The sequence below is a fragment of the Perissodus microlepis genome, chromosome 5, assembly GCF_051167445.1.
Source record: "Perissodus microlepis isolate ML-2025 ecotype Zambia chromosome 5, ASM5116744v1, whole genome shotgun sequence".
In the NCBI taxonomy this organism is placed as follows: domain Eukaryota; kingdom Metazoa; phylum Chordata; class Actinopteri; order Cichliformes; family Cichlidae; genus Perissodus; species Perissodus microlepis.
The window spans coordinates 36959311-37031399 of record NC_140465.1 but is presented as its reverse complement, the minus strand read 5'-3'; the positions used below and the strand labels follow the sequence as shown (position 1 = coordinate 37031399).

Here is a 72089-nt window from a genome sequence, read left to right as displayed (position 1 = left end):
GAGTAACCCCGCCTCTCACCTGTGGTGGTTTAGATAAGGATAATGGAGGCTAACATTAGCCTGGCTGCTTCCTGATGCTGCCTCATATCTAATTATGTCCATAGTTTGTTGGACAAAGCGACCCTGAGGCAGCAGGAGCAGAAACATCCCATCTTTGGAGTTTAGTGGAAAATTTGAGTCTTTCACAAAGAAACGAGTCCATGTGTTACTCGAAGCAACGACAGAGTCAGACGCTCACAACAAGCTAAAATCTGCTCATATACTAGCAAAAAAACATAAAAAATGTGTGCTAGCTTACTTTATTCACATATTACTGATATATTTTTCCAAATATCATGCAGCTCTTTAATAAATGGAGCCTGTTTTTAAGGGTAGCATCGTGTATTTATTTATTTTTAGTCCTTTATTTATCCAGGTAAAAAAATCTCATTGAGATTAAAAATCTCATTTCCAAGAGAGACCTGGCATCATGGCAACAAAAGTCAAATTACACATACCACATAAGTATATAACATTTAAAATAAATACAGTATCCCATACCAACATGTGTAAAATATACAGATCAAATTAAGAGTACATTAAAAACAATCACATGGAGTAAAAGAGTTATTCTCTCGTTCCTTTAAGACAGCCTTAAACTCTCCCGAGGTAATTCTGATCATTTCAGTTCCTTCTGCAGATTATTCCAGGAAGCAGGGGCAGCGTATTTAAAGTTTTTGGGACAATCAGTAGTATGATATAGTGAGAACGAAGGCTGTATTGGTTGTGGTTTTTACACATACAAACACGTAAATAAGATGGAACCAGCCCAAGGAGAGATTTATAGATAAAGATTAACCAATGGGAGAGTCTGCGAATATGCAAAGATGGAGATAATATTTACTGAGAGCTGCTGTTTGTCTGTCTTTCCTGTTTGAATATCACCAAAAGGTACCTGGATAATGGGACTATTTACCCAGACGGTGGAGGAGCACATTCTGAAAAGGCATTCAAAGCTCGGTTTATCTCCTTCTCTCATATCCCTCTCTTCAGCCTCCTCTCTGTCACACATCTCCACAATAATTAGACAGCTAATGAAGGGCCTCCTGTCTCCCTCGAGTGCCTCATCTAACACACACACACACACACACACACACACACACACACACACACACACACAACCAGAAGCGACAAATCTGTGCTGGAAGTGAAGGCATCACGTCCATATTCAAATGAACGGTGGGTCGAGTTGCAGCGAGTGAGAAGGATTCTTGCTGAAGTCTTAAACTACGATGTTTATAGGTGACTAACGCGGAGGCTACGCAGGAAGTGCTGCACGTGTGTCTGCATCGTCGTTCAGTCTGTGCAGGAGTGTAAGCAGAAATATCACATGAAGTTTGACTTCATGACAAACATTCATTTTTCTGGGATGTTTGCGTTTGATTAGATACTCGGCTCACTCGATGTTCCTCTCACCAGAATCTGTTGATACATACGGTCCAGGCCTTCATCACCTACACCCACTTCTTCACTTGTTCTCAGTTTACATGCTGAGGCGTTAATGTGTTGTTAGGCTCGTCGCTGTGCTGGGAAACATACATGATTTAAAAACTTCTATCAGCAGGAACTTTCACATCGTGCATACAGCTGTGGGAATATTGAGAGCTTAATGCACGAAACGCCCTGATTGGCTGAGAGGAAGAGGAGTGACGGCAGAGGGTTGGATTACTTTTCTTGGGTGGAGCAAACCAGAACTAACCACCACTGACACAAGCAACCATCTGAAGTCCCGGTCTTTGTGTTGCCGGTACTTCTGCTGTGATTATCCTGAGCTTTTCTCCTCTTTGTTCTTGCTGTTCCTGAATGTTAACTGTTGGATTTATATTGTTACACTCACTTCTTTCCAAGCTCCTCAGACTGTTACACTCACGCTTTTTCCTAAATGTTTTCGGGGGTGGATCTGTTTGTGTGAATTTATAAAAGTTAATTGTTTTATTTTGAAAGTTAGATCCTCCTTTGAGTTTTCTTTCCTCGTGATGTTGTTAACCTGTTCTGATGACCTTCCTCTCGGTCGGTCAGGCTATCAGTCATTGTTGCGTACTCCATATTTATGTATTGTGTTTGCCTCTGTGAGATCTTTCTCCTGCCATTACTGCACGTGTGCGTTTTATTCTAGACAGTAAAGATGGTTGTAGTCTCCAGGTGTAAAAACACGTATATGCAAATTCCTTTTAAACCTGCATTCTTTTAAATGGCCACCAGGGGGCGACAGCTGTGGTTGCACAAAGACCCCTGGTCCTTTAGCCCAGCGGTTCCCAACCCCCGAGCCATAGACCAGTACCGGTCCGTGAGTCGTTTGGTACCGAGAGTGTGAAATTGATGGTTTTCAGGGTTTTTATCGTTAACTCGGTTTCCCTGGGTCTTTTCCTGTGTTGTAGCTGTGTGTCTCATTTTGAAAGAAATATTCATGTGTTACCATAGTGACCCAAGAGCATTAAGGGGCAGAAGGAGGATGTTACTCTCAGTGTTATTGGCGCATTTCAGGAGGACGCTGCTAATAAAGTTACACAATTACACAGCTGAATTCATGTTTATTATTATATTTACAAAATCCCACAGTTTTGGTCTCGCTCGTATCATTTATTTAGTTGTAATTATCCGTGACACCTTAAAGGCCCGTCCGTGAAAATACTGTCTGACATTAAACCGGCCTGTGGTCCAAAAAAGGGACCGCTGCATTAGAAGCGTGTAGGAGAACGGTCCTCGGCCCTGACCTCGGCTGACGGTCTTGGTCAAAATGAATCAAACATTTGGGTAGGGCTCATTGGCTGATGGCTTGTGATTATCACGGTGAGAGGATGGAATAATCCACAGGTTCATATTCTGCTTGAAAACTTTATCTCGCATTGTTGTCACTCGATATTAGTCAACGATTAAGCATAGGAACTATCCCTGTAATATCAGCAACTCTGTCCAGTTCACAGCTCACATCACAGCTGCTGATTCTGCTCGTCACTCGAATAACGAGCACCAAATGACACACGTGCATGTGAAGCACAGAAAAGAAGAAGCACTGGTGTGGGCGAGAAATCAGAGAAATCAGATCTGGATTTCCTGCAGCTGCGACGCTGCCTGAGATTGCTAACAGGGCCGAAGTGCTGACAGGGCGCTTTTAAACCAGCAGGGTTAAGCTCCCCTTTGGCTCGGTCCTGTGAAGTTTGGAGGTGAAGTTGTAAATTATTGAGTGCTAAAGTGTAAGTGCAGAGTCAGTGCATTCAGTCTGATCAGTGCTGAACGGGTAAGGAAGGGCTGGAAGTAAACGGGTTACATGATTGATAGAAAAGATCTGCTTGTTAAACACAGACGTGCTCGGCTCACCTGCTCAGGGCCTGAAGCATTATGCAGCTCAGGTTCTCCTCCACAAACACTCACCTTTGCACCACACACGGAGAGCTGCACAACATCCGCGCTTCGGTAAACTACATCAAAAGAAGCAGCACATAATTTGATAGATGCTTTCAAGCTGCCTGTGAAACTTTAGCCCCTCGATATCTGCTGTGCAGCAGGCTCACGTGTGGTGGTGTGGAAAAAAAGGAGAAATAACCCTGAAGTGCTCATTTCCTCAAGTTTTAGGGAGTTTCCATTAGTCGCCATCAGAAGCAAATCCATTACATCCACTGGGCTTGTTTCTGTCATTACAGTAAAATAGTAATGCTACATTAGAGCTCTCTAAGCGTTTTCCTCTCCATCATTAACAACATGGAAGCCAATTGATATGCTTGCATGGTTGTAATCCTCCCAACTCTTCTGAGAATTCACTGGAAAAACAAATTAAAGCTTGAGGTCTGGCTGCACGCGGGTGGAAAATCAGGTGATAATGCTGCAGTATGCTGCTTTTTCTCCTTTCTCCCCTGCACTTCTTCTTTTTCATGCCTCTGCAGGTTTTATCTTCCTCTTTCCCCTCACCTTTTTTTCCTCTTTTAAATTGCAGCTTTTCTTCTGGTGTGTCCTGTTGCCAGTATTTCATTACTGTCTTCTTTAAACACCTAACTCATCACTTATTCCTTGTCCATCCATTCCTCTCTGCCTCTCTCAATCTGCTTGTTAAGTGATGACGTATCGACCCTGCGTCCAGGTCCTGGCGTCTCCTGCGTTTAGGCGAGCGGCCATTCTCCATTTCTCCAGCTTTTCGTCAGCTCTGTTCACATGCAGCACGTCTTCACGCTCTGTTGTTCAGATCTCACAGTCTAACTACAGGCCATCAGCTCACAGCGTCCCCGACACCTCAAACAGAATGTGTCTCTGAGGACATGAAGCTGAGATTCAGGACTTTGGTCTGTTTTCTGCGTCCTCTTCCTGTCATATGATGGTTTTTGTTTCTGCTCATCAGTGACCCTCAACATGAACTTTTACTGTGAATAGTTTAACACTCTTCCTCCATCTTCCTGTGCTGATGTGCTTTCATATTACCCAACTCATAGTTCTGTAGCTAGCCAGCAGGTAGCACACAATCATCACTGAGCCTCCAAACACTGCTGCTGTTTAGTCTTAACCCTTTAAGACCTACCATAGAACCAAGTCCGCCAGAGCTTATATTATATTTTTACATGCTGTGGAGCCATTTTTGGGAGCATTTCAAGTTGCTATACATCAATACAACCATTACAGCCTAAATTATAATAATATGCATGCATTAAGTGCATAGTAATTACATAAATTGCAAAAAATCGTTTTTGTTTTTTTAACATATATTTCTAGTTAGAGAAATTTAAGAGGCTTATCCCTCAAAACTGTAAATATAAAAAAGTTGCACAAAATAGTTTCCCACCACAGGAAATTTATTTTGAGTGTCTTCATAGTTTTATTTTTGAAACACACCAATTTTTATATACTGCAGGAAAAACGAATATAAATATTATAGTGCAAATTTGCAAAAAAGCAGCATGTGCATCAAAATAAACTATTTCCAGCAGTGCAGTATGAGTCCTAAGCATCCCAGAAACGACACAGAAAGTCAGAAAGTCAAAGATAACTTTTAAAAACACCAGTATAAGCTCATGAGGCCCTGATGGTAAAAAACTACATTTCTGCGAAAATGACGTCACTTCCGGTTTCGGGCAGGTCATGGTGGACATGCGATAGTTCGCGCTGATGGACTTAGGAAGGTTACAAACAGCTGATCGGATTGGCAAAGCCCGTTTCTGGAATGTTATGGTTTTGTTGCTGCAAGTGCTTTTTATGCAGTTTTTGCAAAGCTATATGTGGAAGGAAACTGTGACCGAGGACAAGCTGCTGGCATAAGATGTAAGTACAACTCCTCTGGTTTCATATGCAAAAAAAATTATTGTGCTAGCTTAGGTGGTTGCAGTGCTACCGGGATTTAAAAGTAGTTGCGCAAAATGGAGCGTGCCGCTCCGACCGGTTTTAAAGGGTTAAGACCTGGTAAAGACCAAGCTGAAAGACTTTTGACTGCTTGACCCTGAAAACGCCATCATTCCCTGATAGAAGACATATTGGGGACAAATCTGGGGTACTTTTGGGACCTGGCTCGGTTACAGCATTGGTGAATGGTCACAAACATTTCTCACATGTGACCCGTGTAAGGTCAGATCCCGAGCTGCAGAATCATATAAACTCTAAAGCGGCTCATAAAACCTGCAGTTGAGCCACTCTTGGACCCAGCAGTCGCCGTATCTGGGTTCTCCTCCTTTCTATGTTCTTGTCTTTGTCGTCGTCTTCGCCACATCCTTGCTCCCTCCCTTCCACCCTTCATCATCACTTTGACCGGTGAACCCAGCACCTCCTCTCTGGTATCAACCACTTTTCCCACCTCGTCTTTGTCTTTTCCCTTATCTCTTCAGGTTTTCTTTTCCTCTCCACCGCTGTCCTTCCCTCATCCGCCTCCTTTAGTTGTGAAGGACAGAAAGATTGCAGCGATCCCTGCATGATACCATCTAATTCCAATACCCCGATCAGTGGTGGAGACACAGCGAGCGAGAGGGACTGAAAGACAAACAGTGGGAAGGAGACATGGGGACGAAGTCATCTAAGAGAGGGATAATCCCTGCTCCTTGTACAGTATATCCTCTTCTGTCAATAAGCCCCCCTCCCCAACTCTTCCACACATATCTTCTCTGCTCCCTTTCCTCCTACGCCCTTGATCTTGGTATTCCAGGCAAGCCGCAATCAGCAGGTGGAGCAATAGCGTTGCTGCTGCCACCTCTGGCCCCGTCTCTCCCAGACAGCCATCGATTTCCTATTGATGTGCCAGCGGAGAGGAGGTGGGTGAAGTGGGCTGTGGGGTGTTGCGCGTGGAGTGCGGTGGGGTGTTTGGGTTGGTGTCTTTAGCTAATTCGTCACGATTATACGTGCATGGTTTCTTTTTAAAGCATTTACAGGCCTAAACTTGGACTGAGGTCAGTTTCACACACCGAGTGATTCCAGGTGGGGCAGCCTGCAGTGTTGTTGGGTCCTAACCTGTAGCACACAACAGCAGCCTCATTCGGAGTTAACCTACTTCATGTGTGCAGAAGACGAAGCCATGTTGTGCAGGTCTTACACTTCAGTTAGACTGAGTATCACAGATCATTGTTGGTTATGATGCTGATCTCGTTTACAGCTGACTAGCATGAGTTCATGCTCCTGATGTCACACTTGCTCTGCACAGACGAGGTCATTAGATGAACACGTCATCGTCATGCAGTTTTACTCTTAGTGTTTGACTTTTGGGTCCTGAAGGAACGTGTAGACCTGATAAATGACTGTTTACTTCCTTATCTTTCTCAGCTTTACTTTGAAGATGAACGGCCTCCATTCCAGTTTGCTTTGCACTCGTCACAGATTTACTGCCTCTCAGCAGGTAGTTTGCAAAGAAGCTGGTGTAACCACTGACTCATTTTAAATAGTTTAGGACAGCCAAACTACGGACCAGTTGCTAGGTTCGGCAGGGCTACAATAGAAAGCGAGGCGAATATGGAATGAAATGGCTGGAGACAGGAATCTGAGCAGCAACGGTTATTATTTTACACAAAAATGAAATAAACAAGACACAAATTCCACATTGACAGTAGTAATGGTAATAATAACAATAATAAGAATAAGCCGACAAAACAAAAATAACCCCAAAAATAGTCCCTTTGAGCTCAGTGTTCAAATGTCTTTTTGTCTTTGGTCATTCGTCATGTCAAAAATTTTTAGTCTAGTTCTTTTTCTCTTTCGTTTGTGGTTTGTGTGTTACCACTTGGGAGTCTCTGTCGGGGAAGAAGAGTAAGTTCCTCTGCAAAGTTCAGTCCGGGCTCAGGCTCGCCATCTCCATCCGGAGAGAATCCATCGGAATCCAAAATCTTAGTTCCTTCCACACGAACAAGAAAAAAACCTAGCCAAAATGTTAAAAAAAATCCACACGAGCTATCCGTGGCCTGTCTCATTCACTTCCACGTGCGAAAAGACCTAGCTCATGTGAAATGATGGTCTGGTGTTTTGGAAAACGGGGCTAAACCACTTTCAACCAATGAAAAAAAGCATTTACCCCTTGTGATTCGGCAAGAGAAAAATAAAGTTTGCTGGAAGATCACACTTCCTTTTTTTTTCAAAATAAATGTTGCTTTTCAAAATAAAAGAATGAAAATACATTTATACAAATAAAAAGAAACCAAGAAAGAATAACAACAAAAGCGGTTTTCTCTACTGGGTTACACTGGCATCTTCAATATGGACCATGGGCGACCACGACGGCCTCCTAGCAGCCAAATAATCAGAAGGAAGTTTTTGGTGAAGCTCGCTCTCTGGGCTGCAACCTCGTACCAGCCCATCAAGGGAAGTAGTGACCTGTGCAAATGTCTGTGTCTGACACGCCATCAGTTTTACTTCTGCTTTGTCTTGACTGTTGAATTTATTTCATCTGATAATCCACGAGAGTTGCTGCTCCATCGGCTCGTGCCCTCGGCAGGCAAGCTCCTCTAAGAACTTCTACCTCGCCATGGTCACATTAGTCTCTCTGACCTCCTCCATAACATTTGTCAGAGACAGGTGTTTCTTTTTCACTCACAGTTTCTGGTTATCAGCTGTGGTTTGTTAACTACACAAACTTTTTATGTTATGAATGAAGTACTGACATTTCACTACAGTTAACTTTTTTAAATTAGACCCTTTCAGGTTAACTATCCTGTCCTGGACACTTCTCACCGGCTCACCTGTACGACTACAACATGGAGACAACAGGAAGCAACACACAGAACAACGAATGTAGCGATAACAAAGGATTTAGATGCAGAAAGATCAAAAGCTCACCGGCTCGTTTCCATATCTGAAAGGCTCTTAAACCATATCAAGAATTAAAGGGCAGTTTGCACAGATGCCACCCAACAGCCTGCACTATGGCGAGCAGCAGCAGCAGCATTAAGAAGCTGATCATGAAGCAGAGCACAGAGCAGAAAACAGCACAAAGCCTGCTTACAGAACACTTCTCACTCTGCTCCTGGCACCACGCTGCGTCTGTAATGAAGTCTGATTGCTGATATTGACTGCAGAGATACAAGCAGTGTCTGCTCTTTTTGAAGCTGCTGCCCACATTTCTGTTTTCACTCAACTTTATACCTTTAATTCTTTCTTTCTGCATTTAAATTCAGATGATTTTTTGCCTCTTCTGTGACATTAACAGACATCAAAGGCAAATTTAGGGGAAATAAACCCACCTGAGAGAAGCTGCCTCCATATTTTCCACCGCAGTGCAGTTTTTGGTCTTATGCAAACTTTTACTGAAACTTACTGCTCTTATGAGCAGATGTTTGTGGAGCAGAAATCATTAGTGAGTGATTATTGAAAAAGGAGCTCAGTCATGTGAATGTAACAGCTGTATGATGAACTCATGAATGGCTCCATAAGCTTTCATGCCTGCTGTCGCGTGACAGGCCGAGGGGACAGAAATAAATTCTATTATAAGGAAAATCAGAAGGTTTGACCATTACAGATTCATGCAAAAGGACAAACCTGATGCAAGTGTTTGATTTTTTATTTATTTAGCTTGTGCCCAGCTCTTTATTCCAGGTATGCAGGAAGGAACCTGACAGGAAGCTCGGCGTGTTCTTATCTGACTGACATCTTATGCAACGCTCCCCGCAGCGTCCTGTCAGGTGGAATCATTCTTTCATCATGTTTTCCACCTTTTGGATCAACCCTCACTGCGTTTAGCTGCAATTAGTCAATAAAGCTTCAGTGTTTTCTCAGCTCAGTGTTACCATACTGCTGCTGTCACTCCTTTTTATTCTCTGTGAGTGTGCAGAGCATGTCTGATTTGCTTCCCTCGTATGACCCTGCCCCTGTGTGATATCGTGCCTCTCCCACTGTTCTCCTCGGTGGTATCGCACACTACTGTGACTTTCCTGGGGTGGAAAGGACCCTAAAACAAACACGCCACTGTGTTCCTGCAGGCTCGTCACCTTCCGAGTAATCTCACACCAAAGGCGGAGCCAGTGTAGGGGAGCCATTCTGCTTGTTGTGTAGAAGTTGGCTGCAGTTCCCCTGGGGCTGCCACAGGGGGCGCTGTGAGGTAGTCCTCAGTCCTCATCAAAGTCCACATTTTATTTTATTTTTCACCAACCCAGGATTGTTGCTGTCTGAACGCCACCACTAATCTAATTTTACCCATAAAACACTAGCATTCAGCTGTGCTGCGCTGTCACGCTCCTCATACTCTCAGAGAGGGATGTGACTACAACAGAAACCTACAAAACATCTAAAAAATGTAACCACATCTATTATAACGACTGCTATGAAAACAGCGATGAACTCGTATGATGTCCCTGCCTTTCACAATAAAGCTCCTCGACAGCTCCGTCAGTGTAATCGCTCTACTTCTGCAGTATTGGTGATTTGTTGCTGATAACCAAATAAAATAACTTCCAGGACACGAAGAAAATATTTTTTATGAAAAAATAGCCATTTGATTTTGTTGTAAATAAATCTCATTATAACATGGAAAAGTAAACCTATAAAGCAGCTTTATTTGCTCCAGACTTAATACAGGAAAACTAAAGAAACTAGAAACATGAAAACTGGGACAGAGAACTAGCAAAAACACACAACACTGAGGAGGTATGATGGTTACAGAAGGGCTAACAACCCAACAACAAAAAGAGAAAAACAACGAGAGGACGGGGAACAGGTGGAAACACAGCTGGGACAAATCAGACCTAACGAGGCTAAACTAGATACACTGCACACAGGACAGGGACTATCAAAATAAAACAGGAAACAGGACACAGGCACGGAGACACGACTGACTGGGGAGACACAGGAGATGAACGAACACAGAGACTAACCACAGAAAACCAAAAACATGAACAACAATAATCAACGAATAGAATTCCACAAACTGAAACACAAATAATGCGTCGCAAACTCAGTACCATGACAACAACAATGACAGGGATACCACCGAACAAAAATCCCAAAGAACATCAGCTGGAAATCTGAAAAGCGCGTGTTGCCTGGGAGCGTGGGGATGTCCAAGTCCCAGAAAATGAGTTGTCTTCATAGAGAGCACCCCCTGTGAAACACCTCCACAGACTAGGAGATGGGATCAGAAATGTCTGTCCCAATATGTCAGCAGGGGGAAGCAGAAGGTCCCGTTTCAGCTGTGTGTGGACATAAATCTATACAAGAACTGTACTGTGGGAACCCGCCTCGCCTTCACAAGCAGAACGCCTCCACAGACCCATAAAGTAAATGTTTGTCATTTCAGTGTGAAGACTCGGTTTGAGGTTTGGTTCAGGCTCACAATAATTGTGGTTATGGTGGAGAGCACAAAGCAAGACACTGTAGTGGCATCAGAAGTGTCGGAAGCTCGGCTGTGGAAGAAACAACATTGTGTGTGTGTGTGTGTGTGTGTGTGTGTGTGTGTGTGTGTGTGTGTGTGTGTGTGTGTGTGTGTGTGTGTGTGTGTGTGTGTGTGTGTGTGCCTCAGAAGGTCACAGACGTACTAAGACGTCTGATAAGAAACTCACAGACTTGTGAAAGCAGGATTTCGTCCACCACAGTGACACTGAGTGTGACGCAGAGTTGTAAGCAGTGTTCGGATCGTGTCAGGTTTATAAGGTGCACTTCTACCACACGATGTCACCTGATCCAGCTGTCTGAGAGGAGATTTAAGCTTTTTGTTAAATCTGTGCTGTAGGCACATGGTAACTGCAAACCTCTCAGAAACCCTACGCCGTGACCTGACGTGCACGCCCCTGCTACACGTGGCTTTGATGCAAACCACAACTATTGTGACTTCACCGCAGTCGTGAAGACAGAAAAGAACGTCTGCAGCTCGACATCAAACTAAAGACGTTTTCCACTGAAATGTCCATAATGGAATTTAAAAATGATGTTAAAAACAGGGAATTCTGTAAAAGCATAGATCAGCTTGACTGAATTATTTAAATAATACTGGGTGACCCCACCCCTAAAACGACTGATGCATTTTCAGCCCGGTTACTAACAGGAGTCCGTGTCCTCGGTGCCCCCAAAGCAAAAGCTATTTAACGCTGACTTTCAGCTGTGCGGCTTTGAAATTAACCATGCACCACTGCCTCTAAAATAAATAAAAGGATAAAAGTGAACACAGAAGTCTCACACTTTCCAGATTGAGTTCATCGGAGCGTTTCGGGAACCCGGTGTCCGCTGCGAGCTGAAGGACGGACGTCAGACCCATTAAATGAGGACTGATGTGCACAGAGGGAACTTTCTGTGATACGTGTGAGGTCATCAAAGTAGCTCACATGTGTCACATGATTCCTCTGAATGTTTGCCTCTTTATGGTACCGGTGAGCACATTTGTCTCTGAGTGTTCATGTGTTTCATGAGAACTTTAAGATGATGTTAGCATACAGCAGGATACGGCAGCAAGAGATCATCATCTGGTCCTGAATGTTAGTGAGACCAGAGCGATGGTGAAAGAGCAAGCTGAACTGGCCGTATACTGGAAGAAGATGAGCTCCTTCAGCTGTGTTGGAGATCTTCATTCACACAGTTGTGGTGATCCATGTGAACGTCTCTGTGGTCTGCAGCAGCGTCGGAGCTGGGACACCAACAGACTGGCTGAACTGATGAGGAAGGCTCTGCGGCTGGAGGTCACTGTTCTCCATCCTGGATCATCCAGACCTCCCTCTACACCACCTGCTGAGCAGACCGCATACAGAGTGACGCCACCAGACTGGATATGGTGCCAGTGACAGGGAAAACGAGGTATCCATGAAGCCTTTCTGAGTGGTTGCTTGCTGTCACTAAGAGAAATTTGGTCAAAAAGAAGGGGTTGCACTGAAAAACACCCAGTGATTGCTTTGCTGGGATGCTGCAGAGGCCTGTCGTTTGCACTGAAGACGCCAACTTCTCCTCAGGTTGTAAGAAGTTGTAAGAGAGTCGAGTCTGTTAAGATGAAGTCAATAAAAAAATTTTATTTCCTGGTCAGTTATCTTTTTAAAGAGCTGCTCTTATCTGTAGCAGCTCTGCGTTACTTTGGTCCAGGTGCATCTCAGCAGAGACATCCTGAGGATGATTCCCAGTGAGGTGAACCCTTTGTGCTGTTGGAGCTCCACAGCATCAGTGCAAACAGTTTCCAGCACACACACAGTTGGCATCATGTTGGTATTTAATTTTGTGTGTTGTTTTTTACAGCTTGGAGAGCGTCTGCAGTAAAATGACTCGCTCCTTTTAGTGCTTCGTTTGGCTCCGAGCTCAGTTTTACGTTACCGGAGCCGCTGTCGCTTTTGACAACATAAAGGCTACATGAATTATTAATCGACTGGTTTTGGCGGCGAATGAAATAATGGGAGGCCAAAACATAAATGATTAAAGGTAAATAGGCAGCAATTCATGGCTCCGGGGATGACATGTAATTGGTTGTGTGTAAACAACCAGCGTGAATGAGACGCTGACCTGACCTTAAAAAGACAGACGCAGCAGTGTTTGATCGAGAGTTTCCACTTTGTTTGTCTCCAATGAGAAAAGAAAGATGCTGGCAGAGCTTTTTATGAGCCGCCCTCGAATAAATAAACACCTTATTAAAGTTAGACACGCGACCAGAAACAGAAAGCAGGCCCTGGGGGGGGCGCTCTGGGTTACCAGATAATCAGCTGTCCCCTCCCTCGCTTTCCTTTCTCAGTTTTCTTAGAATGTTGCTGGAAAACAAAGATGGCAGGAAGTCAAGACGTAACATGTGGAACGTTAAATACGCCGCAACAATGAAGCCGTTGGTAATTAAGTAACTGGCAGAGATGTGATCCAGCTGGCATGAATCAGAAGCAGACAGTCAGAAACCAGGCTACAGAAAACCGCTCTCCAAACTGGCCACGCTTCAAACCAACATCAGCGAGCAGAACCTCGCACACGACTTCTAACGCTGGAGCTGGAGACACGCCAAACCAGAGAACCACGCCTTCTCTCATATTCTTCTCCGACACACTAACTCATGTCTCTGTACATGAGACCAGAAAACACACAGCACAGTGGCAATCCAGCTGTGAAACATACAGATCAAATTTGCTGTGATTAAATATTTTTAAAAAAGAGCAAAAAAGGGCCGATTGGCGGGGCCTGGCGCCTGTGGCCCCTTGCGGGGGGTGGGGTACCCTCAGGCCCGGTCCTCTCTGGCACAGCTGGCTGCCGGCAGAGCCCGCGGGCACGCCACTGCAGCCCCCTCTGGCCTCTGCTCCGTAGCTGCGGGGTGACCTCTCGTTTGGGGCTCTCCTCAGCTCTTCCCAGGAGGGTGGCACGGTTCCCCCCTTGTGGTCCTCCTCGGGTCCTCGTACTCTGGGGCCTCTGGATGTCTGGGGCCTGGATCTCCTCCATACCTGCTTCTTGCCCTGGGGGACGGGGCTATGGCTCCCCACACTCCCTAGCAGATCGTTACATGGAGAAACCTTTGGAATACAAGCATGCTGATCCACACAGGTGTGCACACAGGTGTACACACGGGTGTTCACAGACGCGGACTACACCTTTCTTGGCTGCTGCCTCAAAGCACATTGTGCGCTGTCTATCTTGCGTGCTGCACAATAACATGTAATATTTAGTATCTACTGTTATCTACTGCTAGCTAGTTTATTGTGATGGTGCTGTTTTTATTATGTTGCTCTTTGTTGTTTGTTTGTTTTTTCTCCATACAGGTGATCCAGGTGTTTTGTTTTTCTTCCCCCCCCCCCGCCCCTTTCTCACCATCTCCACCCCCCCCCCCCCTCTGTTTTTCTTTCTCTCCCTCTCTTTCTTTCATTCTTTCTCCCTGTCCTATCCCCCAGTCATGTCTGTCCCGTCTTTAAAAAACAAAAATGAAATAAATACATAATTATAATAAAGGTCAATCAAATGGACCAATAAGGCAAAGCCATGATGATCCACTTGGTAAAGTAAATCCACTCGGCATCTTTCTTGGCCTTCAGACAACAATTCTGATGGCTAAAGATCCAAACGGGACACAAAAAAAGAAAAAGAAAAAAGAGGAAAAACAAACAAACTTGTGTTTCTCAGACGCCTTCGGACATAAGGATATAAAACCCCAGAGTCTTTTTGTTGGTGTTTGCTTTTGTTTGGGAGGAGGACTAAAATCATGTCATTTCTTCATTGTGATGTCATCAGAATCGGTCCACACATCAGTTTCAGTCCCATGTTTTACACGTTCAATAGACGTCTTTCTGACTGTAGAGCCGCACCGCAGACAAACCTCCAGGTTAGGCCTCAGTCACACGGGCACAGAGACCAGTCCGTGACCCCAAACCAAAATATGTATTCTCCAAATGGCCGTAAAGGGTTGCAGAGGTGTGCAGCACTGCACCAGAAACCGCCCGTTGAGTGCTTTGATGTCTTGCAGATCTCCACATCGTCTCATCTGCAACCAGACTGTTCATGCTCAAAGCAAAAGTTCCACCTGCTGAAGCGCACTGGTGACACTGGTGACACTGGTGAGGAACATCTTTCACCTGGAAGGTGAACAGTCACCATTTCTAGTTTGTGTCAGTTTTTCATATTTTGCTACCACTTAGTAAGTAGTTGTGAGTGTTTGCACACCAGTCTCCATCTTCCACGTGACCACATCAATCTGCAAGAAACTAAAGTAATCACAAGCAGGTTTTTGGTCCTCTTTTCTCGCCCAGGGACACTCACAAATGCCAGCACGTGTCCCCCTGTTCCTGTATTACTGTAGCGAAAGACTCATATGGTCCAGCTCTCCATGAATTATTCTTGTGTGTTTTTAAAGTCTCAATCTTGAGCTGGAGTCATGAAACAGCAGTATCCAAACTTTGATTAGGAAACAGAACTTCACAAATACAATAAATACAAAGATCTGACATGATAGAGAAAGACTGAGCCCACCATCGGAGCATTTCTGATTCCATCAAGCATGTCGGTGCAAATGCTGTTCTGACAATTCCAGCCGTGATCAAATCAGCTGGAACAACAAATCTTCCCAACTCTGAGTTTCTGGATTCAGCTCCTGCTTCTGTGATCCACTGAGGCGAGCACCGACCCCGGCACCATCACGCCACTGACTGCAGCTCAACATGTTGTTGGTTGGAGCTCCAGCACTAAACTAAAGGTTCTACATATTGATAAAAACCAAGTATGGCTCATGCAGTGGGACTTTAAGTGTTCAGTGACTGCGGGGGCAAATGGTTCTGGTTAATTTGATTTGATGCTGTAGGCTGATAAGTTAAAGTGATTATAATTAAAGACACTTTTTTTTAATTGGTCCAAATTGACTGAAACACTGAAGGAGCCTCAGTCTCATCTGTATCTATACATACAATCATTAAATCATTGATTTCAGCTGCACTCTCTGGATGTTTGTGGCGTGTGGTCACATCAGTCAGAGGCAATCTAAACGTCTTTTTAAAATGTTCCTATGGTGGAAACTTCAGACTTTCTGCTGATGTGCTGGAGGTTGTGAGATTTCTCTTCATGGTTGTTGATCTTCTTTAAGCTGCCTGAGGTGGAAGCTCCTCGACGTCCAAAGAAAAGTTCAGTTTGTTTACGATTTTCTCTGAAATGTTTGACTTGTTCTGATAATCGGACTACATGATATAACTGCAGTTTGTTTGATAGAAGTCTTTGTTCTTACAACATGTGACTGACTGCTGTACAACAACTGCTCGTTCTAATAACAATCTCTGTCTGTACGGTAATCGCTGTGAGCTCAGAGTTTCTGCTCTGAGGTGTAGCTCACAGGAACTGGAAGGTTTCAGCTTCAACTGGTTCTGATGTGCACAGGCACAGCCGAGCGCTGCTGCAAACTCTAGACCAGCTGATGGCACCAATTTGTTGTTTGCCAGCCATCAATAAACTCAGAGAAGAAGAAGAAGCCAGACTCGTGGCTCTGAGGCAGCAGAGTTAGGAAAACAAAAGGACGACCTTTAAAGGCGGCGAGGTAAGACACAGGAGATCCAGCGATGGAGAAGAGATGATCAGCACATTAGGAATCAGGAACTTAAACAGGATGTTTGTCATCAGAGAAACCGCAGGCTAACGAGGCTACATTAGCTTAGTTTGGTTTATTTTGATGGCTCATTAAAAACTACAAAGGATTATTTTGAACTGTGAATCAAGGAAATCAGATTTATTACAGTCTAAGCATAAAAATATACCAGTCAGAATAGAATAGGATAGAATACGTCTCTCCGTCAGTTGAGGTGGTTCACACTTCAGAGTAGGACGGCTCCTGGGGGCAGCATTTCAGGCATGTCCTACCGGGAGGCTGCCCCAGGGCAGATCCAGGCTCGGGAACGCCTCTGTGTTCACGCTGAAGAGCTAGAAGAGGTGGCTCGGGACAGGGAAGTCTGGGAACCTCTGCTTACACTGTTGACCTTGCAGGCCAAACCTGGATAAGCAGCAGAAATTGGATGAATAGAATACAAACGAGTATAAAACAGGTTTTGTTGCTTCTTGTTTCTGGTGGAATCTTTGAAATACTTCATATTAAAGAAAGATGCTACAGCGGTCTAGGTTCCCCCCCCCCCCCCCTGCTAACGAAAGCATATTTTAGAGGTTTGTTTTTCCTCTTTCACTGGAGGTTCTGTGAGGTTCAACAAGGCCTGTCTTCTGCAGAATCTCTGTGAACAAGCAGCTGCTGATGTAAGACAGCCAAACATTTCTGACTGTTTCAGAGCAACTGAGACAAATGACCTTTTTGTTTCTGCCGACACACCTGCAGTTTGAAGCCCCCGAACACCTGATGGTGAACAAGCAGAGGTTAAACGTGTTTGATCGTGCTGCCCAGTGCCGTGAAGGCGGTCTCCAAACTGCTCTACGTTTTAATCAACTTCACATTTACAGGAACACCGAGAAAAGAGGAAAAGCACAGAAGGAGGAAACATGTAGTTTGCAGATCATGCCCCGTATTTGTGATCATCCCTCTGCAGATCTTTTCTCTGACCCGATCTGAATTAGGTATTTTCTTCTCTGGATGGTTGGTAGGAAACCCCAGCAGCTTCTCAGACACTCAGACCAACCACGCCACGTTCAGACTCATTTAATCCACTTTTCTTTCTGATGCTCAGTTTGAACTTCAGCAGGTTGACCATGTCGACAGGCCTAAATGCAGTGAGATGCCGTCGTGCGATTGGCTGATTGAGACGCAGTTGAACAGGTGCACCTCCTGTAAATGTTTCTGTGGGTGCACGCTGACCTTTTTTATTTTGGGCCTGTTTGTGAATGAGCCCACTCTAGAAGGAACCGGACCGTACCATCATATGAAAGAGGGAAGGATGATAGCGACAGACAGAGAAGCGTGTCAGGAGGAAGTGAAGAAATGAGTGCAGATGGAAAAGGAGCTACCTGCAGTTCAATGATACTGGTGAGAGCAGACTCAACAGCAAACCACTCACCTGTCCCTGCAGCTGGAGAAGACCTGCAGGTGCATCACGGCCTTTTGACACCCAGACCAGCTGCAGAGACAGCCAGTGACTTAAAGCATATTTCCACTGTGGAGGGCAAAACGTTGCAGCCTTTTGTCCAGCCCCTAAAACCCACAAATCCATAAAAATAACTGCTAACCAAGAGCACAAACATTCATATTTGCCAAATTAGGCTAAAATAGAAGAGTGATACTAACTGAAGAGCAATTTGGGAGCCAAAGCAGAAGAGCCACATCTACTGTTCAGTCAGATTTTACTGTTCCCACATGCTGAGGAGGCTCAGTGGTGCAGCGGGCAGCAAAGTGGCCTCAGTTTGCAGACTGAGCAGGAGGAAGACATGAATATGAGCATTCAGTTAGAAACAAAGTGACTTCAGGGACATTCACTGACATGTTAACCGGCTCTTTATGATTTTTCTTGGCTAAGCAAAGATATCCACAGCCTGAGAAAACATGTGAACCACCATAATTCTCCCTATTCAATACATACTTGTTGCATTTCAGCTGTAATAAAGTCCTGATACTTGTCAGTAATGACTCCACTCTTAGATCACTGCCGTATGCTCTCAGGAGCATCAAGTCGGCGGCTTTCCACCATTTTTGTTCAACATCAGGGCAGAAACTAACCAGGTGGGAGAAAATGAGCTTTTTTCCTTATTTCCTCTTCATATTTTAGATTTATGTGCCAGAGTGCAGAGAGAGGACAGTAACACACCGTCCAGGAATCAAAGTGCAGCTTTCGCAGTTTTTTATACTGCAGTCATCAGGCCTGCTGTCGCTTTCTGCCTGAGAGTTCGTTACAGACTCCTTTTACTTTAGTGCGGATGACTGAGGGGAACACCAGAGCTGCCTTTGAGAACAGATTGTCCGAGGATGAATCATCGCTGCTCGCCACTCTGTGTGGTAGCAGCTTTTTGTCCGAGGCCAATCCGAACTCTAACACTTCACACATGACCCTCAGCTATGGCGATAAATATTAGCTTTAGTGGAAAAATCAGCGCTCAGCCTTTTTGCTTCAGCAACAGATGAAAGTTCAGTCTCTACGTGGCGCATGAGTCACATCAAACTTTGTCCGCTGCTCCTTTCTTTCAGTGTTTTGCTGCATGCGTCATCGCTGTTGATGTTGTGGAAGTTATTGCCTGTTGTTCCCAGTTTGCATGAATGTTGCATGGCTTCATAAAATCTGAACCAAAGAGTCAAATATTTCAGTTTATTTATATAACGCCAAATGTTGCCTTGAGGCACTTTTTAACTGTAACGTAAAGACCCCACAGTAGTGAGGAGAAAACTCCAATATCCAACAGCCCCCTATCAGCAGGGGCTTGGTGACAGCGGGAAGGAAAAACTCCCTCTGAACAGGAAGGAACCTCTGGCAGAACCAGGCTCAGGGAGGGGCCATCGGCGTCAAATGACTTGACTGTGAGTCCAGACATTGATAACAGACATTCTTTCACCTCAACTTAAATTTCCATGGCTACTCCAAACCTGAAAACCTTTTTCCTTCCTGAGCATTCTGCTTTTTTAGTTATGATGCTTCAGGTATCGGACACCTGGGATAAATTCTCACATTTAAGAAATAAGTTTGGTCTCAAGAAAAGTGAAGATGAAAGATGATTTTGTTGGTCCTGAAATCTGTGAACTGATGTGTGTGAGGACAAAGGACCTGAAATTGTCATGGTTTGTGCTGTGAAATAATGAAGGACCGAGTCCCACACTCGTACACAAAAAGGCAAACTGAAAGTGGAAGCTGAGAAAAACTAACACTGAATACAAGAAAACAAAACTAGAAACATGAAACTCAAACTAGAAAACTAACCAGGAACAGAGAATTAGGACTTTGTCAGGACCACGGGGGATAAACAGCACTGAGAGGTTACAGCACGGACAGAGGACAACACAGGCTTAAATACACCAGGGAGTAACGAGGGGATGGGAAACAGGAGGGCGCCACAGCTGCGACTAATCCTACATAACAAGACAGGAAGCAAAACTGCAGACATAACTAATGTCTGTGTTAAGGACGTATAAATAAGTGTCCTGTGTTAGTTTTCATCTTAGCTTCCCTCTGTACTGTGACAGCCAGTGGGCTGGCCTTGTGTTTTGCTTTTTCTGTTACCTGTTTCTTGCAGGTAGGTGGAGCTGACCCAATTATAGATGCAGCACACCTGAGAAGGCCAGTCCCAGTGTATAAAGACACCTTGACTGAACCATGGGGGCGGTCTCTCTCTGCCTGGCATCATCATGTTTATTTGAGGCTTCAGTTATGGCTGTTATATCATTTCAGTTGTGTTTAAGTTTCTTCACCTTATTTTAAAAGCCTGTGGTCTCCCACTTGCTTGTCACTTCCTTTCTAAAGTTTGAGAGCTGGTCTGTTTGCAGCTGATTGCAACTAGTCCTGTTTGGTTTCATCTGTTTAAACAACTAGTTGTGTCTTGGCTAGGACGTGCCTTGTAGGCAATTGTTGAGTTAATTGCTGATACGTTTGGTTATTTGTGGTGATTTGATATTCTGAGTTTGCTGTGTATTGTTTTGGGAGACCACATTGTTTAGGAAGATTAAATGTAGGCAGTCCTATTAGTAGTGATGGGTAGATGAAGCTTCATGAAGCACTGAAGCTTTTCATCCAATTGGTTCCCCCCAGCACAAAGCTTCTTGGAGCTTCATTTGCTCTAGTAGGACACCTGCTGGACGTAAAAATATTAGTTGGCATGAATTTGAAGAGTGTGGCCTTTTGCACACAGCCTGTAAATGTCAACAACAAAAGGAGTGTGTAAAACATGTATATTGTAGTGATGCAGTATACTGTGTATATTTATACTGGCAGTATGGAAAATGATTATTTGGAAATGCTTAAAATGGAAACGATCATTTACTGTGAGGTGAGGTGTGGTTGGGGTGTGGACAGTGGTTGTGCTTTTGTAACGTTGAGGTATGGACAGCTACACACTGAGGCCTCAGTCCTGCCTGTTCACATTTTATTCTGTAAAAACTAAATTTTCACTGCTTTTATGACCTTTTAGTGGGGAGAACATAGCTAGGATTTAATGATTTAACAGATCTTTTACATCCTTTGTCCTCCACAATGCTAAAGGGCTGGGAGTCCTCAGTCACCATGCTAACCAGGTCTTCATCTATTTGAGATTGTTCTGAGGAAAGACAATAAAGACAAAGCACAAATATAAATATCACACACGTAACTTATTACAGTTGTATAATATTGTTATATCATTTAGTAACATTACTGCATGCTATATTATCATGGCATTTGATGGCTCACCTGGTCTTGCTCCACAATCGGTGTTCCCCTTATTCTCATGCAAAGCTCTGTAGTGCCTAAGCATGGATGAGGTGTTGTTGTTATATCCCAGCTCCCTGGCACATAGCAAACACTTCACCTTGTACAAAAGTAAAGCTGCTTAACATAAATTGTATTGCACCATCAGTATTATGAAAATACATCTTCTGTAGAAATTTACATGCCTTGTTGGGAGGAATAAAATCACAATGTTCCCACACAGGGGAGGACGTCCTCCTCTTCTTAGCCGGCTCCATTCTCTCCTGACTTTCTCTCCTCACTCTCATAAACCTCCAAACTGTCTCCAAACTCTCACTAACCGCAACTCTCCATCAAACACCCACATTTTGAATGAAGTCTGAGGGGTTTATATCGCTGTCATAGCTCGCGGCAAAGTTCGAACCACTTCATGAACCAGTCACGTGGTACAGCCGGGCAGCGAGGCTTCGGACGTCATCATTTTCAGCTCCTCCCATAAATGAAGCAAGCCTCGATACGCGCATCGCGGAAACGCCCCCTCAATTACTCGACACAAGCTTCGAAGCCTCGATACAGAACGTCACATCACTACCTATTAGCGCTAATGTTTTTCTATGAAGTTCTATTGTTGGTTTGGTGGAGCTAGTGTTGATGTGCTGTCTTGTGTAGCTTTTGGTCAAACTAAGTTTATGTCATCGGATCCTGCGAAGGCCAAAGGTGGTGTGAAGCCTTACACACCACCTTCTAATCTCATGTTCCATAAGCGCTTCATAAATCAGGATGTTGGACCTCATGTGATCATTGGTTGCTGATGTTGCTACAGTGTTAAAGAGCAGTTTGGATCCAACTCAGCTTAAGAGTTATAGGCCTTTCTCTAAGCTCCCATTACTGTTGGAAATTCTGGAAAAAGCAGTTGCAGATCAACTTACCGTTTTTTTTTTTTTTTTTTAAGACAAATATGAAATCTATGACAAATTTCAGTCAGGTTTCCGTAAAAGTCACTCAACAGAAACCGCATGACGTAAAGTCTCTAGTGACATTGAGGTCAGCTGACTGGAGCATCCACAGTCATGGTTTTGCTGGACTTAACATCTGCCTTTGACACCGTTGACCATCCTGATTAACAGACTGCGGGACACAGTCGGTGTGTCCGTTCTGGCTCTGGAGTGGTTTCAGTCTTACTTCTCTAACAGGTCTTTTAGTGTTTTTGCAAATCAGTTTATGTCACACTCTAAGGATCAGACATGTGGTGTCCTGCAGGGTTCAGTTCTGGGACCGATTCTTTTTCTCCTGTACATGTTACCCCTCGGACTTGTAATTAGGCAGTTCCCTGAGGTGTCTTATCACTTCTATGCCGTTGATATTCAGCTCTACTGCTCTTTTAAGCCGATGTAAGTCCATAAACTGTCCTCTTTACTGTCCTCTAACCCTTTCAGCTAAGAAACTCCAACTGCAAACTTTGTTGTCTAAATCTGAGTTAGAAATGAATATTCATGCTTTTTAACATTTTTCTTTGTTTGAAGCAAAAGGAATCTTGAGCGTCTCCAGTCAGTCCAACATGCTGCTGCAAGGCTTTTAACAAAGACACGAAAAAGACGGCACGTTACACCAGTGTTTCGTTCATTACACTGACTTCCAGTACATTTCAGAATTCATTTTAAAATCTTAGTCCTGACTTTTACAGCTTTGAATTGTGATGCCCCGCCTACATTTCTGATCTTTTAGAGCCCCACGCTCCCACTCGCAGCCTGAGATGATCGAATCAAAGGCTGCTGGTAGTCCCACGAACACGTTTTAAGACCAGAGGAGATCGATCTTTTAGAGCAGTGGCCCCCAGGTTGTGTGATTCTCTCCCTCCATCATTATGTTGCCTTGATTGTATTTATTCTTTTAAAAAGCAGCTTAAGACTCATTTATTATTATTGGCTTTTAGATTTGTGCTGTATGTTTGATTGTCCTTTTATGTATTTCTGTTTTTCTATAACTGTGAAGCACTTTGTGGTTTTTACCCTGTGATGAAGCTATATAAATAAATTGAATTGAATTGAACTGAAAAGTTAAAAGAAGGTAATTTTAAACAAAAGGCAAACTCTGTATTATAGGCTGTACGAGAATGCAGAAGGAAACCATGGCTAAACTACCCTCCGGACACTAGGACCATGGAAACCTGGAACATGAAGGGAGAAAGGCTGACAAGGGACAGCTTGTGGATAATACGCTGCAGCTAAAGAGGGCCAGAATATCACCGAACGTGCACTTTGGAATGTGCAACATTGGAATGATTTTATCAGGAAATAAAAGTGATGGAAAATAGATATCAGGGAAAATCTAATATGAGCATGACTAGTGTTGGTTCTTATAAAGACTGCATGCAAACATTTTCCAGCAGCCCAACCTAAACTGACAGAAATATGCTGTAACGCGGTCCGGACATTCACTCAGACACTTCAACCGAGCTTAAATGTTTTCCAACCCTGAAAATTTCATATGGATTTCTGCTGGGAAAACAGTCAAAGTGCTGACCTGAGTGTACACCTGTAACTCTGAAAGTAATCATGGTTCATTAAATCTGTGGTTCGGTTTGGCTTTCACACAGGCCCGTATCCTGGTGCTAACATGTTCCAGGCTCCAGGCTTCTTAAAATGAAGTCGAATTTCACACTGAGCTGATAAAGTGAAAGAGGATGAAACCACCCAGGATTCACTTTAAAGTACAGGAACTTCGCTCAGGAGGAGCAGCCGGTTCACGGAGATACTGGAGGTAATTAAAATCGGTGACCAGGGCAGGTTATATTCAAATCACCCCATCTCCTCTTAGACAAATAAATCCCCTTCGAGTGCAGCTTTAATGTCAGTCTGTTATTGGATGATAGGGAGCTGCTGCAATCCGCAAGCAACACTACTCTGTGTGAGGGTTTTAGAGGAGCTTTGCTCTTAAAAAATGAGCATGGCGTTAATTTCAACGTGCAGCTGACAAGGTCAGCATTCGATAAGTCCAAATGAACCATGTGCGGGTACTTGACCCTTCCAGTCCAAAAATCAAGGTGAAAAATAGTGATTAAGTGTGAGTGTGCACTCATCCGTCCGTCCCACGTGTTAACATGACCTAACACTTCCCCGCTGCATGCACATGTCTGAGTGGACATGCCATTGTGATAGGTGGCCTTCGTCAGCGTGCACCTCCGCCTCTGAAATCATGAACACTTTTATAAATAACGAGCATTGGCATTATAAAGCAAACATTTTATTGTGCTGCTTACCTCCGTGCTACAATCCCACACCAGATGTTACGCTTTTTATGGGATTGCGCCGGCTTCAAAAGGCCTTTATGACTTCAAGAGTGTTGTAAAATATTTCCAGGAGGCACATATAAATGGAATAAGCTCCTGTGACGGGTTGTGTTGCTTATTGAAGAGTACAAAACATTAAAGGACCCCTGTTTCTTTGCTTTATCAAACAAGAATTATTTAAATGCACGTGGCTGCACGGCCGGCTGAGAATTCTGAATCAAAGCTCGCAGCGACGCTTGAACTTCCCTCTGAAGAACAACTGAATGCAATCAGTGTCAGCAGGAATGCATATTTTTAAAACATAAAACTGACCACTGCTGAGACAACGTCACGGAGCAGAAGCTGGGAATGAACCAGCAACGATTGTAGGGACGCTAGACTGGAGAATGTGAACGAGACCACCACCAAGACACGGCACTGTGGCCAATGTGAGCAAGACCCACATCGATGCAAACGTAGGCAGAATGCCAACACGTTACAATCAGTCAGAATGAGCCGAGTGCACTGGTGTGCAGTCTGTTTACAGAAGGAAACACAAGTTGCAGCAACTACGTCACAATCTGTGGAGGGATTTCTGTCATTGTTGTCTTGATGCACAAAAGTTGCTTTGAATACAGCAACTGCTCACAAACCTGGTCCCCATCTTCAGAGCAACCATTTCAAACATAAGAAGCTGCACATGGTCACTCTGTAACTCTGGTGATGCCAAACTGTTTGCAGCAGTTTGTGGCATTCTGTCTGTCCAAGAGCCTCTAAAAGGATTCACCGATTAAAAACATCTTCAAAGCCCAGCGATCCACTGATGCCAGAGCATTTTGGTCAAAATCTCAACATTTTCCAGCATTTTGGTGACAGAATGTCCCAAAACAAAAATAATGATTAAACTTGGAGATCACCAAACTAACATTTTGAATCAGGCATCTGCCCAGATCTTAATCTGTTCCAGAATCTTAATCATTACAGAGCTCAGATAAGGCAGGAATGGACCCCTGTCAATCAGGATTTGGCACAAAGGCTGATGTCCAGCACGCCACAGAGAACTGCAGAGCTGATGATGAACAGAACATGAAATTCCTTTCTTCACTGATGGGACTGCAGAGTTCTGCTGGTGATCCACCAATCACATGCAGAGATGCAGGCAGTTCATTTAAAAATGATCGACATGACATCATTCTGATCATTGCTGCTCTTCATAGATCAGCAGTGATCAGAATGATGAGTGAGCGAGTAAAGCATTAACCTAATAATAGCACAGGTTTTGCACACATGCCTCTGTGGGCAGATGAGATCAATGAGAGGCAGCTGGAGGAGAATCAATCTGAGATCCTGACCCGTCTGCATGTTAATAAAGTCAGTGTAACCACGCCGCGTGGCTGCAGGTATTCATAAAGTCAGTATCAGTCACTGAAAGACTCAGCGAGTAATGGGATCTGAAATGTGTTCGACTGCCTTTTGACAGATGGTCTGATACCAGAGAAGTAATAATAAACATTCTGTGCAGAAATGTTACTTAAAACACATCAGTGTCACGGTTCTGGGTCGTTTTGAGTTTCTTATAGTCCCTGTTCACTTCTTGGATTATTAGGTTCCCCCTGTGTCTCTCGTTTCATTCTGTTTCCCCTCCCATCCTGTCTCCTCTCTCTCTCGTCTGTCCTTCCTCCACTCCTCCGTCAATCTCACGTGTCAGTCTGTCTTCATGTCCTGTTTTATTGTGAAGGTCTTGTGTTCCAAGTTCAGTGTGTTTAGTTTTGCTTCCCTGGTCTTGTCCTGTCTAATTTCTTCCCCGTGTGTTTCCTGTTCCCTCATCGTTGTGCCTTTATTGTCCAGCGTCCCCTTCTGCCTCATTCCTAGCTGTGAGTTTCTGTGTGTTGGTTTATGTTTCAAGACTCACAGTTTAGGTTGCTTTTGCATTTCTCTGACAGTCTGAGTTTTTGCGTTAAATCCTGCGAGGCGAGTCTGCTTTTGGTTTCAGTCCCGGCCGCTCCAGTCAAACCCATCAGCTCTCTGCAGAAAGGTGCTTGGCTGAATGTAATAACAAATCCAGGATGCATCCTCCTCTCCAGTGCTGTGTGTTCGGTTACGTTCTATTTCGTTGGATCAACAACACTGAGATCCGTGGGGCTGGGCTCTGACGTTTTGGGTGAAGACTCAGTGAAGAGCTGAAGAGCCAGACTGAGCCAGAGTTTTGTCACTGCGCTTACAGCTTTCACCCATCCAGCCACAGCAAGAGATGAGGTGTGCCAGTCAGGTAGCCAGGAGACAAGGAAGCAGAGAAGGAAACACACGGAGAGCTACAGGAGGCAAGAAGGAACCTAACAGAGATGTGCCACGTTTGTGTCTCTGCAGTCCTTAAGTGACACCTTTTTGGTTGTTTTGGAGCTGATTTGCATCACGTTGTATTTCCAACTCTCACAGTGTGTGTGTGTGTGTGTGTGTGTGTGTGTGTGTGTGTGTGTGCGCGCGCTCTGAGCACCAAGTCACATGTGAAGTATTTTAACTGTGATGAAGGGAACGCTTTGTGCACTCCAAGCACAGTAGAAAGTAAATCTAAATTTAAGAGCATTTTAAAATCCGGTCATATAAAGCACCACAGAGGCAACTGTTGCTGTGATTTGGTGCTGTGTAAATAAAATTGAATGAATAAAATATAAGTATTTATGAATGATTTATTATACCGTGTTACACAAACTTTTAAACTACATAAAGTAATACTTATGTCATCTAAAACTGCATTATGTTCATTTTTCGTGTTTCTTTTCTTTTTGTTTGAGGGAAGATTAAACTGCTTTTCATGGAGGAACCAAAATCCTGTAAGAAGCCCATTTGAGAAGCGCTGCAGTGGCCAATCAAAGACCTGATATTTTTGACTTGGCTGAATGTTTTCGTTGAGGTTTTTCAGTTCAAACACCACATCATAGTTTTTACAGTGTATGTAAACCAGCAGCAAATGGAGCCTGAGCCATAAACACTGACTCAGCTGGCTGCAGATCTGCTCGTGGGGAAGACAAAAAGGAGTCAGCAGCGCTAACTTCTCCCTCCGCACGCCTCAGATGTAGCATATGGTCCCCTCTGCTGGGCTTCCAGCGATCATTAACCAAAGACCTGAGAGGGCAACGAACAGAGCTGGCACCACCTCCCAACAGCTGTAGCAACCTCCACCTTAACATCTCTGTTTTTAACACCAGACCCAAAGCAGCGCATCAGCTTCCTGCGTACATCCAATAACACAAGTCTGCAGAGGCTTCTGCATACAAAAGCAAACAGCTCCCCTGAGGGATATTGCTCCTCAGCTCCATTCGATGGATGCTTGTATAGCATCGTGTAAATACGGGTTCCCTCCTCACCTCGGGGATTATTCTCGTTTACTTCAGTCTGCTGTATTTCCTCTTAATGTGTCTGCTGTGCATCTGGGCCAGGCTAGCTCTACGCAGAGGAAAGGGATTGTGGGAAATGAGGAGTCACACAAAACATTAAGTTAATTATGAAAGCCAAGTAAAGTAGCCTGTTTGCACAACATAAATAATGATCAATTTATCGGCAAACTACAGTTGGTGAAATGGAAAGCATTCCCTGATGTAGGAATGTGAAGAAAATGTCTGTTCCAAGCTGCTGGGTCATTCAGCAAAGAGTCAGCTGTACACATGCAGGAATCACAGCTAGAAGATGGTCCTGTCACGGCCCAGGTCTCTGACCCCGGGTTTATGTTTTGGACTGTTTGAACCTGGTCTAAGTCGGGTTAGGTTCTCTGAGTGGGTTATGTTTTCTTGGTCTAATGAGTTCTTATCAGATTGTTTAGTTTGTGTTTAGTTTCTAGCTCTTCTTGGTTATTCTTTCGTCATGTTCCAGGGTAGAAGTAGAAGTTTTACTTAATATCATATAACTTCTTTGGTCTGGGAGTACATCAGAGAGTACATGTTGATGGATGGATGGATGCTCTATGCTGAATTCAGGCACGTCACAAAATAATTAAGGCCATCTATTTAAATAAAGTATAAATCCAATAAAATTTGGATGTTGATCAAACTACCACAAAATTGCCAGAATTCTCAACTGAGTTTGGCACATGTCAGTACAAACTACAGCAGGGGTCTCCAACTCCAGGCCTCGAGGGCCGGAGTCCTGCAGCTTTTAGATCTCACCCTGGGTCAACACACCTGAATCACATGATGAGTTCATTCCCAGGCCTCTGGAGAACTTCAGGACATGTTGAGGAGGTCATTTAGCCATTTGAATCAGCTGTGTTGGTTCAAGGAGACATCTAAAACCTGCAGGACACCGGCCCTCGATCCCTGAACTATTATGGAGGGTGTGTTACCGCCCGAGCTTATCTTGTGTGCATCCTGCTCTGATAATGGCAGTTAATGACCAGAGAGGAGCCGTAAGGAGTATTGATCAGTTGTGTCCAGTTGTATTTTAGTGTAAATTTAAAACAATTTCTCGCATAAAGTGAACACTAATGTGAAACCATCCAATAAAACAAAACTGTGGAGTAATTGAGTAAAGGAGCCAATGAAAGCCAGTGACCCGGGCTCCACGAGGTCAGCTCTCCTGGGACCGCAGATCAATACTAAACGGCGTTCCTCTGCACGTTCCTTTATCCTTCGCTGTCCTCAGAGGGAAGTGCTCCTCTGCAGTGTGGTGTTAGCTTAAGTGTAATAGTGCTGCTGATGAAGCGCGCTCTCAGTGTACATTACACCAAAACACAATCACAGTCCACATCTCATGGCGATAACAGCAGATTGAAATTGACTTCTCATCCATTGTAATCTATTTTTCTTTGTGCGCACAGTGGTGAGATATTAGAATGTGACCGTGTGTGTGTGTGTGTGTGTGTGTGTGTGTGTGTGTGTGTGTGTGTGTGTCCTTTGCTTGGTGTGTGTACTTGTCTGACAGGCTGCTGCTGCCTGCATCCCCTCCACCCTCCTGTAATTTACCTGAACCAAATCAGACATCAGGTAGCGGCATTGTACTGAGACACACGTGTAATTGTCTTGCTTAATGAGCCCTGGCACTTCGGCTGTCTGTGTTCAAAGCAAAGCCCTAAAATTAGCTCTCGATTTAGCAAACTCCAACAGGAAATAGGCGACCTGCTGGGGCCGCTGAATCAAAGAGGTTGTAGCACACGCCGTATCACAACACACCGTTATTGAACTCTTTTTGTTTTATCCAGACAACATGATAAAAAGCTGTGCAGCAACAAAATAAATCATTTTTTAGGATACATGTTTATCCAAACGTTACCCTGAGGGTGGGTGACTGCAAAACAGCCCGCTAGCACACAGCATGACTCGTTCAAGTCAAAGCCTGAACCTGGTCAAACCTAAACGCTCAGAAAGCTTAAAGCCAATCAGAACGCTCCACGTCCACTGCTGCTGTCGCGTTACGCCTCATATCGTCTCTCAGTGTGATTTATGTTGTTTCCACTGTTCCCACTCTGTAGCTCAGTCCACTCTCAGCTTCTGTTATTATTCCTGACAGTTTTCCTTCTTCCTGTTTTATGTGTTGCTGACTCACCTGTGTGTTCCTCATCCTGGTTCTGTTGGAGCTTTCTTCCTGTGAAAAAGGAGTTCTTCACCCCACAGTCACCACCTTCCCACTCACAGGGGGTCGTCTGCTTGTTGGAGTTTGGTCTCTAAAATTGTAACATCTTCACCTTACAGATACTCTCCAGCTTCCTTTTGTCGTATCATCTCCTACCTGTTGTTTGTCCAGACTTCCAGCACTGCCTTCTGTTTTCCCCACTGAAAACACATAGATCTTTATTATCACTGTTACTGGAACAATGAAACACAGTTTGGCATCTCTCCATTTGCAGCTGTAGGCTTTTACATTCAACATTCAGAGAATGACATAAATAAAGATAAAAGTAAGTTTAAGAGATAATGCACACATTATATACAGCAACAAAATATATAAATATATCTACAGCTACAGCGTAAGGAGTAGGATCAGTGCAGTATAAGGTGTGATGTGATTGGTGGTATTGCACATTGAGTAAGGGGTATGAATGCTGGTTGCTACTGAACAGTTATATAAATAGAAATATTAAATATTTTGTCCCTCTGTGGGGGGAAACTCCCACTAGGTTTATATCTGGGACTCTCCACCATTTGACCTTAGAACTGAAGAAGCTTCTCGGATGAGAGGTGAAACGTCTTCAAGTAAACTTAAAGAAGTCCAGACGCTTTTCTTTCCAAGCTCCTTTGAGTTATATAAATAGAGGTAGTTGGTTGTATTATACTGTAATGAGTACTGTTTAAAGATAAGTACAGTGCAAGTAGGGCTGTTCAATATAACGATATATATCGGATGACGATATAAAAACGTCTGTCGTTTCATTTTACGCTATCGTTTGTTTCGTGGTGTTGCAAAATAAACAGTTTACGGCAATATTTGTTCATGGTTCTTAATTTCTTAAAGTTCTCTCTTTCTCTTATATTTAATATAACCACACTACAGACGGACAAGCGCCTGTTTTTATGTGTTGTCGTTAGCAACAACGACGGTAAAACCATCACGTGTCCGCTTGTTTATGTTCCACATAAACCTTTCACAATAAAGCTCAAGATCCTGTTGAGACTTTTCAAAATAAACTGAATCACGTGAAAGAGCAGATTATTTACCGATGAGAAGTAAAAAAGAGCCGCCAGGTGCTAAAAAATAAACCTTAGACTCAAACGTTAGAACAGGCTTTTCCCCGCAGCACGCCGTGTAATAAATACTCACAAAGAAAACGGCGGCCGTTACGACTTATGTCTAAAAATGTATCGTTTCATGCATCAATTAAAACACTCGACTCCAGCTACATGACGCGCAGCTGGAAACACTTCACGCAAGTCGAGCTGCCCGAGATTCACAGAATTTACAGGAAATGTTACATTTTTGTGATTTATATCGTTATTGGGACGATAAAATTCTTATATCGGGATATGCGATTTTGGTCATATCGCACGTGCAAGTGTCTATGAATGTTAACAGCTCAGTATTTATCTAATGTAATTATGTCGTAATTTTGGACTCAATATGTACAATATTTTTACCTTTATTTGATAAAACTGTGAAAATTTGTCAGACAGGCAAGTTAAAGAGCCGAGGTTCAGAATCAAATGCTGCATCGAGCCTTGTGGCAAACAGTCGCCTGCTCAACCAGAGAGCAAAACTGGTGCCTGATGTTCAGTTTTCGCTTTCATTTTCAGACTTTGTGTTTGGACCTTCAGCTAAAATAAAGTGTGGATGTTGAGATTTTCCGTTGGTATCTTCCATTTGGGTTTTTTCTGAGCTGGTACTTTATCTAAATGTTTGCAGATATCATTCAGTTATTGTTTATCTGAAACATCATGATGCCAAATCACGACTGTGGAAGGAGCTCAGAAGTCTTCACCTCAGTGAGAAAAGCCCCGTTCTCTGATGTAATCTCAGTCATTATAGGGAAATTTTAAAATTAAGACAGAAAATAATGGTAAAAAGAAAAAAGCGATGAGTAAATTGAAACAATAACGAGACTGTGTAAAGAAGACAATGAGAAGCGTGTGTTTGTGAGTGCGTGGAAGGAGGGTGTGTGCAGACTTGGCGTGCAATTAATACCAATATCCCTGCTTCCGTTAGACCGTTAAGCGGATCAACCCACACAATTTAGCATCGAGATGAGGCGAGGAGCGTTCATTTGTGTGAAATAAACGACCTGGCTGTGTGACCACAGCTGCCACGCTACTCATGTGCACCACCGAAGAAGAGAAGATTTCCTCTTTGAGCCCGGCCTGGAGAAATAGTAATGAGCCTCTCCTTCCTGGATAGCGTTCCTTATTATCTCTGAGATGCAGGGTGTAACACGACTGTAGGTCAGCGCTCTCGTTTTTGTTTATGATGCTGTTTCCTGGACTGGAGGGCCAACGTGGTTTGAACAGAACGCTGAAAAAAAGGCTAAAATGTTCCCGATAAGCGCAGCATCCGATTCATCCGTTTGAATGCAAAGCTGTGCCTCGAGGCGGCAATGTCATCAGGAAGTAAATGCAAATGAAAGCAATCAAAAGCTTATAAGCTTATATAAGGTTAGACTGGAATGGGCAGACACTAAGTGTGTAATTCTCTGCTGCTGATGGGAAACGGTTTGTCAGATGTACTCCTTTCATCATTTTAATTTTACATTTGCCGTATTTTAAAGCTCCGCTGGGGAAACTGTGTCCGCTGCCTTGTCAGCATAAATCACAGAGTAGAAATAAAAATGCTGCCATTTTTCTTTAATTAGAGAGTGCGTCTTAGATAAATACTGCTGATGGATGTTCGGGAAATTTCACGGCAAATTTTAAAAGGGCAGTTTTTTGGTAGCATGGATACTGAAAAAAAGATTTCCTCTGGGTCTAAAAGTAAATCAGGCAATGCTGGAGTGCCTGAAACCTTCCTAAAGGAACCAAAGGGAATGTATAATGTAAAGAGTAGTGGTCCTAGCACAGAACCCTGTGGAACTCCATAATTAACCTCAGTGTCCTGACGTCGTCCTCTCAAAAGCTTAAAGCTTGAATGAATCACTCCCAACTGCCCCTGATGGCCAGATGACCCCTCCCTGATCCTGGCTCTACAGGAGGTTCCTTCTTGCTGAATGGGAGTTTTTCCTTGCCACTGTCGCCAAGTGCTTGCTCATAGAGGGTCGTCTGATTGTCGAAATTTTCTCTGTATTATTGTTGGGTATTACAATATAAAGCACCAACTGTTGTTGTGATTTAGCACTGTATAAATACACTGAACTGAATGGAAGAGGACTCTCCATTTACATGCACAAACTGGAGTCTGTTAGATAGATATGATACAAACCACTGCAGCACAGTACCTGTAATACCTGCAGCATGTTCTAATCGCTCTAATAGGATATTATGGTCGACAGTATCGAACGCTGCACTGAGGTCTAGCAGGACAAGCACAGAGATGAGTCCACTGTCAGAGGCCATAAGAAGATCATTTGTAACCTTCACTAAAGCTGTTTCTGTGCTGTGATGAGCTCAGAAACCTGACGGAAACTCTTCAAATAAGCCTCTGCAGATGATCTGTTAGCTGTTTGACAACTACTCTTTCAAGGATGTTTGATATAAAGGAAGGTTGGAGATTGGCCTATAATTAGCTAAGACTGCTGGGTCTAGAGATGCTTTTTGAGTAAAGGTTTACCTACAGCCAGCTTGAAGGCCTGTGGTACACAGGAACAGGAAACAGGAGATAATTTAAGGTGGGAGTACCTATGATTGACAAGTCTCTAACAAATGAGCATTTTCTGTCAGATCCGGTCTTTGCTTGTCACTTATTTGTTTTCTTGAGGTTATGTTTAATACGGTCGCTATGGTAGCTGGCGAGGACATCGAGACATGCTTTACTGTAGCAATGAGATTTCGTTCCCGCTGGGTATCCCGAAGCACTCCCAGGTCAGGTGAGGCATGTACCTCTCCAGCTTGCTTGGGAAACCCTCAAAGAGAAGCACCTGGGAGGTATCCCGATCAGCAGTCTGAACCACCTCAGCTGGTCCTTTTGGATATGAAGGAGTGCTGAGTTTACTGTGAGCTTCTCACCATGTCGCAGAGGGTGAGCCCAGTGACACTATGGAGGAAGTTCATATCAGCCACTTGTATCCTCAATCCTATTAATACTGCATATTAATCATTAGTCATTATTAACCTCTGTCTCTCTTCCACAGCATGTCTTTATGCTGTCTTCCTTCTCTCACCCCAACCAATCACAGCAGATGGCCCCGCCCCTCCCTGAGCCTGGTTCTGCCGGAGGTTTCTTCCTGTTAAAAGGGAGTTTTTCCTTCCCACTGTCGCCAAAGTGCTTGCTCATAGGGGGTCATATGATTGTTGGGTTTTCTCTGTTTTGTTTGTTGTCTCTAAGCTGAAAGCTTTACCTGCTTTAACGTCCACCACTCTGCCCCTCAAACTCATGCTCTGCTTATGCTCATACTCCACAGCATGAACATGATACCAAGAAGTTTTAATTCCCTTGCTTAAGAAAGCAACTCTCAAGAGTGAGGCCTTCAGTGTCATCACCTTTGAGTCAGAATCATCTCTAATTTGAACCACTGGTGGGGGATGAAACCACTGGAGATGAGGTGTGGACGACCAGGGGAAAAATATGGAGTGAAGGTGAGTTAGCTTAACGCTGAATGTCCTACACTGCTGATTATCATTACTGCTGATAAATAGCACAAACTGTGGTGTAATGTGCACGTGACTGTCAGATAGGCAGATTTTAAGGTCAATAAATACTAATACAAAGGTTCCCATGTACACGATTCTGCACATTTAGGCTTCTTGGATGTAGAGGAGAGTAAGAACGACTCTCAGGGGAACTCCATGTTATTCTACTCAGATCACTATTAGCTTATTATGTATTTGCATGCCAGGGTTTATGATGCCGACTTCATGGAGCGATGTGACGCTTGTGATCACATAAACACACTGACCGTGCACCCTCAGATAAAACTCCATTAACAGTAACTCTGTGACAGTTAAACCCTGCAAACATTCACACGTCCAGCGTTAAAAGGAAAGAATAAATAACTGGAATAAATATTCTGTGTTGGAGTGCAGCAGGAAGTCTGAGTTCCTGTCCGCTACAGTGACGACGCAGCTTCCAGCCTCGAGCAGTGGAGCTGCTGTGGTGTCCTTGACTGCTGCCCAGAGAGGATAAGTGAGCCTGTTTTTTTATTGACTTTGTTTTCTCTTCTAAGTTTCAGATTTCCCACGAGACAGTGCCCAAACACACACACACACACACACTGAGAGGTAAACCCACACACACATATATATATATACTGTACACATGCCTTCATTATGTTTCAGAGGTAACGCTTGATCACATTATGTTATCTGGTAAATGCCACGATAGTTTCAATGAACTGCACTAATTAGGGCCTCACAGTCACATCCTGGCAGTTGCTGCTGATGCAAAGAGCCGTACAGAAGGAAGAAGACTAACAAACCAGAAACATGTGATGTTCACTGAGTTTCAAGAATCAGTTTCACTCTGTTGGTGACCCTTTAGGCCTCCATCTCACTCCAAGCCTGCATCCTCTCTGTCACACCAACCCTCTGCATGTTCTCCTTCACTACATCCATGAATCTCACCCTCTCCTCTTCACACGGTTTCTGCCAGCACAGAGTCAGTGGTTGTTAACCCTGGCCCTTGACTGATCTGGCATGTTAATCTCATCTTTAAGTCTGCTTTGGTAAAGATTTGCCAGACGCCCTTCCTGACCTCGCAGTCCCCATTTATCTGGGACTGGGACTGGGATTAGGCGTGCACTGGCTCGTGGCCCGCCCAGTGGCTGGTTTCTGAAAATATTCATTTTATCAAGGTAAAATTTTCATTGCTTCATTTAATGCACAAAAGTTATTATAGAAAAACAAATCAGTTGACTCTGTGGGGGGGTCAGGTGGGAACGTCTCTCAGAGTGGATGTGGAATGATCCAACAGTCCTGCTCAGTGGAAGATGTTTAGAAGCACAAAGGCTTCACATGATTACACACACAGTTATAGCTCTTCTGACACACACACACACACACACACACACACACACACACACACACACACACACACACACACACAGTTATAGCTCTTCTGACACACACACGTTCAGCAGCATCAGGCCTTCACAAACTGACTTTTTGTATGTTCGCTTGTGTTCGTTGAGGTCTTTTCTCCCAGCCACCTGGTTTCAGGTGTGCGTGTGTCATCATTCATCATATGGAGAAGCTCAGCGGCGGGACGCTGTAGTCTGGGAGGATCTATCAGGGATACATCTAAAATCCTTTACCTCTTTATTTCCTTTCTGTTCTTTTCCTCTCTTGCTCCAAAGTCTCACCTTTCTCATTTCCTCCTCCTCCTCTCTTTTTCTTCTTCCTCTTTTATTTCTCTTGATTCTGTTTGAGTCTAACGATATTTAATCTTTTCTCTATTTTCTCCTGCTGTTATCATCTTTGTCCCCCCTCATCCTTCCTTTTCTCCCACCATCTGTTCTTTACTCTCTATCATCCCTTTGGCTCCTCTTCTCCTCTCAGTCCTCACCTCCTCTGCTCCTCCACCCCCCTCCTGCTTTCGTTTTACCGTCACGCTCCTCTTCCCTTTCATTCCCGGCCTTCTCCTCCCACCCATCTGTCTCCTTTCTCTCTCCGTGTCTCTTCTCCTTCACCGCTTCTTTTCTATCATACACTTCAAATCACCCTTCTTCCTTTCATCTCCTCCTCTTCATCAGTGAACAGCTCGTTTTCCTCCTTCTCCTTTCCACACACACTTTTTTTTCTTTTACTTCCAGCTGAAATGTCTCTGTGATGTTCAGACATGTCTGTTTGTTTGGCATTCCAGCAGGATTCACATACCGACGGTTTTGGAAGTTGGGCCACAGATTAGAGGAACAAGCTGTTGCAAAAACATCCAGGAGATGCTTCCTCTTTGTGTGTGTGTGTGTGTGTGTGTGTGTGTGTTTAATGTGGCTGTGCACAAAGAGAGGAAGACAAAGAAGTATGGGTCACAAAGTGACTCATCTCTGGCCCCTCACTTTACCTTCCTGCATCCTTTTGTGAGCTTTAGGTAATCAGCCAATGACTAATCTATCATCTGTGTGTGTGTGTGTGTTAGGATTACAGGCTCTGTGCATAAAGCTAAAGGAAAAAGCAAGTTGTCAATAGAAGTTCAATTCAAGGACAAAAGACAAAAGTCTCAAAACACACACACACACACACACACACACACACACACACACACACACACACACACACACACACACACACACACACACACACACACACACCTCCTCCTCAAATGGCTTCGGTGAGTAAAAACTGAAGGTGTAAAATCACTTCGGGGTCTCAGAGGTGACTGAATGGAGCCGTCTCACAGGTCGCTATCAGAGGTCTGAGTGACTCTAAACTGAGACAGCGTTCTTCAGCCTGCACTTATTTAACACTTCCTGCTGTTACAGGAAGAGGGCACAATCCGTTTCCATGGAGATTGTATCACGGTACTGTTGCAGAGGAATCAAAGAGTTTTGTTACAATATTTTTCTTCTTTTATCATGTAAATCAGCAGTCTCCAACTCCCGGGCCACAGACCGGTACCAGTCCATGAGTCCTTTGGCAACGGGCCACAAGAGTTGAAGCTCGGGTGTGAAATCGTTGGTTTTCTGGGTTTTTATCAGTTTTTATCGTTATTTTTTTGATTGTTTTTATCGTTAACTCAGTTTCCCTGGGTCTTTTCCCGTGTGTTATGACTAAATTTTCTTCTTTTCTTTTTTTGGTCCTGGTCTTATTTTGTTGTATTTATCCGCGACACCTTAAAGGCTGGTCTGTGGTGCATAGAAGATACAAGGGAACAAATAAAAGTCATATTTCCTTACAGCGCTCATCCATGATGACGCTGCAGCAGTGCACGCACACGCAACACATCAGCATGAATTTCTATTCTACTTTTTTCTATTTTTTTTCTGTACATCGCCTCTTAATAACCAGTGAAAAACCAGAGCTACTTTCATTTTTCACAGTCTGTTCTTCACTGATCACGTATCAGTTTGTCCTGTTACTCAGTCACACAAATCTTAACTAAGGAAATTCTCAATCATCCTCAGATTATATTTAGATTTCAGTCACAGTTAGATGTCAACTCTAACATTGACTCATAATCATTTTATTAATAAATTCAAATTCTAAGTTTTTTCACGTCTTTCTTCATTATGATTATTAAAAACTATTGGAACAAGCTTTATGAGTTGCAGGCAGGGCAAGGTTGACATAAAATATTCCACACATGCAGAAAAAAGAAGTTCAAAGATTTGTAACTGATTTATTCCTTAAATATTAAGAAACTAAAAAAAGAACAGAAATCAACAAAATTCCTCTTAAATGTTCCCCTGGAATGAAAAACAGAACTCTCTCGCTTAATTTCAGAGCTAATAACTTTTTATTGAAGTGTATGTCAAATATTAAAATGAAGTGAGTTAGATGTAAACAAATGTGCTTCTTCGTTCCTGAAGGCTTGCTCGGAGGCCAGGCCGACTGCATTAATAAAGCATCGACTCTGGAATATTCTTCCTGTGACTCCATTAGAAACAGTAGCTTCCACTAATGATCACCAGCAGCAAAGCAAATCCTCATAATTAGGAACTCTGCTGATGTGCTGTTTCCTGCTTAGTCCCCGGGGTTCGCCGGCTTCCTGTTTGTTGTAGCGCTCGGTTTGCAAGCCGGTGGATGAGGTGAAGGAGAGCGGGGCACAGCCGGAGGAGCGGGAGAAAATGTGGACATGATGTTTAATTAGTTTTACATGCAAGCATGTGAATGTGCTCTTCCTGCGTCACACAAAGATCACATTCACTCGTGATCCTGTTTCCTGTTTCCGATCCGGACTCATCTGTGCAGTGTGGTTCCTTCTGACTGAGAGTCTTAGTAATTAGAGAAGTCACCTGTGCAGGTATAAAAGACATCCATGCACTCTGATAAGTGAAACTATCCTGACAGCAGCTGTGTGTCACATGTTCTAACTATTAAAGGTGACTCAGGAGCTGTTCCTGCACTAAACTCATTTTTCATCCTGCCTGTTTGGTTATTTCTGCACTGTTTTTTTAGACATTGCACACATGTTGTATGGATGATATCACATTGTTTCCATGAGTATTTGCTGTTTAAACGTTGTGTAAATGCTGCTGTCTGATTTGTTGGCACCTGAACCACGAATGAACACGCTGCTGCTGGTGAGCATCCACTGATCCCACTGAAACACAATCAGGATCCCTTTAACTTCTGTTTTCACTCCTCAAACACTCAGCTAGCTTATATCACCTCTATGCTGTGTTCCATCGTCCATCTGGTCCTTATCAAGAGTTTCTCTGACATTTTATCTGCTCAGTTCAGATAAAAAGAAAAATAAAGTGTGTTATTGCCTGAACATTGTATTTAATCTGTTATCAGACTCAACTTTTGTAAAAACACAAAGAACCCAGCACTTTAATCTGCATGTTGATTTAACATGTGGCATAGAAACTGAACATTTAACAGTGTTTCCTGAAAACCCTCTCCTGTCTGATCATTTCCTGACAACATTTAAATTTACAATAATTGATTACACAGCAGTGGGGAGTAGACTTCATCACTGTTTTCTTTGTATTATTGTAGTGTCTGTGTTTGAGGCGACTGTTGTTGTGATTTGGTGCTGTATAAATAAAACTGAATTAACTGAAAATAAAATTTTAGCCTTTCAAGAAAAAATTATTCAGCACCATCTCACAGATGTATCATTACACACAGCTATTTTCAGTAAAATTGATATTTCTTTCTTTTTTCTTTCTGATTGATTTTTTCTGAAGTAACTGGAATAATTACTTCCTCCAAACCATCAATGTGTCATTCCTACATAAATATGATCAACCTATCTATTCGTCACTGATTGAAGAAAATAAGAACAACCCCAGGTTTCTCTGCAGCTCTGTAGCCAGGCTGACAAACAGTCAGAGCTCTGTTGAGCCAACCATCCCTTTAACGTTAACTAGTAATGACTTCATGAACTTCTTCACAAATAACATTTTTATCATTAGAGAAAAAATTACCAATAATCATCCCACAGATGTAATATTATCTACAGCTACTCTTAGTACCATTGATGTTAAGTTAGACTCTTTTTCTCCAATTGATCTTTCTGAGTTAACTTCAATAATTACTTCCTCCAAACCATCAACGTGTCTTTTAGACCCCATTCCTACAAAACTGCTCAAAGAAGTCCTGCCATTAATTAATGCTTCGATCTTAAATATGATCAACCTATCTCTAATAATCAGCTATGTACCACAGGCCTTCAAGCTGGCTGTAGTTAAACCTTTACTCAAAAAGCATCTCTAGACCCAGCAGTCTTAGCTAATTATAGGCCAATCTCCAACCTTCCTTTCATATCAAAAATCCTTGAAAGAGTAGTTGTCAAACAGCTAACAGATCATCTGCAGAGGAATGGTTTATTTGAAGAGTTTCAGTCAGGTTTCAGAGCTCATCACAGCACAGAAACAGCTTTAGTGAAGGTTACAAATGATCTTCTTATGGCCTCTGACAGTGGACTCATCTCTGTGCTTGTCCTGCTAGACCTCAGTGCAGTGTTCGATACTGTCGACCATAATATCCTATTAGAGCGATTAGAACATGCTGTAGGTGTTACAGGTACTGCACTGCAGTGGTTTGTATCATATCTATCTAATAGACTCCAGTTTGTGCATGTAAATGGAGAGTCCTCTTCACACACTGAGGTTAATTATGGAGTTCCACAGGGTTCAGTGCTAGGACCAATTCTGTTTACACTATACATGCTTCCCTTAGGCAGCATCATTAGAAGACATAGCATACATTTACACTGCTATGCAGATGACACCCAGCTCTACCTGTCCATGAAGCCAGATAACACACACCAATTAGTTAAACTGCAGGAATGTCTTAAAGACATAAAGACCTGGATTTGATTCAGTTTTATGTCTATAGCACCAAATTGCAACAACAGTTGCCTCAAAGTGCTTTATATTGTAACCTGAAGACTCTATAATACAAAGAACATATACAACCAGGACACGATGCCAGTCTGTCTCAAAATGAAAAATGATATCAAACTGTTGAACAACTGACAGCCAAGGTGAACACAGACTGACAGACAACCATTCACACACTCTGGTTATTTAGAATCACCAGTTAACCCCACTAACTGCATGTCTTCGTACAGTGGGAGGAAGCTGGATTAGTTTGTAGTGAGGCTGTAACACAATTAATGACAGATTTTAAATAGCTGGTCTTCATTGTGTTGGCACCTGGCAGTGAAGGAATAATACCGTTATACTTAGTTACAACCCTTTAATGAAACCTATCCCCCTGCTGTGTAATTTAACACAGTAAATTTAATGTTATTAGGAAAAGGTCAGACAAAAAAGGATTCTAGGCAAGTTACGTTTTCAGTTTCTATATCATATGCTGACTCGAATTCAGTCATTTTCCATTACAATCGAGGACCACCTGGGGTTGCTATAACAACTGCAGGTTATAGCAGGGGCGCTCAAACTTTTGGGGGTAAGGGACCCCTTACAGGAGGTAACATTTTTCCATGGACCCCTTATAATCCTCATGCTGATAATATTTTTTTTAAACTGCCTTTTGTACTCCCAGATACTGTAGGAAATATTTATTATTTATTAATATTTAAATTGATTCCTGATACATTTTAACTCACAGCATTTGTGTTTTGCAAATAAAAAATCTGAAAGCTTCCAAAAACAGTGAAAAGACTGGAACAATTCCAGTGAACCCACTTTGTTTGAATAGCAGTTTAAATACTATTTTATTGGTGCAATTTCTATACAATAAACACATTGTCTTCATTCAAACTATTGGCAGAAAACTGAGCAAATAGCAATTTGCTTTAGGCTTTATTACACACAGTCAATCCAGTCATCACCAACAGTAACAACTCCCTGTATCAGCGAGAAGGATGAGCCTGTCTCTCCCAACATAGCTTCTCTGTTCTTGGAGGGATGATGACAAACAGCCTCTGAGATCATCTTCCACTTATAAATGTTCATTTCAACAGTCAGAGTTGAAATGATGATTGACAGAGGTAAGTGGTAGGAAAGGGGAGCAATATTTGCATAGCCTCAGCAGCTAGTTTGGGACACTCGTGTGAGCGTTTGCATGAATCTGCCCTTCAAGCTTCTATCACAGGATCATTCTAAGAGCCGTTCTTCGGCCCTTCCTGTTGGGCAGCGTTCTGTTGCAGCTCTTGCAGATCACATCAGAGAAGCATCAGCTGAAGTGCTCACACAGTGATGTGAGGTGTGAAGTTCCTCAAAATACCAACAGACAACATCCTATTGTTCAGAAACTCAGTTAGCTGAGGGAACATGTTTGTTCTTCCATCTTCTATCCTTCTTCTCCAGAGAACTATTTTCTTCTTAATGGCAGTGCTTTTATCACTAACCTGTCACGGCAAACGGATCGGACTCAGGCACAGACTGGATTCACAAGTTAACGGTTCCTTTATTCACACAAAAACTAGGTGCAATATACAGTGAGTGCAGAATTATTAGGCAAGTTGTATTTTTGAGGAATAATTTTATTATTGAACCCAAAAAACTCATTAATATCAAAGCTGAATGTTTTTGGAAGTAGTTTTTAGTTTGTTTTTAGTTTTAGCTATTTTAGGGGGAAATCTGTGTGTGCAGGTGACTATTACTGTGCATAATTATTAGGCAACTTAACAAAAAACAAATATATACCCATTTCAATTATTTATTTTTACCAGTGAAACCAATATAACATCTCCACATTCACAAATATACATTTCTGACATTCAAAAACAAAACAAAAACAAATCAGCGACCAATATAGCCACCTTTCTTTGCAAGGACACTCAAAAGCCTGCCATCCATGGATTCTGTCAGTGTTTTGATCTGTTCACCATCAACATTGCGTGCAGCAGCAACCACAGCCTCCCAGACACTGTTCAGAGAGGTGTACTGTTTTCCCTCCTTGTAAATCTCACATTTGATGATGGACCACAGGTTCTCAATGGGGTTCAGATCAGGTGAACAAGGAGGCCATGTCATTAGTTTTTCTTCTTTTATACCCTTTCTTGCCAGCCACGCTGTGGAGTACTTGGACGCGTGTGATGGAGCATTGTCCTGCATGAAAATCATGTTTTTCTTGAAGGATGCAGACTTCTTCCTGTACCACTGCTTGAAGAAGGTGTCTTCCAGAAACTGGCAGTAGGACTGGGAGTTGAGCTTGACTCCATCCTCAACCCGAAAAGGCCCCACAAGCTCATCTTTGATGATACCAGCCCAAACCAGTACTCCACCTCCACCTTGCTGGCGTCTGAGTCGGACTGGAGCTCTCTGCCCTTTACCAATCCAGCCACGGGCCCATCCATCTGGCCCATCAAGACTCACTCTCATTTCATCAGTCCATAAAACCTTAGAAAAACCAGTCTTGAGATATTTCTTGGCCCAGTCTTGACGTTTCAGCTTGTGTGTCTTGTTCAGTGGTGGTCGTCTTTCAGCCTTTCTTACCTTGGCCATGTCTCTGAGTATTGCACACCTTGTGCTTTTGGGCACTCCAGTGATGTTGCAGCTCTGAAATATGGCCAAACTGGTGGCAAGTGGCATCTTGGCAGCTGCGCGCTTGACTTTTCTCAGTTCATGGGCAGTTATTTTGCGCCTTGGTTTTTCCACACGCTTCTTGCGACCCTGTTGACTATTTTGAATGAAACGCTTGATTGTTCGATGATCACGCTTCAGAAGCTTTGCAATTTTGAGACTGCTGCATCCCTCTGCAAGATATCTCACTATTTTTGACTTTTCTGAGCCTGTCAAGTCCTTCTTTTGACCCATTTTGCCAAAGGAAAGGACGTTGCCTAATAATTATGCACACCTGATATAGGGTGTTGATGTCATTAGACCACACCCCTTCTCATTACAGAGATGCACATCACCTAATATGCTTAATTGGTAGTAGGCTTTCGAGCCTATACAGCTTGGAGTAAGACAACATGCATGAAGAGGATGATGTGGACAAAATACTCATTTGCCTAATAATTCTGCACTCCCTGTATATACAGGTGGGAGGGAAAGCCAGGGGTTCCAGTGGTCCACAGGGTAGGTCAGGGAGACGGAAATGGATCTCACTCGTTCGCTCTGTGCAGTGTTGCCAACTCCTAGTAAGGAAAATCGCTGTTGGCTGTTGCTAAAAGTTGCTAAAAGTTGCTAAATAACGTCATTGCCTAATTTGCATAATTGGTCATGCTCATGTAATTATAACCTATGTTGTAGGAGAGAAAAATAACATTATGGAAGTGAGTAAAAAACATCCTACATGCATTTAGAATATATTTGGAACTACAAATTACATTCTTTTAGCAATTATTGTTTTTTTAATGTCACAATTCCAACCCTGCTCCTTTATCTGGTCTTGGTGCCGGCAAAAGTGTCCCGAAATAGGCACTCTGGTGGAGTTACTTTGTGTGTGTGTGTTTAAGTAGTTTTAAACCTTGTGATGCACAAAAAGTAAGAGTAAAAGAAGAACTGACTGCGTTACAGTCAGGGCGGGATCAGCGGCTTCGTTCATGCGCGATTCATTTGCAGTTTGGACGCATCTCCTGCTCTGACAGAAGCTGGGGGCGACTGCTGCATGAGGATGACTTGCCCTCTGTGAGCGCTTTGGCACGGGCGAGGTGCCCACGGCAGCACCTGCTGCTTTTTGAGACTAAGTGCGATATATGCTTTCACATCAAAAAGTAGTCATAAGTCTTCCTAATAACACCAGCATAAGTCCCCAGATTTGAAGTGGCTAAGGGGGTCTGAAAACTCGCTAAATATAGCGACTATGTTGCTAAGTTGGCAACACTTACTCTTTGTGAGAATTCCACATGCAAGCCACTCCAAACTGACCACATCCAGGTTTAAGTTTTCATGGTTCGGGAAGTCTTAGCACAAAGAGACTAGTTTATTCACAAGAATTTACCAAGCTGGATTTACACTGACGTATCAAACTTTATAGTCCAGTGACGAGGGGCTCAGAGCCATTTTTTTGCACAAAACAATGAAAGTTGCTTGAAGAACAAATGCTTCTTGATGCATTTGTTCTTCAAGCAACTTTTTAAAGTTCTGCTGTTTTTTTTACTGGTTTTTACCGTTTCTTCCCGTGCTAAACATGATGATAGTATTCTGGTTACTCTGGTTTTGATGGCCGATCTGTCACGGCGAGTGAGAAGAGCCGTGTGGAAAAGGAAAAGGAGGATCCAAGTGCAGGCAGTCGTGAAGGTGAGAAGGTGATTTATTGAACACAAAAATGTAGAGAGGCAAACGGCAAAACGGAGAACTAAACTATACTGGGACAACTAAACTACAGAGCATGAACACAAACCTGAACATAAAGGAAGGAAGACGATGGTACATGACGATGACGGCAGGGAACACACGGATGAAACATGGTGGATACACAGACGGACCTGCAACTACAAAGACAGAAGATGCGACTTAAATGCACACAGAGAAACACAGGGAGATTACACACAGGTGGGGGACACAGCTGGGAGTAATCAACGGGACGAGACAAGAGGTAAAACTGAACACACTCACATGAGCCGCAGACCTTCACAATAAAACAGGAACAAGAAACCATCACACTAAGACGCAGACTCGACACTGAGAGACAGACAGAAAATGACACATGGAACTAGACATATACTAAGCAGACACAACCGAAGAACAAATCCTAAACACAAATAAACAGAAACATGAAACTAATAATAAACATCATAATCATCATCATCATCATCATAAACACAACAAGAGAACAAGAAAACAATCCCTGATGCAAAATTAAACCAAAACATAATAAACTCAAAATACTGGGTAGAAACTGACCCAGAACCGTGACACGATCAATAAAATGTAAAACTGGTATACTATAGTTTGAGTCCAAACTTTCAACACAAGTTCAAATTGAGACTTAGCATGGCTGCGCCTTGTTGCTACGTCAGCTTAAATCTTCTCTTGGTGTGGAGGGAGTGGCCGTTGGCGCGTTTTAGCTGCCGCTTTGCTACATATGATCAATGGTCATGAGAATTTGCATAATTAAGATTAAGGAACTGACCTCCCAGCTCATTGTTCCTTCAGTGGGCTGGTTTCAGTCATTATGCAAATGTCCCGTTTATAAGATTGGAAACCTGCATGCCCATGAGGCTGCATGCTTTAGGGCGATGCCTGTAACACTCTGCCTGTTGCCTTCATATTAAATCATTTTTTGAACAATACTTTAAAAAATATTTCCAAAAATAGAGAGGGCATAGCCTAACATATCAAACAGGAAAAGACCACCATGTAATCCATTTATTTCAACAAAGCAACTGTATTCTGAATACCACCTTTTTAAACGGTAACTGTAACAGAATACAGTTACTCATATTTTGTATTTTAAATACGTAACGCTGGTACATGTACTCCTTTACTCCCCAACACTGTAGACATCTCACTGGAAATAACTCGTACGAACAGTTTCAGTCTGGCTTCAGTTCACGTCACAGTACAGAAACAGCTCTAGTAAAGACCTTACAGCAGCTTTTGACACTATCTCCCACTGCATCCTTCTTCATAGATTAGCATCTATTAGCATCAATGGTACAGTATTCGCCTGGCTTACCTCTTATCTGTCTGGCTGCTCACAGCTTGTTCAATTACACATCACAGATCAGTATCTACTCCTGTTAATTCAATACCCCAAGGCTCTGTCCTGGGTCCTTTACTTTTCATCATCTATCTCCTACCCCTAGGTAATATTTTCAGGAAATATAACATCCAGTTTCACTGCTACGCAGAAGACACCCAGCTCTACGTATCCTCCAAACCCACAGCTACTCTCCCACCCACATCCATTTCTGACTGTTTAAGTGAAATCAAGGTCTGGTTTACTCACAACTTTCTTAAACTTAATGGCAATAAAACAGAATTCATTTTAATAGGCTCCAGATCAAAACTGACTAAAGTCCCAAGCAGAAGTCTTTCATTGTCCATTGATAACTCTGTTGTCACGCCCTCCTCTCAGGTTAAGAGTCTTGGTGTCATCCTCGATAGCACTCTTTCCTTCACAGCATATAAATAATATCACTCGGTCTTCATATTTTCATCTCTATAATAATCGCCTTGTTCCTTCACTCACTCCAAACAGTACCGCCATACTCGTCAATGCTCTTGTCACATCTCGTTTAGATTACTGTAATTCTCTTGTCTATGGTCTACCTCATAAATCCCTCCATAAATTGCAGTTAGTTCAAAACACAGCTGCTCGTATTCTCCGTGTCAATTTCAAGATCCTGCTTCTTACTTTCAAAGCGCTTCATAACCTCGCTCCTCCATATTTATCTGATCTTCTCCACACATACTCACCCCATCGTACACTTTGCTCTTCTTCAGCTTCCCTTCTGCCTGTTCTACCTGCTCGCCTGACTACCGTGGGACTCAGAGCCTTTAGTTGTTCTGACACTTTGGATGCACTTCCACCAGAACTCCGTGCCACAAACTCTCTCTCACTTTTAAATCACGTCTCAAAATTCAGAATTGCATACCCTTGATTCCGTCTGTTTTTACCTTGCTTAGCTTTTATACTTTCATGCTTGTTTTTTTTTCTTATTTACCTTATGTTTAACTTTCATTTTATTGTATCATATTGTTGCTACTGTTTTGTACTATTGTAAGGTGACTTTGAGGGTCTTAAAGGTGCCTATAAATGAAATGTATTATTATTATAAATAGGTCATGTGACTTGGAGGTGCTGTTGTGTCCTCCGACCACAGAGGTTACTAACATCCATCCATTCACTTACGCTTATCCTTTTTCAGCCTATCCCAGCTGTCTTACGGCGAGAGGCGGGGTACACCTGGACAGGTCGCCAGTCTGTCACAGGGCTAACATGTAGACAGAGACAACCATTCACTCCCACATTCACACCTATGGGCAATTTAGAGTCACCAGTTAACCTATCCCCACTAACTGCATGTCGTTGGACTGTGGGACAAAGCCGGAGTATCCGGGGAGAACATGTAAACTCCACACAGAAAGACCCCGGCCTGATGGTAGAATTGAACTCAGGACCTTTTTGCTGTGAGGCAACAGTGCTGACCACCGTGCCACCGTGCTGTTGCTAACACTCACCTTTATCCCATTCATGTCATAATCAACCACCTGTGTTGAAACCAAAAACACAGGTTTGTTCTTGCACAATTATAGGCGCGGTTGCTACTGACAACAACTGCTCCTCGGGATGATAAATCCTACTGTGTTTGGAAGGAGAAGGGTTTAACCAAATTCAAAGATCTTTATATAGATGGAAAATTTGCATCATTTAATCAACTTAAGCAAAAGTTCAATTTACCACATTCACATTTTTACCGTTACCTACAAATCAGGCATTTTATGCAATCGAATATAAAGAATTATCAAGATATTCCAAATGAACACAACTTCTTTAAGGTGCTCCTGAGCCCCCCTTACTCCAAATATCTGATTTCTACAATTGTACATTTGTTTGATGACAGCATTGAAGTGCAGACTATGAGGATAAGAGACGCTTGGAGGGAGGAATTGGGTATAGAAAAATCAGAATCAATGTGGGACAAAAATTCATTCCTGCTCTGTTAACAGCAGACATCAATTAATACGATTTAAAATTGTCCATCAGCTACACTACTCCAAGGATCGGCTACACAAAATTTATTCTTCAACTTCCCCCATATGTGACAGATGTAAAATATCAGAGAGCACGCTTTCTGGCATTGCCCCTCATTGACCAATTTCTGGTCCAAAGTATTTGATTGGTACTCTAAAGCTTATGGGATTTCCATTTCACCCAATCCAGAAATTGCAGTTTTTGGCTGCGTACGTTCCAGAACTATCCCTGCAACTGTGCGGGTGCCAATTGATCTCAGAATGATGATTGCGAAAAGACTTATCCTAAAGGAAGTCCACTGTTCCACCCTCCTTCAGTGTCTGGCTCAATGACATGTTATCAGTCACTCAAATGGAAAAAGTTCAATACCTACAAACATCTGCAGCAAATGTTGTCTCAAAGTCCTGGACTCCATTTTTTAATTACCTTGAGAAAGCTCACATTATGTGAACACGTACCATGGCACTGCAATTTCTCTGTTTATTACGTATTCATGACATTTAATTCATTATGGATACTGGTAGTTTCTAATTTTAACTTTTTTGGGGTTTTTTGTCTTTCTCTATTGATTATTATTATTATAATAATAATTATATTATGTAATTATATTACAGTGCACGGTGGTTAGCACTGTTGCCGCACAGCAAGAAGGTCCTGAGTTCAATTCCACCATCAGGCCGGGGTCTTTCTGTGTGGAGTTTGCATGTTCTCCCCGTGTCTGCGTGGGTTCCCTCCGGGTACTCCGGCTTCCTCCACCGTCCAAAGACATGCAGCTTGTGGGGATAGGTTAATTGGATAATCCAAATTGCCACTAGGTGTGAATGTGCGAGTGAATGTGAGTGCGAATGGTTGTTTGGCCCTGCGACAGACTGGCGACCTGTCCAGGGTATACCCCGCCTCTTGCCCTATGACAGCTGGGATAGGCTCCAGCGCCCCCCGCGACCCTGAAAAGGATAAGTGGAAGCGAATGGATGGATGGATTATTATTATTATTGTGCTATTTCTTATCCTATTATCTCAGCACTTGAGCTGTATTTGTTCGTTGATGGGGTTGCTGGAAAAATTAAAATAATATATTGAAAAAGAAAATGCAGAGTGACGGCTGAAATGCCAAGCCTGCAGGTGAGTGAAAGGTGTGCAAATATCCCAAACTCTTCTGTTTCTTTAAAATAATCTAGAAAGAGACTCAGCTTTGTCTGACAGTCACTATAATTCTGTTGATTTATGGAAACTTCAGGAACAACAAGTGAAGACACAGGAAATCTTGGCTGGTCAAAAACGCTGCAGCACGGTTGCTAACTAGCACACGCAAGCGAGAACCCATATGTCCCATACTGGCATCCTTACAATGGCTGCCAGTTTGTTTTCAAATTAATTTTAAGATTTTATTAGTTGTTTTTAAGGCGTTGCATGGGTTAGCACCCTCATACCTCATTCATATTCTCCTCCTCCTGCAAGATCCCTGAGGTCTGTGGATCAGAGGTCCAGATTAAAGAGGAGATCAGGCCTTTGCTGTGACTGCTCCTTCACATCAGGACCTCCCCAACATTGGACACTTTCAAAACCTGTCTGAAAACCCATTTTTATTCCTTGGCTTTTAAATCAGAATGAGTTTCTAATACTTTTATTTATCTTATTTCTTACTCAAATCTTCTATTTTTATGATTCTTATCATGTCTCCCTGTGTTTTAATTTCTTTTAATTATCTTAAACATACAGCACCTTGGTCAACAGTTGTTGTTTGAAATGTGCTATATAAGTACATTTGGATTTGACTTTGACTTGACTTCATTTTCGGTGACTTACAGACAGGCTAACCTGCGCTTGACTAAAATAAGACAGTTGATGCTTTCTTCAGATGCACAGGCAGACTTTAGAAACGTGCCACATCCTGCAGAGCCGATAATGTGAGGCATTTTATCAGTATGATGATATGGGACAGGAGGAAAAGGGATAAAAATACTTGGTAACCCCATTACAGGAGTTACCAGAGTATTGGTTTTCCAATTCCAATACTCCAATATATAAAAACACTCAACTGTAGGTATATAGGTATATATATAGTCTATACAGGTATATATGTCATCTACAAAATCCACAAAATTTTCAAACAGCAGCTCGAATGTTTTGACAGTGGATGTGTCGCTAATAGATGAATTAGCATGAAATGAACTGAGTGGAGTGAAGATTTGTGTAGAAACAGGAAATGCGATCAGATGCACTCACCAGTGGTGCTGAGAGAAACCTGATGGACTCTGGAGAATCTTCTCTTACACTCTAACGGGACTCAACTGCAGCTCTGCTGCTACTATCTCACACTTTTACTTTTACTTTTGGAATATGATGTTGAATTTCATGTCTTTCAGCTGTTACTCCTCCTCTACCTGCATCTGTGTTTGTAGTTCACACAATAATGACGGCCTCAGGCGATCAGAAGAAACTCACCTGGATTTCCTTTTTCCACGGGAGACTGAGAGTTTCAAGTGACTACTGAGTTTGAGACAAACAGCTCTTTCAGTATCTTCATGGTACATCTCATCAGTTTATGTTTCTTGAGTAAACTGTATTAAGTAGTAGTTACTACAGCTCTGTACATCACCATTGTTCTTCAAAATCTGTACCAGTTCATCCTACTGTCTCTTCATCATTTTCTATATTCAGAAGCTGCTCAGAGAACTCCTACCACCTGCTCAGCACATTCTCTTCATTTTTTTTAGTACATTTCCATCTCTGTCCATAATCATACTAACCTGCTGCACATCCTTTCCAGCACTTTGTCTAACCAATCTTCCTTAGTGTCCAGCTACACATTGATATTTCCATCAACACTAGCAGCTATGGAAACAATTGTGTTTGTTGTATACACACACACACACACACAGTATATATATATATATATATATATATACTCATGTCTACTTTTCTTCGTCTGCCTGACTATCCCCCTTTTTCTTTGCTAAACTCTTACTTTGACCATTTTCTTGTCTTTCCTCATTCCTTGTCTCCTTGTCCTCAGCCGTTCTACTGAATACCATCTGATCCTGCCCGGCTACATTCTCTCCTTTCTCCAATTCTAATGTACCTGGACTCAAGCACACACAGTATCTCTAACATTACATTATGTCTCCATCATATCAGCCAACTGTCTCCCTTTAAAGGCCCTACAACACTTTCTCGCTCCTGTGACATATTTTTCTGTCTTGACCTAAAAAAAGAAAAAAAAGAAATGTCATTAAATTCTGGTTTTGTTTTTATTTGTAGCGCCACAGCCACAGATCTGCAGCAGCCATTAAATGAAGACAGGAGTTAAAATCTGACACATTTATTGAAACCTTGGCCAACCTTCCAGTTGTAATTGAACCACAAGAGTCTGAAATACTGGCAGATACTGAAAGATTATTTATTCTGAATTGATTATTATAATATTGATTCCAGCAGCAGTGTAGTGTGTGGAAAACACATCATTATAAGCATGGCTTCTATTAGCTGCAGTTTATTAAGACGTTTATTAAATAAGTAGCTGTAGTCATTTTCATACACACATTGCAAATGTGCTCATGAGAGTTGGCGCTCAGTCTTTTTAAGGTCATAAGCTTCGCCTGGCGTGACGGTCCAGGCTGACATATTGTTTAAAGTGACTCAGAGTGCAGAAAGGTCAATGCAAACACGCTTACAGACACAAATAACAGTAGATGAAATTGTAGGTCAGAGGTAAGAGATACATTTTGCTTGTAACTGCATTTGTTCCTGCATAGCAGCAGTTGGTAAAGGATGTGCTAAAGATAAGCATGAAGAGAACAAATCAACAGGAAACATCGGGAGGGTAAGACGGTTGAAACAGCCATGTACGGCAAAATGTTGCTGATAACGGAAACTTGTCTAACTGTCACTAACTGTAACTGATGCATGTTATGTTATCTACTGACGCAAGAAGGGGCGGAGCCCTGACATACAAAACCAATTGGAACTGTGTTTTCTAGCGGAGCTCTTTGCTGATGATGCCACTGTTTACATCTCCCCACGCGTGTGTTCAATAAAATCATTGTTTTGACTAAACTCATCTGGACCATTGTTGGTTTGTTCTCGACCTCAAAATGAAAGAATCGGGACAAGTGACAAAGCAGAAACTGGAGATTACAGGTGGAAAGTCGTCTAAATAGCTAACTGTATTATTCATATTTTAAGTGTAGCTTCATATTTGACAGTACAGATGGTGTTGTTGCAGATTACAATAGTCCAGCAATAATAATCCAGCTGCAGCGCCGTACAGCTTACCTGTCGCATGCTACATGAGCAGTTTTCATCTTTTTGTCGCATGTACCTTGCGTGTGAGGCACTTGTAGAGAGGCAATAACTCACATTTGATCTTATTTGATTTTCCGTGTTGAAACGGGAAGCGTGCTGTTTAGCATGTGTGTGTGTGTCTCCTCATGCAAATAAAACACCTGCACAGAGAATATAAAATCAGAGGTAAACAGAGTTTGATTGAGTCTCATCTGTGCAGCGTCCTCCAGAATCACACCTCATTATGTACAAACTGCTTCCCCATAGTCCCAATTTGAAAGCATCAAAAACACATCAGTAACGTGCTGCTGAGTCCCTTTGTTCATTTCTTACTTTCTTTCTCTGGGTGTGTTCTCGCCTCTCTGCCTCTCTGCTGTTTGAAGTCTACCTGTGGTGGATTCCCAGCAGGGTTGGTCAGGTCTTTCTGAATCATTAGTGCTGCATTGGGGTTGTTTCTTACGCTGCCTGCACCACACCCACGTACTCCCCACACACACACACACACTCTTTTCTGTGGCCAATCACAGACTCGGGTTACTTTGAACAATTTCAACTTCAGCTGCATATTAATGAAGCTCTGATGTTTCAACATGAAAACCCAAATCCTGTAAAACACCAGTGGAAACTGCGCTGTACGGAACAACAGCCTCTGACCTTTCACACGTCATTTATTATAAGCTGCTCCGGTTTAAGTGCAGCAAACAACTCACAGCTGAAGCCTAAAATACGTGACAAATTCCCGTCACATTAAAGCTGTGAAGACTATCCTCTGTTTCTTGCCATCTCCTCCCACCACTCCTCCTCTCTCCAAACCCAGATGTCGCTTTAGGTGAGGAGGAATACTTGTGAGGCTGTTCAGCAGGTTCACAGCGGATGTCCACCCACTGCAAATGGAGCATAGAAAATATGTAACAGCTGGATGAGGAGATTCATAGCTCCCCGAAGACATAAACGAGCTTTGAAACATTCATCTTCTGTGTGTGTTTATCCCTCTGCCTGTCTGCGTGTCTGCACGCCTCTCACGCTGTGTCCCTCCATAATTATCTGTCTGTCTTCTTGACTTTACTGCCTCTTTGCAGTTCCCCCCCTCTCATGCGGCACATCTCTGGCCTTAGCACGTAAACGCCAACTGTTATTCAGATGTGCTAAATTTCGTCTTTGCATGCTCAGCACGGCAGAGAAAATCCGACGTCCCGATAGGTTAGATCTTGCCGTAATCTTCGTCGCTCAAATTAACCTGAGCTCACCCACATGGAGATCCTAACTGACATTACAGTCACAGGCTTGAGTCAATGTGGAATTAAAGAAAAGCAGGATGTCAGGTCCCTGCACAGTGTGTACGATGCTATGGATGTAGACTCCATGCTGCAGCGCTGTGAGGCTCTGAGGCTGTACTGGGGTTACCAGAGTATTTTTATCCCCTCTCCTCCCGTCCCACATCGTCATACTGATAAAATGCCTCACATTTTTATTGGCTCTGCAGGACGTAGCACGTTTCTAAAGTCTGGCTGTGCATCTGAAGAAAGCATCAACTGTCTTTTTATTTTGGTCAAGCGCAGGTTAGCCTGTCTGTAAGTCACAAGATCTCCCAGATCTCTGCAAATATGATGGAAAATGAAGCAGCAGCATACACTGAGAAAGAGGTTTTGTCTTTTTTTACAGTTATTTTCCAGCTTTGCATTGGGGGAGTATGGTATGATATGACATGTGTCATTAAAACTCTCTAAATTAAATTTCTCATCTCAATTCACTAATTGGATGTCTTTATCTCTCTGATAGGTCAACGTGTGTCAAAATAAAGAATTGTCTGGATTATTTGGATGTTATGTTCAGGTTCGTTAGGGTAGCTAAGTTAATTTGTTTATTAGGTTCCCTTTGTGTTTTCTACCCCTGTGTTTAAGTTTCCTTCTCCCTTTATGTGTTTCATGCTGCGCGTCTCCTGTTGTCAAGTTTATATTGTCATGTCTGCCTCTCCTGTTTCCTGTTTTATTTTGAAGGTCTGTGTCCTATGTCAGTGTAGTCAGCTTTGCTTCCTTTGTCTCATTATGTCAGACTAGTGTCAGCTGTTTCCCCATGTGTTTCCACTTCCCCAATGGTAAATGGCCTGTATTTGTATAGCGCTTTACTTGGTCCTAAGGACCCCAAAGCGCTTTACACTATACGCAATCATCCACCCATCCACATACTGGTGATGGCAGCTACATTGTAGCCACAGCCACCCTGGGGCGCACTGACAGAGGCGAGGCTGCTGGACACTGGCGCCACCGGGCCCTCTGACCACCACCAGTAGGCAACGGGTGAAGTATCTTGCCCAAGGACACAACGACCGAGACTGTCGGAGCCGGGGCTCGAACCGGCAACCTTCCGATTACAAGATGAACGCCCAACTCTTGAGCCACGATCGCCCCTAATCGCCCTTGTGTGTATTTAGTCTGTGTGTTTCTGTTCATTCTTTGTCAGGTCGTCTGTTGTTCACGTCACGTTCTCCACGCCATGGTTCCAAGTTTCATGTCTAGGTTTTTCTTGTTGTTTGTTTAGTTCACCTAGTTTAGGTTAATATTAGTTTTTCTTCAGTTTGCCTTGCCCTTTATTTGTACCTTTTTTTTTTTACCAGCCTCATTAAACGGCACACTTTTTGTTAATTCAAGTGTTTCCACGTCCAGTTCTGTCTGCATTTTGGGTCCTCTACGTCACTCCGTGCAGTCTGCCTCCACCAGACTGTGACAGAGAGAAGGAAGACAGGATACAGACATGCTGTGGAAGAGAGACAGAGATTAATAACAGATATGATTCAGTGCAGAGAGGTCTGTTAACACATAGTGAGTGAGAAAGGTGACTGGAAAGGAAAAACTCAATGCATCATGGGAATCCCGCGGCTGCCTACGTCTATTGCAGCATAACTAAGGGAGGATTCAGGGTCACCTGGTCCAGCCCTAACTATATGCTTTAGCAAAAAGGAAAGTTTGAAGCCTGATCTTGAAAGTAGAGATAGTGTCTGTCTCCTGAATCCAAACTGGAAGCTGGTTCCACAGAAGAGGGGCCTGAAAACTGAAGGCTCTGCCTCCCATTCTACTTTTAAATACTCTAGGAACAACAAGTAGGCCTGCAGTGTGAGAGCCAAGTGCTCTTTGTTCCTGGGTAAATCGGTATGCCTGAGATTAAAGTTATAGTTTTCACACAGCTGAATAAACCTCCGTGTGTGACTTCCTGTCATTGTCATCACCTGTTTGCTGTCTCTTTTTCCCCAATGATGTCTGTTTTCCCCTCTGTCAAGTTCCTGTGTTCTCCTGGCTTCTTGTTTACTTCCTGTTTCTGTTTTGTTTTCTCTGTGTGGAGCTCAAATCACCAGCATGACTTTAAAGAAGCAAGATGGTGAGTTTTTTTCATGTGTGACGTATGAGATATTAAAGTGCAACTAGATCAACAAAAAGATTTGACTATCCAAACCAAACAGAGAAGCTGTGAAAGAACCCATGAAGGTAAGTCTAAGAAGTCTAAAAGCAGCACTCAGACCATCATATTGATGGTAACACCAGAAAACAAATCTCTGAAGGAGTAAAATCATCAGACTAGCTCAGTGTCACCACTCTGTTTTACACTGTTAGAAACGGGATGATTTAGTTTGTCTTGTAAAGAAACCATCGTCCAAAAAGTGTGCAGTTGCAAGCGTGTTTGTGTTTGGAAATCACTAAACCAAGCCATCAATCAAAGTTTAATTCTTGTGCCCATGTCTGCCTGTCGTCTCCAAGAACAAAATCAAGTGCAAAGCACGGAGCGTTCCTGACATCCTGTGTGACGGCCTCTGTTTTTTAAACCAGTGCATCCTTATAACAGCGAGAGACTCGGAGGCCTGCAGAAAACACAACCGATGAGTTTAAAAGACCAGAACGCACTACTGTGGTGGGAAAAGCTCGTTTTCAATGTGACGTGAAAGCACAGAGAGCCTGTAATGAGTCACTCAGGTAAAACTTACTGTGATTAAAAAGTCTGTTTTTTCTGTTGATGACTTTACTTTTTATGTGAGTTTAAAGGTCTGGTTTCAAATTACTGAGACGCTCACAGCGTCTTCAAAACAAATCCCAAAGCTGATAAAACGGCCCAAAGAAAATAAAACTCCAGATTTTCTCATAAAAGCGTTTGTAAGACTTTAAGGATCCGTGACTGCAAACACTGTCGGTTATCCTCTGCAACACAAACTACAGGCTCCAAAAACCCCAACATCAACACAACTAGCAGTGACCTGTAATCAGTCTTTTTGTTATTCAAACAAAAACACTGGGTGAGGTTTGGGAAAGGACCATGGACAACCTGAGCGCGCCAGAAAACTGATAATAGTGGTTAATTTTAACGACCGTGTTGACCAGCGCACCACTCGTCATCCTACGAAGAAACGCCTTTAATCTTTGGCCGTCACCACGACGATAAAGGAGGTGAAGAAAGGGGCTGTTGCCACCATGTAATCTGAAGCTACTGCACACAACCACTGCATCATGCAAAAGACGAGGGGGGATGGTAGTGATGGGACATGTTTAAGCACAACAGGAATTAGTCTGGTTCACGGAATCAGTCAGTAAAGTTGGCAGTTCAGGTCCCATCGAGGATCTTTATGATACAAACTTTGACAAGTGGTTTATGAATAACATGCCGAGTTAGTTTAACTCTCATCAAATCGTATTTTTTTCTTTTTATTGCCATGAAAGGGACCTTAACCTTTACTTTCTACAACAGTTAGTGTGCCGTTCTGTGATTGAGCTGCTTTGTGTCCACCTCACATGTAAAGAAAATGATTGCTGAGCAAGTCTGGAATGAAATTAAGACTTTGGGTTAAACATTTTCATTTTGCTGTAAGATTGATTGAATTTAGTGTGAGTGAGCTTGACAGCACTATTGAACAACAGGGAGCAAACAAAGGAAGTCGAGGGGAGAAATTCTTTCATTCTTAATGTGAAATAAATAACTGTCAAACGCTCTGTACACTGTCCCATTAAAGAAAAACCATTCAAACATCAGAGTCACACAACAGTAAATACAAAGGCTCCACTGTTGTGCTGCTAATCTCTCACAGGGGTAATTTGCCAAGTCAGTCTTTGAGGTTCTTCAAAGTGAAGGAAACCCCGAGACTCGGCATAAAAATACTCTTTATACTTTGAATTATTGGAACAGTTTGGACGACTGTATGTTCTCAAGAAAATTAAAGTCTGGATTTGTTACCTTCACAAAAATGAAGGCACCTACAATATAATGATATATATCAGATAACGATATGAAAACGTCTATCGTTTCATTTCACGCTATCGTTTGTTTCGTGGTGTCGCAAAATAAACTGTTTACGGCGATATTTTTTCATGGTTTTGATGGTCGCTGTAGAATTGCTTAAAGTTCTCTCTTTCTCTTATTTAAAATAACCAACACTCGACTGCAGCTACACGACGCCCAGCTGGAAACACTTCACTCAAGTCGAGCTGCTGAGATTCACAGAATTTACAGAAAATGTAAAATGTTTGTGATTTATATCGTTGTCGGGCGATAAATGTCTTATATCGGGATATGAGATTTTGGTCATTTGGCCAGCTGGAAGAACGGTGAACTGGTTTCTGAACACAACCAGTTTTAGAAAAAAAACCTTTTATTGAACTAAAATACAGAATGAATAGAAACATATGGAGACTTCCCCATTAGTGAATTAGCTTTAAACCAGAATGATTTACGACCATCAGGCGATGACGCAAGAACAAGCACTTTCATATTCTATACATTTATTTCAAAGTGCTGAAACCTGCAAAGAAACATATAAAAAGACCATTGTCCTCTGATGTATAAGCACAGCCTTTCACGCTTCAAATCTCGAGCCGTTTGATGTCCCTGACACATTGAAGTACATAACCAACCAAAGCCGAACACTCGTCATGGCCAATTCTCACTGCCTCCTTCCCTGATGGTTAAAAGCACCGCACAGCGAGAGCAACACAAAGGCAGAGAGACATACAGTCATCCGGTTTGAACCCATATGCACTCGAAACACAGCAATCAACAGCTGAATATAGAGAGACATAAAGAGTGAAATATGACGGGACAGCTTTGAGCTGCCAGCAGCAGAGAGACAGACGGCTGCACGCTGGGGGACAGAGAGAGTTCCTCGCCGCGTGATGGAGTGAGGCCAAAAAGGCGGCACTGAAAGGTTCGAGGTTATTATATGTAAGGTCTGCCCCCGCGGAGAGGAAAAAATGCTCTGAACATCCATCTTACACAGTGCCGCCTGCATGGGGAGAACACGCACACACAAACATGCAAACACAGGATGCACACACAAACCACAAATAGACCTCAGCTCTTGCGCTGGGGAGGGGGGGAAGATATTAAAACTGGCGTGTCCCTGCAGACTGGATGGAGAGATGGAGCTCCTTAAAGTCTCTCATCCAAAGCTGTACATTAAACCTCAGTCTGGAACCTGGTTTAATGAAAACTCAACAGCCCCCTGGACTCACAGTGACCAAAAATTTAACTTTTTCCGTCAAGTTTTCACCTCCTATGCAAAATGAAAGCATCTGAGATTCGTTTTCTCTTCTTTATGGGGGTACGTGGCTGAAGGTCAGCCGGCCAGCCAAATGAGAAACTAATCTCCCTCCTGAGACGACACATGGGATCCACACGGAGACGCACGCAGCACTTTAAACGTGTGCTAGGCAACTTTTTATGCTAACAACATCCGATTGTTCTGGAGTCTCTCAGTTGCTAATGCTAAAGTACAGCATCAGCGGGACGTTCGAGTCATGGAGTGGTTTTGGGATCAGATTAAGCCCTGAGCTGTCTTTCTCTAATGTTTACTGACACTAGCTTACCTGCTTTCAGCTGTCTCATATACTGCTGGGGGGGTAGCTAAATCTATGATACTGTCCAAAAAGCCGGATGTGTGGCCGGCAGCCTGATCCAAAAAGTAGAGTACACTCAAAGCTCTATCACAGAGAGACAGAAGAGCATTCACGCTCTTATTCAAACCAACAGCTAATTTAGAATTACTAACTAAGCTAACCCTGTGCAGTTCTCCTAACATGGATGTCTTTGGTCTGTGGCAGGAAGCCGGAGAGACTCCACATATATAGCATAGTAGTAGTGGTGTATTTATTTATTCTTTTTTAACATGACAGCATTGAGTTGAAATCTGAGATTGTTTAATATTAAATAAAAAGAACTAAATGCCACAGCTGGCAAATAGCTACGATAAGTGGAAGGAAGATGTTGAACCATTTTTATGTCTGTGAAGGTTCTCAGTCATCCAGGTCAAAGGAGCTTGCAAAGAAAAGCGTCTGGACTTCTTTAAGTTACTTGAAGACGTTTCACCTCTCATCCGAGAAGCTTCTTCAGTTCTAAGGTCAAATGGTGGAGAGTCCCAGATATAAACCCAGTGGGAGTTTCCCCCCACAGAGGGACAAAAGGACCCCCTGATGATCCTCTAATCGCCTGAGCCAAGGTGTGAAACTGGGTGTGGGTCCCAATCAGCCAGAGTTTCGGGTGTGTTCATTGTGAAACCTGGCCCCACCTTATCATGCGAATTCCTGAGGTCAGATGGCCCAGGATGTGAGTGGGCGTTAAGGCGTCTGGGAAGGGATCTCAAACCTGGATTATAGATGGCAGACAGTTGGTGTCGTAAACCCCCGCCTCTGTTCAAAGATGGTCGCTCACAGTGGACATAGATGCTTCTTTCACTCCTCTTTCAAACCATCTGTCCTCTCTGTCCAAAATGTGAACATTGGCATTTTTATCTTTATTTTTCACTGGATCACAACATGAGACTGAGGATGTCAGACGATCAGTTTAATTTAAATATACATTATTCAGTAAACACTGTGGTTACATGTTTAACCTCAGGACTAAACGTTATAATTACTCCATAAAGAAAACACTGAAAGCAGTGATACGTATTCCAACAGGTTTCAGAGTACACAGGGAAACTCATTAATTATTTATTAAAAATAATTATTAAACATAGATGGCACAATTCTTTGTTTTCAGAAATCACACTGCACTTAAATACTGACAGTGTTGCTGAAATGGAGTCTGGTTAAAGGCCAGTTTTGTTCCGTTAATTTAATAATAATAATAATAATAATAATGGATTGCATTTATATAGCGCTTTTCAAGGCACCCAAAGCGCTTTACAATTCCACTATTCATTCACTCTCACATTCACTCACTGGTGGAGGCAGCTACAGTTGTAGCCACAGCTGCCCTGGGGCAGACTGACAGAGGCGAGGCTGCCATATCGCACCATCGGCCCCTCTGGCCAACACCAGTAGACGGTAGGTGAAGTGTCTTGCCCAAGGACACAACGACCAGGGCAGAGAGCCCGGGGATCGAACCGGCGACCTTCCAGTTACAGATGTACTTCCCAACCCCCTATTTATAAAAGGATTTAGAAGTTACAGATACAAACAGAGAGAGAGAGAAATCATTTTTAAACAAGACTGAAATGTAAAAAGTGAGCCAACAATTGAGCCGCTGCAAACAAATCTCCCTGTTAGTTTCATCCAACTGCTGCTGTTACCAAATCCAGCCGCTGTCAGAGCGTATGACAGAGATTTTAACACACTCGTGTTATGTAGCGTGACTTGTTGAGATATTGGAAGCAGAGGCTGCCAGCCGTTCTTATCTCACAGAAAGGAGGGAAAAGCCAGACACAAACAGATGATAATGACGCCGGCATCAATGAAATCAAACATTAGCAAATGAGAGACTCCAAAGTGAGGATATCAAACTGATGTCGCGATAACGTCTCTTTAAATCTGTCCCAGTCAGTCATGTATGACGTGTAGAGCAAGGAGAACGTGAGATCATCATCGTCACTAACAAAACATTCAAAGGTCATTTTGACCCCAAAATGAAAACTGTAACAGAATATTGCACCAACTCAATATGTTGTGTTATGTTCAAGAAAAATGTGCGTGCAGCAATATGTGGAATTTAAATGATTTTTATTATTTAAAAGTAGAATGGGAGGCAGAGCCTTCAGTTTTCAGGCCCCTCTTCTGTGGAACCAGCTTCCAGTTTGGATTCAGGAGACAGAAACTATCTCTACTTTCAAGATGAGGCCATAGAGAATGCTTTTATTGTTCTGCCCCCCAAAAAACGTGTATTTAACTAGTAAGTGAAACACTTTTTCTTGGTAACTGACTGTAATTCTTGCGTGTCAGTTCTGCCATTTTGTCAGAACACACTGGATATATAGGATGCTGACAGTACTCGTAGGTTAGATGAAGGAGTGGTGGAGCAGTTAATAAAAAACCTGTTTGTATCACAGTTTGTGTTTCACCTTGTTTCCAGGGGAAGCCTTTTAAATGTTACAAAAGTAGTTTCCCCAAAAAGACTTGAAGCACTGAAGTGGACAGATGGAGAATCTGTGACAGCAGATTTTCGTCTGACTTTCTTTATCTGGCGTTGGTTCTTTTACATCCACAGATGTTAATAGTTTGCTCACAACATAAATCACAATCACACTTTTCACAGTTCTGTAGTTAAAGTGAGTTCAAACATCACAACAGACGACAGCACAAATACGTTTCCACGCTGGCTCTGATCTGAAGCAGCCACCCACAGCTCCAAATAATAGGCTCCACCTCTTTCACACAAAAGAACCAATCAGTTATCTGCTACCAACACTCAGACAGCAGGAATGTTGATCCCGCTTTGTTATCCTCTGTGTCACCAGACTGACCGATAACAGATCTACCTGTCAGGGGGAGGGACCAAAGACCTGCTGACCCCCCAGGTAGGGGGGTATTTGTATAAGTGTGAGAGTTGAAGTTAGGTGTCCTGCTGGTGTTTGAGTGAAAGGTCAAGACGTAGGAAAAATACTAAAGCATTTAATAAAAATATTCCATATTTAGTAAAAGTTTACAAATAGACCACAAGAAACACGAAACTTCACACCTGAATTCAAAGATTGAAAAGTGTGGCACCACAGATTTGTTTTTCTTTCAGCTGTTCTGTTCAGGTGTCAGCACAGTGGATCATCTGCCTCCATCTCTCCCATAGACTCTACAAACATGGACAGGACATCACCTGTTGGGTGGTGTAGGGTCACTTTGAAGCCTCAAGGTGAAGGTTTCCACCACTTTCTCATTGAGTTGTGATTGAAAAGTCACAACTCCTTACCAGTTTTGGTCAAGTTACTTGAAAAAAGTAACTTGACCAAAACTGGGGGATTACTTCCCCCAAAAAGTAATCCCGTTACTTTACTGATTACTTATTTTCAAAAGTAATTAGTTACTTAGTTACTTAAAAAAAATTACAACCTGAATAGGTGATAAAGCGATAGATCTTTCAGCCCAATTCTACTTTTTCTGCATAATCCATCATACAAAATGTAATCAAATGGAAAAGTCTCTTTTTTAAACTTGTTTTATTAGTTTTAATCTTTTAACTTTATGCATCAAGCAAACATTAAATTATCTGCAACAGTCTCTGACTGGAAGAAATTTGTTTAACATTTAAACCTATTTTCTACACAACTCCAGCACATGAAATAAAATAGGTTTGTGTGTTTAGACTCAGTCTTTCAAATAAACGCAAGTGAAACACAGCAGAAAATAAATAAAATCAAAGACTAGCGGTCCTGTTGCTCTATTTTCACTTGTAAAGCAGGAGTGCGGCAGGCGGAGGTTTGCTGCAGCGGTCAGTGGAAGGATCTGGGAGTTTCACATTCCCGTGGCAGCGCACTCGGTGCTTGCTCGGATGTTTAGGGGGTTTTTTTTGCTGTAAAAAGAAGTTTTCTTCCCACGCAGTGAGCAGCGGACGCTAATGTTTTTGTCACTTTTTACAGAATCAAACTCAAAGTAAGGTCAGTACTTCCACGCTTTAAACGCTGCACGCTCACACTCTCTCCGCACTCGATATATGATCCCCTGTTGATCTGCACACAGCTGTTGTCACGAACGTCGCACTCGCTTACGTCACTGTCATGAGACACGCTCACAAAAAATCACGGTTTTAGTAACGCAGTGACGCAGCGTTCCTGCGGGAAAGTACAAGTAATCAAGTTACCTTTTTTGCAATAGTAATCCCTTACTTTACTCGTTACTTGAAAAAAGTAATCAGATTACAGTAACGCGTTACGCATTACTGCCCATCTCTGCTCCTTACAAATCCTTTGCACTTCCTGTTTCACTAAACCCAATCTCATCTCTCATTTCCTAAATTCATCAGCTCCTCACAGTACTCCTGCCATCATCTTAGTACATCTCTAACCCTAATCGCTCCAACCTGCTGGACACTGCTGGTTCCTCACATTCAACTTAATATAAACTTTTCCTTTGGTTTTGCCCTCTATACCTGACCCGTCCATAACTCTGTCTCTTTTCTTCATCACTCTGCATTGTTTCTTGGCTAAACTCATAAATCCAGATTTACTAACACATTGCAAACTGAGTTTTCACTTAAAAAAGGACTTTCATGTTTGCCAAGAGAGTGCAGTGACAAGACTGTCTGTGGGGTTAAATAAAAGGAGGAGAATTTAAATCAAGCGTTGATGGATTTACTAATGTTTGTGACATTAAACGGCACCAATATTTAACTTGGATAAAATGCATTTTTGATGGGTTTGTGCTCGACAATGAACTGACTGCACCTGATTTTTGGACAGCATGTCCTGTACAGTCCTGGGTCAGCGACCCACTGTTTTGAGTCCGTGTCTCATGTCAGTGTTTCTAGTTTTGCTTCAGTTGTCTCGTTAAGTCTAATTTCTCTCAGCTGTGTTTCCCTCCTGTCTCCCACCCCCTGATTACTCCAGTGTGTATTTAAGCCCTGTGTTGTCCTCGCTCTGTGTCGTGTCGTACCCTCTCCTTGTGCTGTGTTTAGTTTCCAGTCTAGTTTAGGTTTCACGTTTCAGGGTTTTTGTAAGTGTCCTCTGCATTTTGAGTTTAAGTCCGGTCTCTGAGAGTCCTGCGTTTGGGTCCCAACCACACAGCACACCATCACACAACTGTGTAACTTTAGCAAATCACCTGCAAGCCTAACCACGCCTGTCAGCGCTGTATGGGGATTTTATTTTGCTCCATTTAGATGCCCACAGTGTGATTCCTAAATTAAAGTTGCAGACACACGTTTCCTGTCAACTCGATGTAGTTCTCTGACTTCTCTACTTTCCATCCATCTGCGGTTCAGTTTTTACTGCGGTACAGCGACCTTTTGACCTGGAAGATAACGTCACCATATAACTATATTTGCTGGACCGACCAGTAGCAGTACTACTACTGTTAATAACAATACTACTTATAATAGACAAGCTGTTGATGCTAAATTTGTGTGAAGTGGATTTTGCTCTAGAAGCCTATGGAAAAAACGATTAGATCTGTTGAGCTGCATTTGAATCGCCAACATCATACGTTTTATGATGCGTGCTGTAGATGAAACTAACAGATTTCAGAGCTAACAAACATTCAGTGGCAGCCATGCAAATTAACCCGAGCTTGTGTCGAGCCCTGGGCGCGCTGTGACAGCTGTGAAGTTCCTAATTCAGACTGTTTAGTTTGTCTCACATCTTCAAAGTTCTTGTAACTATATTGCAAAGATCTACAAAACACCCCAAGTCAAATCTGGCGTGGGTCCCTCAAAGTGAAATTCCCTTTGTGCTTCATCAGAAGGAAAACAACACAAAGAGGAAAGTTTGCAGTAAGGAGCTTGTAATAGACCTGTTTGTCTGAGATTAGTGCTGAGCCCTGCCTAATAGCTGGATGCAGTGTTTGTACAGACTGGGGATTTCCTCCACCTTCCTTTACAATGAAATTGCTTTCAGAGAGGATTGAAGAGGTGGCGTGGTGCTGAGACGTCACAGTGAGATGGTTTTTGTTTAAACCCGCCAGCTGGCTCTGCGGATCCCTCTGCGGATTCCTCCCACAGTCCCGAGACGTGCGTGTTTAGATTAGCCGGTGACTAAAACGACCTGTGACCGGTCCAGGGTTTAACCCACAGCAGCCTCTGTCACCTTCAGGCATGAGCACTTTAAAAACTGCAGTCTAACAGCTTGTTTAATGGCTGGATTTTAACGTGCAGTCGTGTCGTGTGTGTGTTTTTGTTTGCTTTGCCTCCAGAAAGTGTCATCTGTTTGTTTGTTTGTTTGTTTTTTCCTTTCTTCCCCCCCTTCTCACCGTCTCTTCTCCCCTCTGTTTTTCTTTCTCTCCCTCTCTTTCTTTCATTCTTTCTCCCTGTCCTATCCCCCAGTCACGTCTGTCCCGTTTGTAGCAACCGAAAATAAAATAAATACATAATTATAATAAAGGTCAATCAAATGGACCAATATGGCAAGGCCATGATGATCCACTTGGTAAAATAAATCCGCTTGGCATCTTTCTTGGCCTTAAGACAACAATTCTGATGGCTAAAGATCCAAACGGGACACAAAAAAAAAGAAAAAGAAAAAAGAAAAAAAAGAAAGTGTCATCTGTATCTGAGATATTCAATAAAAGGAAATTGATTACTCATCAGGTTCATCAGGTCTGAACTTCTGGTCCCACAGAAACATTTAATAGCTTCAGTTTCACAGTAACTTTAATTTATTATTTGTATCATTTTTATTTGTCCTATTAATTACTAGCAGCTTGTCAACGTTCTCTTTGCAGACAGAAAGAATCCAATAACATCTCCATCAGATTATTGCAGTAACTCTGTTTTAACATTAGACTTTTTTTCACCTGGTCTTCAGTTAAAAATGTTTATCAGAACACGATTATGGCTCAAATATGAAAGAACTATTAAATAGCCCCAAAAAACAAACGTGGATGAACTAAAGTCAAATAATTTATCATTAAATTGAAGGCAGGTACTGAAATATAAAATAAACATGTAATCAATAAGATCATAAGGAAACTAATCAGCTGTGGGACATAATCAGCAGCACTTTTGTTTTTGGTGTTTGAGTAGCAGAGCTGAAGGAAGGATGTTTCAGTCCAGTAACAAACTGGAAACAATAACCAGCCAGTCTGATGAACAGTAGGCTAATGCTAATGGGAGCCACAGTGCACTAAAGAAACTTACTGAGCTGAATGAAAGGAGGCAACATGCTGCTGAGCAATATTTCATGATGTCACACGAGAGCCCTGAATATAAACATAAATATAGAGCTAACAAACTATACAACATTTTAAAATGAAACCTCTTAATATGTTCACCTACCGTGTCCCAGTGTTCAAAGGATGAGATGACAAATGGATATGAAGTTAGTCTGTTATTCAAGGTAAAGTGTAGGCCTTAATACAAAACACTCCATGTAAGGATCAGGAACATCTTTACACCTTCAGGCTGCTCTGTCTCGATACATGTCTGCTACGCCTGTCCCACTGTTTTTCTGTACCTCCTGCCAGACCACTTTTCAATGCTCTAAAATCACATGAATCACCCTATTTTTCCTCATCTTTAACTGTCTGTGCAAGGACCTCAGGGAGAGGTGAGCTCCGGCTCGATCGGGATCTAATTCTTCCTCTCTGCTTATGCGACAGTCACGTCCCACTTCCTGTCTTCAAGTATAATCAACATCTCAGTTTCTGCTGTCAAGCTGAACATTTTAACCAGGAGGTTTATCAGGATAGACTGACTTTTGTAGCCAGCCTCATGTGGACATTAGCAGAACTGCAGCTTTTTGTTTTTATCCTTTTTTCAAAGCAACACGTTATGCCAAGGAAAAAAGGAGATCCTGTCACAAATACAAAGCTCCAGTTCCCATCTGTCTCAAGTCACAAAGGTGACAACTTCCACTCCTGTGGTGTGTCCCAAACGTGAAAACTTTACAGCCTTTATTCTGAAAATACTAAATCTGTGCCGTGTGGATCGGTGTTTCCTGTCTTACAGTTTTTTTCTTTGTGACAGGGCGAGTCATCCTCAGAAATGTATGTATATCTACAAAGCACAAAATCCTCATTACACCCAGCATGCACTTTAATAGGAACAGCATATCAGTAATGGTTTAGGCCTCCCTCTGCTGTCAGGTCTTGACGAGATGTTGGAAACCTTCCTGATTCTGCTCCGTGTTGACACGATTCATCACATCAAAGGAAGTTTTTTTTTTTTTTCTCCAACTGTCGCCAACTGCTTGCTCCAAGATCTTAAAGTGTAACGTGCCCTGAGATGACTCGTTAACTCTTCTGTTTAAATAAAATTGAGTTTGTGCAGATTTTTCTGCTGTGCATTCATCCTGCTAATCTCTGCGTCCCAAAGGTGCTCTGCTGGATTCAGATCAAGCCCGCTAAACTCACTGCCCTATTCATGACCAGCACTCTCAGGCACATTTTGCTTTGTGGTGCATTGAGTCATTAAAGGATGGTAAACTGTGGCTGTGACGGGTAACGCAGCACTGAAACCTCGTTTCCAGTCTTCACCTGTCCAAGAGCACAGTGTCCAACAACCACTGCGTCCCAGTTCAGTAGCTGCATCCTACAAAGGCATCAGTGATTAAACTAACCTGTCATCATGTTTCATCATAGTCTATTCATGTTGCATGTTATGTTATATAAAGGAGATTACTCTGAGGCATCAAAGATCCACAAAGGACAGATCCGGCCTTCACGGCCTACATGGGCCACGTCCTCCGAAGACCGAGAAGGCTGGAAGTGCGAGGCTTGTGAAATGGGACGGTCTAGCCTTCAGATTTGCGTCACCAGCTGTACACGCCCTGACCACTTCTCCCAGTCAGTTAAATGGATGCGGAAAACGTTCTCGCTACTTCTGCTTGAAGAGCTACAACAAATCACTCGTCGCAGACAAATCAACAAATCGCTCGTCGTTGCGACTGAGACGTAACCACGTTCAGGTACAGTGAAAAATACATGTATTCATTTTTTCCGCCTTGATATTTGACGTCTGTATTTGAAAACAATTTGCTAGCTTAAAACTCTGATATTTACTGTAGACGTGATGTTAATATTTGCTCCATCATCCTTTACAGTACATTTCCCTCAAGTACAATAATGAGGATAATGTTTCCACACACAAACTCATTTTTGTAAACAGCAACAGCCACATCCACAATAATGCCAACAATAAAACAATTTTTGTTGTTTTCCATATTTCCCTTCACCAGACCAGACTGTACTGCAGGAGTAACCTGAGTGTCCCAGTCCCGGACAGGTTTCTTAATAATGAGGACACAAGGCCTGATTTTCGCCTGAGCAGGGAGTCTCTGAAAGTGCTGCTGAATTACTTAACCAGGATCGGAGGCATGGTTGTGGTGCTGCAATTGTGGAGCATCCTACAGAGTTGTTTCCAGGGTGTTTGCAATACCCCGTTGCACTGTTCACCGCATTGTCCACAGGCTCACAGAGGAGGTGGCCATTCACCATCAGGTCATCCAGCTCCCTCTGACCCCTGAAGGTCTACAAATGGAGATCAGATCTTGGTTCTCCTCCAATTTTCTCAAAGGTAACAGTAATCAAACAGACATTTTACTCTTAACGAAATCTCACAGTTTCTCCATTAATATTGAAAGTTCCCTCATCCTTCCTTCCCTGCAGGTAAAGACTTTGGGTGTTGTACTTTATAATACTCTCTCATTTCAGTCACTTATGTAACATTAACCGACTTCGTCCCTTCCTAACTCCCCATGCTGCTGCCATCCTCATCCATAGTCTTGTTACTTCCTGGATCGATTATTGCAACTTCCTCCTATTTGGTCTCCCCAATAAGTTCCTCCATAAACTTCAACTTCTTCAGAATTCTGCAGCTCGGGTCATAACTCGGACTCCCATTAGAGACCAGATCACCCCAAATCTTCCACAGCTTCACTGGTTGCGCATAGAATCCAGGATAAACTTTAAAATCTTAGTTCTCACGTTTAAGTGTATTCATATCCTTGGCCCTCCTTATCTCTGTGATCTGCTTCATATCACCACTGCTTCCCACTCTCTCAGATCTTCATCTGCCACTCATCTTGTTGTTCCTTCTGCTCGCCTTACCACTGTGGGGCTCAGAGCTTTCAGTCGCTCTGCTCCTCGGCTCTGGAACTTGCTTCCTTCAGCCTTAAGAAATATAGATTCCCTTCCCTTATTTAAGTCACAATAAGTCTAATAAATGAAAATACAGAAACCAGCAAAATACAACCACAAACAACAAATAAAAAACCCCCAAAAAACATGATTTGACAGCAAGTAAAATCTGTATTAAAGCGAATAAGCCAGTTTAAACAAGTAGGTTTTGATGTCTTTTTCTCTTTGTAAGGTGACCTTGGGTTTTAGAAAGGCGCCATCAAATAAAATGAATTATTATTGTTATTATTATTATTATTACACGTCGTGTTTCATGGGTTTGCAGAGCTGGCAAGACACAGAGCCTTTGTGAAAGCTGCTGGTGCGATTGACTGCTGCCAGGTCCGCATCAAGCCTCCCAGCGGCTCTGATGGTCAGTGTTACAGGAACAGGAAATTGTCCCCCTCCATAATCCTGCAGGCAGTTTGTGACCATCAGGGCCTCATCGATACATATGCGGGCTGGCCAGGTCAGTGCATGACTCCAGCCCACTGTACCAGCAGGCCATGTACCCTCCTCCAGGGCATTTCATCCTTGCAGATGGAGTGTCATGCCTCCAACATCCACACCCCCTCATCACTCCCTACAAGAGGCCAGTCCAAGGTGTGGGAGCCCAGCACTTCAACTCTCATCATCCCAGGGCACGCTCTATAGTACAGCGTGCCCTGGGATGATGAAGACGTGGTTCCGGGCCATCTTGCACCACACCTTTGTACCACATGTAAGTCAGTAGAATACATTGCCATTGATTTTTGAATAATCATAATTACATAATGGCCCCGGGTGATGAGCCCCGAAGATGATGCGCAAGATGGGGGGGAGACTGGTTTGAAGGCAGTGAGTGGTGCTCTCTGGTGGGACCAGCTATCTGTTGAGGTGTCCGCCCTGGAGGAGGTACCCCAGGACCACGATTATTGTTAACAGGCAGGTATGCTTTTAGTAGTGCTAGAATATTACTTGTCATATCTGTATTAACAGGATTGTGTGCAACACTTTGTTCTTGCAACTTTCTGCATACATTAGTACCACGGCAGCCGTCAGTTACATTAGACCTGTGATGATGCGGTGGACACTGGAAACGAGCATCCCTGAACAACTTCTGGCGACCACGCTGTATGATGCTCAGCTGGAAACGCAAACCAACGGTCTCACTTGCGGCACCTCATTCATGTCTTTGGTCCTGGTCCAGCAGATTCAGCAGCACAGCCCGAGACTTCCTGCTCAGCCAAATAACAGGCCTAGTTAAAAGTGCCTGTGCACACTGGGACACTCAGGTTAATCCTGGACTGTAATGATAAGTCTTACTGATTAATAATCCTGCTGTGTTTTGTTGTTATTCCCTCAGTTAAGACAAGTTCTTAATTCAGTTACAAATAAATTGTTACATTGTACATAGTATGAGTTCAAATACAATGATTTTTATTTACAGGACTTTATACATTCTGTCAATGCTGAACGTCGTTTGTCCAACAATTCAAATAAAGTTTGACTCTGTATCACTACTTTTATTTACAGAACTTTAATTATTTCGTATTTGTTCTACATATTTTGCACAGATGTTCAAATAAAGTGTAACTCTGTACAGTGGGTTGTATTTACAATACTTTATAATCATTTTCTACAACTTTCTCCAGTAAGCATATCAGCCTGTCCATTCTCTCAGCTCGTCTTTCCTTCAGTCTCATGTCCTCTCTAATTAATTCCAAGGATTCATCCTCCCTGTCCCTCTTTCTCTTTTCCCGTCTTGGTTCCAGCTGGGCCTCATCCTCCTGCCGTTCCTCATCCTGAACTTGGTTGCCCACTGCTGAACTGAGCCCTGGAGTGTCCTCCTGGATGGAGGCAATTATGACTGGAGGCCTGGTAGAAGGCCTCTGTCCTAACACCTCCTCCATGAGGGCAAACCAGGACCATGCAGCAGCAGTGGTCTTCCCACTCACCCCCTCACCTGACCTGGGATACTCCCTAAAGTCAGGTGAAATCAAAAGTGGCAGTTGACCAAAACAGTACAGGTTTACATGAAGAAGTTTGACTAATACATATTTCAGGACTACTGTACATACTTTGTTTTGTTTTTTTAGGTTGTCCCATGTTGTTGTTTTTTTTGGCCTGCAGTGGGGTGATCTTCCCACCAGGCCCGTCTTCTCCAGAATTGCCCTAACAGACAGAACAT

At 42.8% G+C, this 72089-nt stretch overlaps 1 pseudogene; it reads left to right on the top strand.

Moving 5' to 3' along the window:
- Positions 1 to 11909: 11909 nt before the first annotated feature.
- Positions 11910 to 70840, top strand: LOC146387812 (uncharacterized; annotated as a pseudogene).
- Positions 70841 to 72089: the final 1249 nt, after the last annotated feature.